Source organism: Salminus brasiliensis, chromosome 10 (assembly GCF_030463535.1).
Source record: "Salminus brasiliensis chromosome 10, fSalBra1.hap2, whole genome shotgun sequence".
NCBI classification, from domain to species: Eukaryota; Metazoa; Chordata; class Actinopteri; order Characiformes; family Bryconidae; genus Salminus; species Salminus brasiliensis.
This window is the reverse complement of record NC_132887.1, coordinates 4,186,720-4,258,808: the sequence shown is the minus strand read 5'-3', so window position 1 is coordinate 4,258,808 and position 72,089 is coordinate 4,186,720. Positions and strand designations below refer to the sequence as shown.

The 72,089-nt window shown below is 40.4% G+C and overlaps 2 protein-coding genes across 3 annotated transcripts; both read right to left on the bottom strand.

The window, feature by feature from the left end:
* Positions 1-31,848: 31,848 nt before the first annotated feature.
* Positions 31,849-48,202, bottom strand: ak7b (adenylate kinase 7b). 2 transcript variants are annotated; one of them, XM_072690253.1, is made up of 18 exons: positions 48,106-48,202; positions 46,475-46,654; positions 45,123-45,243; positions 44,929-45,023; positions 44,716-44,826; positions 44,518-44,601; positions 42,977-43,065; positions 42,795-42,885; positions 42,635-42,712; positions 40,718-40,867; positions 40,467-40,595; positions 39,148-39,253; positions 37,370-37,498; positions 37,192-37,257; positions 34,850-35,047; positions 33,784-34,004; positions 32,426-32,584; positions 31,849-32,283 (listed from the first exon to the last, which is right to left on the bottom strand). In XM_072690253.1, exons 1-18 carry the CDS (start codon positions 48,190-48,192, stop codon positions 32,245-32,247), a joined length of 2,133 nt encoding a protein of 710 aa, XP_072546354.1. In that variant the 5' UTR covers positions 48,193-48,202; the 3' UTR covers positions 31,849-32,244. The 2 variants fall into 2 exon arrangements, with proteins under 2 accessions (XP_072546354.1, XP_072546355.1); XM_072690254.1 differs by having other exon boundaries at positions 45,135-45,243.
* A 1,490-nt stretch (positions 48,203-49,692) lies between these two features.
* Positions 49,693-65,451, bottom strand: galcb (galactosylceramidase b). The gene is made up of 17 exons (XM_072689019.1): positions 65,297-65,451; positions 63,721-63,789; positions 63,569-63,632; positions 63,310-63,423; positions 61,898-62,037; positions 61,759-61,797; positions 60,310-60,440; positions 59,349-59,504; positions 59,067-59,191; positions 57,645-57,772; positions 57,459-57,548; positions 56,641-56,730; positions 55,637-55,781; positions 55,342-55,522; positions 53,691-53,854; positions 52,520-52,596; positions 49,693-51,377 (listed from the first exon to the last, which is right to left on the bottom strand). The coding sequence occupies exons 1-17, from the start codon at positions 65,438-65,440 to the stop codon at positions 51,234-51,236; spliced, it is 2,001 nt and encodes a 666-aa protein (XP_072545120.1). The 5' UTR covers positions 65,441-65,451; the 3' UTR covers positions 49,693-51,233.
* Between the last annotated feature and the right edge of the window lie 6,638 nt (positions 65,452-72,089).

Genomic DNA, 72,089 nt, shown 5'->3' with positions numbered 1-72,089 from the left:
TTGAACCATACATCCATTTAAAACAACATGCAGTAGCTTTTTAAGCTCTTAACACCCCAAGGCTTATTGCACCGGCGGGCCATTGGCTTTTTAAGGGGTTAACCCACCGATGGCCCGTCGGTGGGCCAAAAGTACCTGTAGTTCCTGAATAATATGCTTTAGTGTGTAGTTAAGTAAGCAATGGTCAATTTTTTGTTACAAGGTTTCTATGCAGATTAACCCCTTAAACAGCCGCAGGCAGGCCGAACGCATTATTACAAGCTTCTATTACCAGAGAATAGCCCCACCAGTTTGTACAGACATCCCTGTAGTTACTGATTAATACACCTTACTGTGTAACACGCCTTGCTGTGTTAGGGGGTAAACTAAAAATATACTACAGATGTAAGTACAGTGTATTTCATATTGCTGACGTCACACAAAAATCGTGATACTAAGAAAATAGCTAATAATTCAGCCAATTTCCACAGCACTGGTATTCTGGCCTTTTAACATAACGTAATGTCAGCTAATGTTAAGATGTTGGTCAATTATTTACAAATAGTTCTGATCAGAGGAGGATAGATGGGTCCCCCCTTGTGAGTCTTGGTTCCTTCAGCTCTGAGGGAGTTTCTTCTTGCTACTGTCGCTTTTGGCTTCTCACCCCCAGTCTTAGGTTTTCAGGTCTTCTTGTGTTGTTGATGTCATAGCAACCACCCTATCTAACTAGCTTTCGACCTGCCATCATAAAAAAACTGCTAAAATCACTCTGCCTTCAGCAGCCTGCTCTGTTTACCAAGTCTCTCCCACATGGTGAGGAAAGAAAATGAGAAAATTGGTGGAGATTCAAAGGGTTGCATTAAATCATTGTCATTAATCAATTTTTTTTATATATATATATACACACACACTATATATATATATATATATATATATATATATATATATATATATATGACTCATGGTGAACGGAGCTCAGTTAACCTGCTCTCGCGCCGGGTCTATATAAACCAGTGACCTGCTTTAGACATTGTCTTGCTTTACTGCTGTAGACGATCCAAGTCAAGCAACCTTGCCCTTATACATATATATATATATATATATATATATATATATATATATATATATATATATATATATATATATATGTGTGTGTGTGTGTGTGTGTGTGTGTGTGTCATTCATGCAATCCTTTGCCATTCAGGAATGAAATGGCTCCTCGTTTAGCGCTAAGCACGCATGTGTCCTTGCGAAAATAATGAACGTAAGAAAGGATTTTGCGCTGAATGATTCACCCTGTATAATTCGCTGCCAATACCTGAGGTGTGCTCCTGCCTTTACAGCTTGCTTTGAGATATTTGACACCACTTGGCAACTGAAAAACACTTGATATGTACGTATAATGAAGGCGTTCCACATAAGAATTATGTGTCAGGCGCCGCCGCACTGCAACGGGACCCGTACAGTACATGGGGAGAGGGGTGGTAGGACTAGAATTGCCAAAATATAGTGTACTATTAGAATAAGATTGAGGCAGACATGGATAATTATCGGCGAAATGAGGGATTGAAGCGGCCTGAGTCTCCTCACTGCATCCGACTGCTTTCAGTTTGACTCGTTTCAGCAGAAATGCAGTGACGTCTCATTAAAGCTTTGAAAGGACCGGCTCTTCCTCTGCCCGTCCTGTCACCGCGCTCAGCCCTCCACCTGTAGTGACCTTGCCATGCCATCACTCCTTCTGCCAGTGTGTGTGAGAAGGATTACTGTGACCGCTCGGCTACCTTACAGATGGTGCTTTGCCGTCACTGGCTCCTAATCTTCATAGCGTGCATCGAAATGACTCATTAAAATCAGCGCCGACCAGACGGCCGAGAGGATGCCCATCACTTCCTTATTCACCACGGATGACACTCGCCGCCTTTCCCTCTCATTTTCCTCCTCTCTCGCCCTCTTTCTCTTTTCTCCCATCATCCTCTCATTTCATCTCTCTCTCTCTCTCTCTCTCTCTCTCGCTCTCTCTCTCTGCTTTGCTTCTATATATTGTTTTTTTTTCGCTCTCTCTAACCCTCCATGTATCTACACGATATGTCCAAATGTTTGTGGACACCACTTCTAATAAACGCATTTAGCCACTTTAAGGTACATGTGCTGCAAATGCACACACACATACACACACACACATACACAGCTAGTCTAGTGTAGAGAAGAAGTACTGCCAATAGAATAGGCCTGTCTGGAGCAGATAAATGTGAACCTATTGGCCCCATGCTGCCTAAGGCCAGGCGTGGGCTAGAGGGGTATAAAGCCCCCCAGCATTGATCTGTGGAGCAGTGGAAGAACTGTGCTCTCTGGAATGATGGATGGAGCTTCATCCAATACTTTTGGGATGAGTTGGGGAGTTGGATGGGGGTGAGGTGGGGTGTTGATCATCTTGACTTCACGAATGCTCTTTTCACTGAATGCAGTCAAATCCTCACAGCAATGTTCCTCCTCCAAAATCTAGTAGAAAGTCTTCTTCTCTGGACAGTAGAGATAGTTACTCCAACAAAAGCAGGATACGCTCTTTTTAATACCCTTGATTTCAGAAGAAACGGTGAACGAGCAGGTGTCCCAATACTTTTGTCCTTATAGTTTATCTGTCCTTACTTTCTCTCTCTTTTTTGTTCTTTCTCTTTTTTCTATCATTCTTTTTCATATTTTCTCTTACTCTCTCTCTCTCTCTCTATCTCTCTCTCTCTCTCTCTCTCTCTCTCTCTCTCTCTCTCTCTCTCGTTCTCTCATTCTTTCTTTGGCTTTTCTTCTTTTTTTATTCCACATTTTTTCAGATGTTCTTTGTCTCACTATTTCCTTTTTATTACATCATTCATCATTACTTTCCCTTTGTATCTCTCTCTCTCTCTCTCTCTCTCTCTCTCTCTCTCTCTCTCTCTCATATTCCTCTCCATTGTCTCTCTTTCACTCTATTTTCTTCTGCTTCCATCTTTGTGTATCTGTATATGTTACTCTCTCTCTCTCTCTCTCTCTCTCTCTCTCTCTCTCTCTCTCTCTCTCTTCGCTCTGTGTGTGTGATCATGTGGAGTTTCAGTATTAGGCACACACTGTGTGTGTGTGTGTGTGTGTGTGTGTGTGTGCTGAATTAGAGTAAAGGGGAATGCAGTTTGGATTACAGACGGTGTTTCTGCTGCTTTCTGTTTTATATTCAGATGAAACGACTCTCTTCTCCAGACTGAGCCGTTCTCTCGCTCTCTCGCGTTCAGGCGACCGCTCTGCTCCTCCTCCTCCTTTTGAGTTTCGTCTTGATTGTGTTCGTAAATTCAGCCTCTTATTCAACACCTAACAGAGTGATTACAGAGGGAGTTTCACACGGCAATAAATGCAGTGTGTATCTCTGTACAGCTGGACACAATAACACAGACCGCTTAGTCAGCATATATGTTCATACTGTCACTGTCACACTACAAAAACCTTGTATCTTCAAAATTTCAACTTTACAGAACTTTCAATGGAAGTCAATGTGGAAAGATTTCATTCTAAGTCATTTAGGAGCTGCATTTCTATTGGTCCATTCTAGAACAACTGCTAAATTTACATTATGTCAAAAATACAAATGCAAAAATGGACATACAAGGTTTTTAGAGTGACACCAACAGTTTACAGTGTTGTCATTTCTGGACAAACCTTTGTCTCTCCAATGTTTTGTATTTTTGACATGTAATTGGATTTTGTCAGCTGACTTTACATAGTGTAAAGATTTCATGATGAACAAACCAATAGAAACAGAGCACAATCAAAAGGAATAAAAGCTTGATTGAGAGAAACTCGTAGTTACAAGGTTTCCACTCCAACAGTGATGATTTATAAATATATATCTAGTCTCAGATGTTGATAATTAGGTGTTGATAATTATAACTATCACAGAAATGAACAAAGTGGCTTTGTTACTATATATATATATATATATATATATATATATATATATATATATATATATATTACACCTCTAGTGAATGTGTACAGTATATACAAAAATAAACACATAAATAAAGACGTAAATAAATGTCAAAAAGTATGTTTCAGTGTTTTCTGACACTAAGTCAATCAAATAAACACTTAATGTGTTAATTAATGTGTGATTTTTTTTGCTGTGTATATATACAAACATTAGTTATTATTTATTAGTATTCATACCATGGCAGTAAATGTCAATAAACACCATCAGTTCCCCAAAACAGCAACTTTTCAAGAGAAGGAAAAACCTTCTTAAGTTTTAATGGAAGTCAGTGTACAAAGATTTAATTCCAGGTCATTTAGGAGCATTTCTATTGGTCCATTCATCTTAAAATTCTGATACAATGTAAAGAACAACTGCCAGATTCACTTCATGTCAAAAAGCACAAATGAAGATACAAGCTTTTTGTATGGCATCAATAATATACTCAGTAAAAATGCTTCCCTCCAGACCTGCATCCATATTCACATGCCTTAAACCCCAGCTACTGCAACACACACCGACTCCCAGCCGCTGAAATTCATTAAAAGCGTCTGGAGTCGAGTCTTGAGCCGCAGCCACGAGTCGCAGGGCGAGCAAACAGAAAAAGGAGAGAAGCCATCAGGTCAAATCTGCACGGCGAATAATCTCCCCTTCAGCCGCGCCGAGGAACAAAACCCATCTGGAGCTGCTCGGCGCCACCATGATATTTGAATGTAAAGCTGTGGAGATCAATTAAATAAGCAGCGGCTGCAGCCAGTAGCACTTCAGCCTGCCCCGCAGGTCACAGCGGTGTACTTTTCAGCTCCTGCGCCCGATAATCGCCGCAAATCAAGACACACTTAAGCGCCGGGGCTCACCTTAATTACTGGTATGAGGGTGAGATTTCATGCCGCCTGTAAGGCGCTGATAAAACCTAAATTGATAATAAATGCCTGAAAGATACATTTCGGAGTTAATCAGAGAGCGGAGGCTCGTCAGACTGAGAGCTGTCCGCCGGAGCCGAGCTGATATATTCACATGATTCATTCAGCCCTGTGTGTGTGTGTGTGTGTGTGTGTGTCAGAGGGAAAGTGTGAGTTATGCATGATGTCAGAGTGAAACTCTTGTTGTCAGTGCCGTAACTTTATTTTGACATAACGTCGCACTCCTCTGGTGCGCTTCCAACGAGGCTCCTCATTACACTTACGCCAGATTCTACTTTATCATTGTCCATGAACAATATGGTAATGCGCTAATTATGAAAGCCAGTGATGAAAACGGATGGAATAATTGCTCATCCAGTGCGAATAAACTGTATACGGGTTTAATAGAAGCCTGGTACTCTGGTTCTGCACTGACTTTCTGGAAAGGACATTGTGGAAAATGTCTGGATTATGGATTTATGCTATAACTAGAACACTATACATATATACAGATAGCAGAGTTTTGCATGCATAAACCTTGGATCTCCATTTTTGCTGTTTTAAACTTAAACTCTATCTATATAGTGTATGTATACGTGGTTTTTGTGTGACAGTGATAGATAGATAGATAGATAGATAGATAGATAGATAGAAATACAGTGTATAGGTGCATTACACACACACACGCACACACACACACACACACACACACACACATATATATATATACATTCACTCACACAAGGGACATACATATACATATTTTTAATGTACTTATATACAGTGTATGTATGTATCTATCTATATATCTATATATATATATATATATATATATATATATCTATATATATATATATATATATATATATATATATATATATATAGACAGATACATAGATACATACACTGCATATAAGTTCATCACACACACACACCTCATATATAAGTCTATCTGTATATCTATCCGTGTGTGTGTGTGTGTGTGTGTGTATATTATATATATATATATATATATATATATATATATACTTTTAACATCATGCAATTCTAGCAATGTTTTTTTTGCAATAGAATTGCTCCAAAATTAATTAAGAAATAAAATCTTTCAACATTGACTTCTATTGAAATATAAGTTTTGTTTTCCTCCTCCTGCAAAGTTGCTGTTTTGGAGATACAAGGAATTTTGCGTGACCATGATGATATACAGCTGTAACCCTGTATTTGTAAATGTATTTGTGATGTTCTAAAGAGTAACTAAGTGAACAGATCATATACAAAGATTTTATTGCTTTTTATTGCTGTTTATTTGCTGAATTCAGGAAATATCAGTAAACAGTAAATCATGCACAAACATCCTGGCATATCTTAATCTCTTTATTTTTGATAAATTAAATTCAGTAAATGAATGTAATTGTGTCTAAATTTAAGTTCATTTCCTGACTTTACCATGGGTGTCCAAACCTTTGCATATGACTGTATTGGGGTGCAGATTTGGCTTGACAAAGTCTGACAAGGGGAGAAGGTCAACATCGGTGAGCAGCAGCCCACTTACAGTAACTTACATAAAACTACATGAACTAGAGAGACCAGATTCTCGTGAATTCTAGTGCGTTAAACTGTGAGTTCAGCAGTTTTCTGACATGTATTCAGTACAGAGCTGCAGATTTATAGCATAAGGACATTTTGTCCCTCATCTGTCACTAAAATTTAAAGTCAAATCCACGTTGCTGCAAATATTTAAACAAAATGCCTTAATAATGAAGAATGTGAGGATAATAGACCAACCTGCAACCCCCAAAATGGTCTCGCAAGTCAAAAAAGGTAAGGTAAAGGTAACCTCTAAAACTGCACCTTAGTTTAGAGATGAGATACAAGGCTTTTGCATGGCAGGACTGCTTAATGATCTCCTAATAGGTCATATAGTCAGGTCAGATTAGATTAGCTTTAGCTCGGGTTACAGTGAGCTAGTCTTTTTGTACTCCTAAAAATAAAGGTGCTACAAATGGCTCATAGACAGAAGCCATAGTAGAACCACTTTTGGTTCCATAAAGAACCTTGTTTCTAATAGAAATCTGAAGTGTGAGTCTGTAGAACCTGTTTTAAAGACTTGAAGAACCTTCTCTTCTCTTGATGTAAAGGTTCTTCAGCAATTTCACACTCACATAAGTCACAAAACATGCATCTTCATGGAATCAGAGGTTTTTCTGTGGTGTCGCTTAAAGAACCTTTTGTAGCAGCTTCATTTGTAAGAAAGTCATTCCTAAAAATAAAGGTTCTTCAAAAGGTTCTTTGAGCGATGCCATAGAAGAACCACTTTTGGTTCCATAAAGAACCTTGTTTCTAATAGAGATGTGAAGTGTAAGTGTGTGGAACCTTTTTTGAAGGTTGACAGGTTCTGTACCAATTTAAAGGTTCACACTTCAGACATCTTTATTACAAACATGGCAAAGAAGAACCAATTTTGGTTCCATAAAGAACCATTTTTGTAGCAGAAACTTGAAGTGTAAGTGTGTAGAACCTTGAAGAACCTTCTTTTGGTGGTTGTAAGGTTCTTTACCAGTGTAAAGGTATGACAGCAATGCTCTGATAGAGAACCAAAAGTGGTTGTTATGTGGTATCACTCTGAGAACCTTTTGTACAACCCTGATTTGTAAAATTTAGCAAATAGTGAGCAAGTCTTTTTGTACTCTTAGAAATAAAGGTTCTTCAAAAGGTTCTTTCAGCAATGCCATAACAGAACCACTTTTGGTTCTACAAAGAGCCTAGTTCTGAATTGAAATGTGAGGAGTGAGCATGACTAACCTCCAAAATCCTTAAAGAACCCTTTCTCATGTGGAGGTTCTTCAACAATTTCACACTCAAACGTCTCTATTGGATCTTTATTATGTCATAGAAGAACCAATTTTGGTTCCATAAAGAACCATTTTTGTAGAGGAAATGTGAAGTGTGAGTATGTGAAACCTTTTTTAAAAGCTTGAAGAAGTTTCTTTTAATGGTTGAAAGGTTCTTTAACAATTTAAAAGTTTACACTTCACACAACTCTATTACAAAAATGGTTCTTTAGGGAACCAAAACGGGTTCTTCTATAGCATCACTCAAAGAGCATTTGTACCAACTATAATTGAGTGTAGCTGATGAAAAACAGAACTTAAACTCTTTAAAAAATCTTAAAAGATCTTAAACTTTGGTTACACTGTGTACTAAAAGTCTGTTTGTACTCTTTAACATAAAGGTTCTATGAAAGGTTCTTTGAGCCATTCCATAAGAGAACCACTTTTGGTCATTTTAAGAACCTTATTTCTAACAGAGATGTGAAGTATGAGTATGTGGAACTTTTTTTAAAGGCCTTAAGAACCTTATTTTGATGGTTGAACGATTCTTTAACAATTGAAAGGTTCACACACACATCTTTATTATAAAAATGGTTCTTTAGGGAACCAAAATTGGTTGTTCTATGGCATCAGGACCTTTGTACCACCTAGAATTAAGTGTAGGTTAAGATTGGGCATCTCAAACTTTGGTTACAGTGAGCAAGTCTGTTTGTACTCTTACAAATAAAGGTTCTACAAAAGGTTCTTTGAGCCATGCCATAAGAGAACCCTTTTTGGTCCTTTTAAGAACCTTATTTCTAATAGAAATGTAAAGTGTGTGGAACCTTTTTTGAAGGTTGAAAGATTCTTTACCAATTTAAAGGTTCACACTTCACACATCTTTATTACAGAAATGGCAAAGAAGAACCCATTTTGGTTCCATAAAGAACCATTTTTGTCACGGAAATGTGAAGTGTGAGTGTGTGGAACCTTTGTTAAAGGCTTGAAGAACCTTCCTTTGATGGTTGTAAAGTTCTTTATCAAATTAAAGGTTCACACTTCACACATCTCTATCAGAAAATTGGTTCTTTAGGGAACCGAAACAAAGGTTCTTTACCAATTTAAAGGTTCACACTCCCTCACATCTCTATTACAAAAATGGCAATGAAGAACCAATTTTGGTTCCATAAAGAACCTTGTTTCCAATAAAGAGATCTGAAGCATGCACATGAAGAACCTTAGAAAGCTTAAAGAACCTTCTCTAATGTAAACGATCTTCCTCCTCAAATCCACACTCACACTCCTCTATCACCAAACGCTTCTTCTTTACGGAACCGGTGGTTCTTCTACGGCATCCTCTAAGAACCTTCTGTAGCACCTTTAGTGTTTATTTAGAGTGCGATTATTTCCTTTTCCATTTCCTCCAGAAAAGTTCAGCACGCTCTTACAGACCTCATCTGGAGTTCTGCGCCTCGTTTGAAGTGTCCGGCCTGCGTTCTGAAAGGCGCCGCGAGTGCGCCTACGCTCCTGAGCGCGAGAGCCAGTAGAGCCATTTCGTATACAAGAGTGACATCTACAGACGGAGCGAGACCAGGAGCTTTCTGAAGCTCAGGGAGGAAATTCTGGATTATGAGGCAGGTCTGAGATGGAAAGATAAATGTGGCAGTGTGTGTATGAAGGAGAGAGAGAGAGAGAGGGAGAGATACAGGGAGAGTGAGGGAGAGAGGGAGAGAGAGAGAGAGAGAGTGTGCTGGTAATTATAGCTATTTATGATAAAACGCAGAAGACCTAGTCAGACGGTTAAGTGCATTCATTTACATCTCCTCGGCGTCGACGTCGCTCTCTTCTTTCTCATAGCAGCCAGCACAATGGAAAGACTCTGAACAGCCGAGACGTGTTTAATTGGAATGTATGTTTGGGGTGAAAATGCAGTTTGACTGTTGGAGTGTGAATTAAATGTGTGTTGATATTGTTTTCATAATTCGCTGACATTTGAGTGGCAAACAGAGAGGCGGCGCAGACAGCACTGATTTAAGCTCTGTATTTATCCACCAGCACAAATGTCTCGGGCCAATTTCAGGTATTTAGGTTTTATTAATACAGGAAACAATCAGTGACATTTGGAGTAACTGGAAAATGTGGCTTCATTTCATGGCCATACTTTAGTTTCCCAGTAATAATAACAACAATAATGATAATAATAATAATAATACAACTAATAATCTGCAAAAATAACTGTAAAAATACCAAGCTTTGAAGCGGTACTGTTTGATGGTGACGATTAAATGTATTTGTTTAAGTGAGAATAAAATGCAGTACATGCCTACTTGTTACTGGCATCTGAAATGTTTGGTAATTTACATATATTAGCATATAAAGTAATTGGCACAGATGCCAAGAAAACACTGGAAAACAGATTAATTGTCATCCAGCAGCCGCGGTGACATAGTTAAAAATGAGCCCCTTTTAAGAAGCCAATTATCAGAGAGTTTCCAAAGTAGCCTTTTTCATCAGTGAATTTCATCCCACACACACACACACACACACACACACACACACACACATTCTCTCACTCTCGCTTTCATTCTCTCTGCACTCGCATACAGACAAATGCAAACAGACACACGACAGAGACACTGAACGCTGTTCCAGTTTAGGTTTGAGGAGGTAACCGTTAAACACAGGGAGAGTTAGAGTGTGGGGAGCGTTCATGATGCTGGATATCAGGGTCTGCGTCAGGAGGCTGCGGAAGGTGGCGGCTTGCGAAAGAAAGTTCAACACTGGAGAACAGCAGCGTGCCTGTACTGCTGAGCGGTTTCAGACAGCATATGGGTGCTGGTTTCCACACACATGTCCTATAAGTGTGGCGTGTATGTAGTAATAATATGTCCCGTATGTATTAAGTTATCATGTATGTGGAAATGTGTAGATATATAATAGTAATGTACTTTACAGGAGATTCACTGGAAGTCAGCGTATTGTCTATCTATTGGTCCATCCATTATGACATTTTCACTGCCAGATTCACACACACACACACACACACACACACACACACACACACATATATATATATATATATATATATATATATATATATATATCTAGATAGATAGATAGATAGATAGATATTGTACAGCACAGTATAGTCCTTACACTGCATATGGGTACATTACACTTATGGTATATATAATTAGTGTTATGTATAAATAAGTACTTATTTGCTATGGTAATATGATCCATATGTATTATAACAATAATATAGCCCAGATGTATTAGAACCTGTGTAAGAAGGGAAAAAAAGACTTTCAATGGAAGTCAGTGTAAAAAACCTTTCTATTGGTCCAGTCATCATAAAAACATTTGGACATAAAGAACAAGTGCCTGATTCATGATAGGTTGAAGCATGGGAAACAGCATGTATATATATATATATATATATATATATATATATATATATATATATATATATATATACGCACATAACCACATGACCACACAGATCTAAAGACAGATATATAGAATGATAGATAGACAGATTGACTGATAGATTGATAGATTGATAGATAGATACTGTGATAATATATTACAGTACTTACACTGCATACAGGTACATTACACATAGGGTATATATAATCAGTGTTATCTATAAGTACACACATAATAAGTATATAAAAGATAATATAGAATAATATAATAGGATGGAATAGTGTTGTTGAATTACTGATTATGTAAAGCTGCATTGTGACAACAACAGCGATACAATTAAATCTGATTTGCTTTGATAGGACAGGATGATATCTCCTATATGTATTAGTTTTTAAATACTATTCTTAATTCATATAAATGCACGAGCCCCTTTTTTATATGCTATGTCATGTGTGATGTTCATCAGTACTGATCAAAACCTCAAGAACCAAAAAGAATCTTCCGCTTAAGCGACATCAAATCTTTAGGAACATGTTCTAAAATCACACCCATTTTCTAGCACTGTTCTTCTAGTGTTTTCATCACAAGCAGCGTGGGTATGTTTGCCCAGAAACCATATAAAAACAAATACGCACACACACACACTTACACACACACTGGTAATAGATTCTGCTACAGCTTGACGGAGCTCTAGTTTTATCCCCTGTAATAATTGGATAGTGCCTCCATTCATAAGGCTGTCTGAGGGTATGCAGCGCTAACAAATGAGCTAGTTTAGTTGCCAAGCCCAGAGCTCCGGGAGAGCACCTTAAACCACTCCGGTTTCCATTGCCATTGTGCGACAGAGGCTACCTTAAATAATATTGAGAGTACACAGGGGAGGAGAGGAGACGCTGAGGATGGGTTGTACCGAGTGCATGAAAACAGGAGCTCCAAAACACCCCCCCCCCACCTCCAAAAAAAAAAAAACAACAGTAAAATGCATAAATTCACACTAATGACACTGGAACAGCGGCACACACACACACCGACACACACACACCGTGTGCACTGTGGGAAGATAAATAAATAAGGATCCCTGATGATGGAATGAATCTTTTATAGTTTATCACTCTTTACAGGAATAAATATGTATGGATCATAATGGACCAGTCAGCACACACACACACACACACACACACTCACTCACTCCAACACACACACTCAGAATCAGCGGCTCGTGATTGGCACCGGCTGTGCTGTTTGCACAAAGGCCAGCGGCGCTCGTAGACCTCCGACCTGCATGAAAATCCTCCGAAATTCTGCGCTCTCCTCAGCGCTCAGCTGGGCAGAGAGGGGCCCGCTCGCCGGCCCTCCGCGCTCTGCCTTATTTGTATTCGTTAATGACTTTATAATTCAGGGCCAGCAGGAACCTGCTTTTATCTCTATTAGTTTAGTAGCCTGGCAAACAAAGGGAGTCTGTGCTGGTGGGCACCGTGCCAGCAGGAGCCCACACCACAAAGCCTCTTGTCCATCTGTGTCGCCTTCTCTCTCGCTCTTCCTCTTCCTCTTCTTCTTCCTCCTCCTCTTCTTTTGCTCCTTTCCTCTACTGCGAAATTCTCTCCTCCTCCACCTCCTCCACCTCCTCCTTTTCCTCGTCTTCATTCCGAATAGCTAGACGTCTGCGTTCCTCCTCGTAGATATTCCTGTCACCGCAGCCTGTATTGATCAGCATAAAGCCCAGCCAAGTGCGAAAAAGACTTCTTTTCTTGTCGGGACGAGACAAAAGGCACGTATTAGAGCAGTTTAGATTACTGCAGATACCCTGGAGTGAGCCACGCTTTCAAGAAACACTGAACGACACGCTGTTATCTGCATAAATTGATAGAATTCAGGCTCGGAAACTTGCTCGCATGGTGTGGCGACCCCTGACACCTTACGGCACACTGTTATCTATAAACCGGGACTTACGTATACACACACACACACACACACACACATTTTATGAACCAAAGTGCTCTGGCTATGTGTTTATTCTTTTAGAAAGGGACAAAAGTATTGGGACACCTGCTCGTTCATTGCTTTTTCCAAAATTAAGGGTGTTAAAAAATAATATCTCCTGCCTTTGTTGGAGAAACTGTCCCTACTGTCCAGGGAAGAAGGCTTTCTACTAGATGGAGGAGCACTGCTGTGAGGATTTGATTGCATTCAGCGACAAGAGCGATAATGAGAACTCCCCAACTCATCCCAAACAGTATTAGATGGAGCACCACCATCCATCATTCCAAAGAACACAGTTCTTCCACTGCTCCACAGCTGAATCAATGCTGGGGGGGGGGGCTTTATATACACCCCTCTAGCCCACGCCTGGCATTAGGCAGCAAGATGCCAATAGGTTCATGTTTACTGTCTGCCCCAGAGTGTCCTATTCTATTGGCAGGGCTTCTCTACAGAGACTAGACAAGCTGTGTATGTGTGTGCATTTGCACATCTGTGTCAGCAATGGGTGCAACTTAATGCATTCATTAGAAGGGGTGTCCACAAATTTTTGGACGTTGTGTGTATATCGCTGTGCTGATTTTTAGGCCCCTAATCACATTGTTTAAACCCATGTCTATACTTTAAGGAGACCATGTGATGATTTAGGCTGTGGTTAGCCACATGTTGACTGGTGCCCACAAGTTTGCATTGTTTGCTAGCTACATAAGCCTTGTCGCGCTAGTGTTAGGACCCAATAAGCATACTCGAACTGGGGTTAGGGGCAGATTGTGATGGTGGTCAAACTGAGGCCAAATGTAAGATATTTTATATTGTATGGTTCAAACAGACCAATGATATTAGGCTACACTCACACAGCAGGTGAAGTGATCTTTTAATATGGCCTACAGTCTATCTGACGTTCATCTGAACAGTTCATGCTCCTAAACCATAGGTTTATATACGCAAAAGAGCCGTGCTTGACATGAAGTTTCCTCTTCACCAGCATCACAGAAACTATCAAAGAGTTCCAGTGGCTGACTGCTAGGCTTATCACCGAGAATGCGCTCTGGCTTCTGTAAAAAGGGCACATTATTCGGTCACGCCCACTTCTTTGGTTAGTATCTTAACTCCCCCTAGTAATACTCTCAACACTAGGAGGGTAAGGACTTACACATGTCTCCTCCAATACGTCCTCTTTTTAAAATGCCACCGATGTGGCATCACCAGACAGCCATCACGCTCAGAGGAATGCACCGAGTGCCCAGCTCCACCACACCAGCTAACAGATGCCTGTGCTGGCCAACATGGCTTAAGAGTGATGAGGAAAAGAGCGCCATCTACCACCCCGAGAGAGAGCACAGCCAATTCGGGATTCCAGCCTGTGGATTTGAACTCATGACCCCCAGGCCATAGTGGCAGTGCCTTAGACCACTGAGCCACCCAGAGCCCTAAACCTCACTTTTAAGCTTTTTATTTGTGGCTGCATTTGGCCATTTCTTAAGACATTTCCTCAAACACATGCCTTCTAACTTAGTGTGAACAGAGACCTGCTATCACCCACCACTGAACTCCTCCCTCACTGCTGATCTTCAGATCATCTCAACTAGTCTGTCCAGATCTAGAACAAGATTCTTTGGATAGATGAAACCAGGATTACCTGACGTATGGAGACGGAAAGGAAGGGTTCATGATCTGAAGCATGCTGCATCCTCTGTCAAACATGGCGGAGGCACTGTTACGCCTTGGGCTTGCTGCTACAGCTGCCAGTGGAACTGGTTCGCTGGTGTTTATTGATGATAAACTGCTCAAAACTGATGAAAATCTGCTAAAAAAAAAAGCAGTTAGCTGTAGGGCAATGAAGTGTTAGGGGTCTCACCAGTAGATAGAGGTGTTATCCGTTGCGCCACACCAGAAGCATATAAACCATTGGAATTCATGAGTGTGTAGGAACCTATACACAGTTTCTATGTTGCTTCAGACCTGTCAGACCAAATCTGCACCCCTGATTGAACATGTCTTCCTCTGCAACCTCTTTGGACAGCATTTCTCACACTCAGTGTAAAACAGGTAAACATCTGTTCACCCGGGCTTTCATTCGACATCTGTAATGCATGTAGGAAAGTTACATGAATGCATTCATAAGCCCCGAAGAAGACGGTGTTACTGCGAGTGCCTCGCTGCAAACTTTTGCAAAGGCCCGATGGTTCAACCTCTCCTTTTTTCTTCCCTCCCTTCCTCTCTTGTTCTCTCCGTCGCTCTCACGCTCTCTAACATGTCAGGGAGACAGCTCCCCCCTCTCTCATCTGTAATGCTGGTCAGATCAGGAGACCCTTCATTGTATATTTTACCTGGGAGTTGTTTTGATCTCACTGAAGACAGGGCGCAGCTTTCCTCTCCCCCCCCCCCCCTTCTTCTACACCCCCCTACCCCACCCCACCCCGTCCAAACCCTCCCCGTGCGTCTTTTTTGCATGCATTGTCTTTGAACAATGCGCTGTTTGAACAGTGCGCTCGCAGGAAACAGGCATGCTCTCCGGATCGGCTTTTATCACCTGCTTCTCCTGGTGACGCTATTAACGCTTATGTTTCATTAAAAAAGGGGGACAAGCGCGCCACCGAGGAGACAGACAAGCGTGACTTCAAACGAAGTCAGCCGGCGCTGCAGCGTAACGCACAGACAGGCTTTCAGCCGAGGGGACAGACAAAGCAGGGCCGAACCAAGCGAGGAAAAGAGTGTGTGTGCATGCCTTTGAGTGTGCGAGTGTACCTACGAGGTGCTAAATCATTAATTAGGAGAATTCCAAACGCCTCCCCACCATTCCTGCCTCTTTAATGTGTACTGTTGCTAATCCATATGGCCCTAGAATCAAACCGGCCCGGGAGATGCAGGAGTTTTACACTGCACTGATATATAGATATATATACAGAGAGAGAGAGAGAGGTCATAAAAGGTCACGTAGCACCGCAAGCAAATCGGATCGTACTTCGAGACTATAGATTAGATGCTTTGTACTTTACTGTACTGTACTTTACTCAAGTCCAATTACAACTAAATTAAATACACTGTAAAATCAGTTTAACTGTTTACAGTTTTGGGCCTTAAAATGTTGAGTTTATTGAATTTCTAATAATAAGTTAAAGCAAGTATGCAAGAATTGGTATTTTCTGCTCCTGGGCTCCCCCTACAGTTAAGTTACAGGGAGTGTAATTCACTTTTACTCCACTGCTGTAAATACAAATCACACTTTGAGCGCCCCACTTGTGGACAGCTGTACACATGCATTTGTTGACATGCTGAGAGATCCAGGAGCTTGATCTGAAGGTAGAGAAGCATGTGGACTAATATGTGGAGTAATATGACTCAGGTTACGCAACGTTACACAGTTCTGTAGTAGTGGAGCTCCATCACAGTGCCATAGTGCCCGGATTGGGAACGACGGAGACACTGTTCTCCCTGTTACAGCCAGTGGAGCATCAGCATGATAGCTGCTACACTAAGCTGCTACCATATACGTGCACATTTTTGTGGACTCTCGTTCTAATAAAGGCATTCAGCTACTTTACGTTTCAGCTATTGCACACACACAGCTTGTCTAGTCCCTGTGGAGAAGTACTGCCAAAAGAATAGGACTCTCTGGAGCAGATAACCATCATGAACCTATTGGCACCATGCTGCCTAATGCCAGGCGTGGGCTAGAGGGGTATAAAGCCCCCAGTACTGAGCTTTGGAGCAGTGGAAGAACTGTGTTCTCTGGAATGATGAATGGTGAAGCTCCATCCAGTACTTTTGGGATGAGTTGTGGAGTTGGGGATAATGAGGTGGGGTGATGATCATCATCCAACATCCTGACCGTACTAACGCTCTTGTCGCTAATTGCAATCAAATCCTTGCAGCAATGCTCCTCCAAAATCTAGTAGAAAGCCTTCAAAAGCAGGATCAGCTCTTTTTAATAGCCTTGATTTCAGAAGAAACAATAAATGAGCAGGTGTCCCAATACTTTTGTCATTGTAGTGTATGTTAATGCCAGATTTAACCCATCCAACACACAAACACACACACACACACACACACACAAAATACTAGTGAATTGGGGCAGTGTGAACACACACCTGGAGCGGTGGGCGGCCACCTTGGTGAGCAGCCAGCAATTGGAGATTAGGTGCCAAGGGTACCTCAGATGTGAATGTTGAGTGACTTCCTGCCAGTCTAGGTTTGAACCAGGAGCTATCGGGTCCAAAGTCCATTTATTGGACTCTTAGGCCACACCTGCCAGACCAACCACGAGCTGAACTGTTTCCCTCTTCTCAGATTTGACAGTTAAATGGGAATTTTAATGCAAAATTGAAGAGACATATGACTGCAAACCCTGGTGGCCAGTCCCAGGACTGCATACTGTTTTAACCCCTTACATTAAAGCAGTCCTTCCTCGCTTGTATTGTCTCATAGTCATTACTGCATAAAAATATCAATGATAATAGTGTACAGTACTAGTCTGACGTCAGACAGAATCAGACAGCTCCCTTTAGTTATTCAATTTTTTTTAGTCAAAAGAGCCATTACGTTCTTCGTATCCAGGGGATCTTCTGACGAGGGTAGATAGAGAAGAATGCACAGAAAATGGGACCCCTAACAACCACGCAATACCTCATAGACCACCATCCACTCTCCTAATCAGATAAATAGCACTTTTCCTGAGAGATTCAATGATCAAGAAGCTCTTATTGATTAAAGCAAACAAACCAATCAAACTTCTGAAGCTCTCCAAGAATAATGGACCTGACCACCATCTCCCTGCAGATTTCATAACGCTACCTCCACCATGTTTAACAGGTCAGGCAGGTGGCATGCTTTTGGGACCAGTGAGGGTGAGTCTGAGGTGTGTAATGAAGGTAACAGTGGAGCTCTGAACACTCATGCCCCTGATGTCAGTCTTCTGTGTCTGTGTTTCCTGATGAGGGGTGCGCTGACCTTTTCACGGTACTGCATAGGACACCTGTCTTAAGCCTAAGCACAGTGTGTACAATGCTTGTTCACAGTGTGTGTGTGTGTTATCTGAGCTGAAGTTTAGCTCGCAGGCTGTGTCTGTGCTGAACTCTGACTCTGGCAGTGTGTGTATAAGTGTGTGTGTGTGTATGCAGAGCCCCAGAGCCGCTGCTCCAGAAGGCGTTGGCTGTGCTGGCAGTGGGGCCCCTCCCCCCTGCAGCCGCGTTGGCAGCGTACGGGTGTGTGGGGATGCGTGTACGCGGGCAAGTGTGTGTGTTGTGGTGGCACACACACTGCTGCTGGAGCCCGTGGCTGCTGTGAGCGGAGCGTGCCCTCTGTCACTCACGGAGCGCGGCCCTGTCCAACTGTCACTTCCTGACAGGCCGATAATCAATCTCTTTATTAACTGCTCTGCTGCAGACAGGCTGCCGCTCCGCCGGGGTCGGCCGCTCCGCATCGTGGGACAGCGCCACTTCCAGGCGGGGTCCATCCCCACCGCCCACTGAAATCACACCGGTGGCTTCGGAGGCCTCATCATCCCTGGTGATAATTTATGAGGAGGGAACCGTGTGTCGCTAACGCTGTCCGCCAGCCAGCTACCCACCCACCAGATTCCCCACCGCGGACTTCTTTTTTTCCCTGTTTTTCCCTCATTCTTCTTCAAATTCAACATGAGAGCCAGAAGCATCTGTGTTTCTGCGCTTGCTGCTTTTCTCTCATATATGAAGTCAAAAATGATTTTCTGGAAAAATATATATAAATATATATCATCTCTGTCGCACAAACAAAAACCTGTATCTCCGAAACAGCAACTTCACAGCTACTTTCAATGGAATCAATGTAAAAAAAAGATTTTGGAGCATTTCTATTGGTCCATTCATCATGGAATATGGACACAATGTAAAGAGTAACTGTCAGATTCACATTGTGTTAAAAGTAAAAAACTGAGATATGATTTTTTGGCAGTGTGTGCATGTAGTGCCTATGAAATCCACCCCCTTGGATGTTTTTTCTCTTTTATTGGCTTTTATAAACGTAACTGTGGTTAGAATTTTCCTCTGCAAAAACAATATCTTAGCTAGTGAATCCTTTTAAAGCAATGCTATAGAAATTTCCCATTTTCTGCTCCCAGGCTCCCCCTACAGTCGCAAAGTGTAATTCGCGCTTTGAGCCACCCCTAAAAGGACACATTTTTCTGGACAAGCTGAAAAATACAGAACCCGGAGTAGCAGCAACAATGATGCTATTCTCCTAATTAAAGTCAGTGGAGAATTCCAGTGATATTAAAGCTTTAATATTAAGGTACAAATGCAAATGCTACATAGTGTTGCTTAAAATCTAGTCTAAATATCTGATATAAATATCTAAGAGTATTAAACTCAATTCTAAACATTTTTATTTGTTTTGAGTATTTTTACTTATGGAAAGTATTTTATTTCACTGGCACATAATAATAAGCAATAATTTTTCACAAAGGCTGAATTAGCTATTATTTCTTAAATTAAGCCAAATTACCACCAAAGGGATAATAAGACCCTTCCAGTAGATATTTTACTTAATTACTTAAAACAAATACATTCCAGCTAGAAATTAGTTAATTAATCCATAATAATTATATAATAATAATAAAACATAGCCTTATTGTATCATAACAATAATCCATAATATTTCTCAAATAATCTAAAAATGCGAAATAGCAACATCATAGCAATGTCATAGCACCACTATAGCAACCTAGCACCCACATAGCAACCACCTAGTGACCATGTAGCAACTGCTAGCAACTCTGCAGTGTCTGAGATCCCTAAATCAATCTGTAGATGGGGAGATTTATTAAATTACAGTTGATAAGCGAGGTAGGAACGTAGCCGTGTGTCAGGCTGGGAAGGTGGCAGGTTAGGAGGACCTCCTGTAGGGCTCCTGGTGGCTTCACTGTTGGATTACTGAGAGCTGAGAACTGAGAAAGACACCAGGTCTTTATATTTAGGGTAGAGGAGAAAAATATGGGCTTTTCTGTTCAACGGTTCCTGTTTTCTAACCCTAGCTGCTGCTGTCTTTCTGCTGTTCTGTCCTTCACAGGACGAGTTCCTGACTGAAATCCAGAAGACTCTCCTGAGCAGGATCTCCGAGCTGTGTGCGGCGAACGCGACGGCTGCCTCTCCTTCTTTCTCGCTACGTGACGGAGAGGAGACGGCGGCTCCCCTCCCTCCGGCTCCCTGCCTCGCCACCCAAACAGCTGACTAGCGGATATATAAGAATAATAATTCTATTGCAAATAATGATAACCATAAAACTCCAAATCCCTGTAATAAAGCTGAAGCCTCTCGCCCTAATGAAGCAGCAGCCTCCCCGCTGTTTCAGGCCTAATGTTTCCGCCGAGGCCTTCGCCACTTTCCATAAAGCAATTTCGCGAGCCCACTCCAAATGTGAATCACCTAGAAATGAAGAGAACGGTTTCCAAACCTCTTATTTCTCTCTCTCTCTCTCTCTCTCTCTCTCTCTCTCTCTCTCTTTCTTTCTCTCTCTCTCTCGTTCTCTGGCTAAATCTGTGTTGATACAGAGGTGTGTAGTAAATCCTGTTTGCAAGGCTTCTATCTTCTCTAATACTCGATCTCTCATTCTCTCTCTCTCTCTCTCTCTCTCTCTCTCTCTCTCTCTCTCTCTCTCTCCCTGCACTGTTCACGCCTGTGTGTGTGCTAATGTAGCAGAACATCATCCGGCTGAAGAAAAAACTGCATTTGGAGTTTCGCTCGCCCGGCTGAGGAGAGAAAAACAGCGCGTGGGAAGGGAAACATATGTGAGGATGAAGAGGCCGTGATTTACTCTGTTCATTTGTTTACCTCCTATCTGATACTGCATTTAGTACGGCGAGGCTGTACATTGAAGCCCACGTAGGATTTTTAGAAAGTGCCTGGTTTTGCAGTGTAATGCGAGGTGTGTGGTTGAATATAAAAGCTGTGTGTGTTAGCAGACCTCAAACGAGGGCCGGCTCAGGCGCTTTCAGCTCTGGAGTGTGCTGCTATTCGTACACTGTAAGGACTAAAGTATTGGGGCGTCCGCTCATTCACTGGTTCTTCTAAAATCCCCATCTCTAATGTCTCGACTAGATTTTGGAGGACAATTGTTGTGAGGATTTGGTTGCATTCGGCGATTACAAGAGCGTTAGTGAGGTCAGGATGCTGGATGATCACCACCCCACCTCCATCATCCCCAACTCCCCAAGCACTGTCCATCATTCCAGAGAACACAGTTCTTCCACTGCTACTGGCAATACAGCTTACACCTGTATTATAGGATTAGGGGTGTCCACAAATATTTGGACATAGTATATCTCTGTTTAGTATTCAGAGGCTTAGTCCACAGTGTCTGTAGCCTAAGCTACAACACATTTCATCATCTCCAAAATGGAAAATGTACAATTACATCGGCTTTCAATGGAAGTCAGTGGAAAAAGTTTTCACACAAGTCATGTTGGAGCATTTCGATTGGTCCATTTATTATGAAATTCTGACACAATGTAAAAAAACAGTTGCCAGATTCACACTGTGTCGAACAGCAGAAAGGAAATGCAAGGCTGTTGTCTGACAGTGATGCTATGTTAGGAATAAATCCATTATAGATGGATTTTATATATATATATATATATATACATAAGGTCATCTGGTGATAGAGACCCCCAGCATTGTGCTGTGGAGCAGTGGGAATTGGGGATGATGGAGGTGGGCTGGTTAACAACATCCTGACCTCACTAACACTCATCGCTGAATGCAATCAATCAAATCCTCACAGCAATGGTCCTCCAAAATCTAGTAGAAAGCAGTTACTCCAACAAAAGCAGGAGAAACTCTTTTAACTCTTTTGATTTCAGAAGAAACAACGAATGAGCAGGTGTCCCAATACTTTTGTCCAAACAGTCTAATTGTGAAATATCACTGTTTGTAAGGGGAGTTTAAAAATAGTGATTATTTGGGAACTGGTTCAGTAATACCAATCAGTATTCCTGAACCTGTGAAATGCTGTTTGGGACAGCCCTTATTTACATATTTATATATTTGCCTATTTATTGGCTATTATAGAGACCAGAATGTGTCCAGTCTACCTTAAACTCGAAGCTACCGAACAACAGACTCATATGAGTCCATGAATGATAAAATAGGTCATCAGATTATGTTTTATATATATATATATATATATATATATATATATATATATATATATATATATATATATATATATATATATAAACTGGATTTGAATAACCTACCTGTGACATTAATAGAGAGTATAATTAGTATTTATTTATGGTGCAGTTTATATTCAGCTACATTAAATTCCCTTTACAGACATGCAATTCAATTAATATGATGAAGAGACAATTTTCTATATATACTGTAAATGTAATGTTTCATTGATGATTATGAATTTGTTGCTGTGCAACACTCCCGGTTCTGAAGAGATGTCTTTAATTGCTTTAAAACAGAAGACTGAAATGAAACTCTGTGGCTGTTGTTGATGTTTATCGCACCCTTCCAGGTCACGCTCTATTATGCATATTAAAAAGCGCAGCTGTTTTTCACCACTTTCAGATTCAAATGCTCCGTCTTACGAATCCTAAATTACTCAGACAGGTCTTGATTGACAGGTGAGGAGAGAGAGATGTGTTTAGCGACAATCGTTCCCCCCTCGTCTGCTGTGATTTGGGTTTTTATGCAGGATTGTGCCCCTTGTTTTCTGCCCCCCTCGGTACAGGGCAGGGGCAGATTGACAGAGCAGCATGGGGCCGAAATCCGCTGTGCCAACACACCCCTAACCCCCCCACCCACCCACCCCTCACACTCTACCTGATGTTTTTAACAAAGGCTTCATCTCTCCAGCCTCAGCCTGAACGCACCGCAGCTCTGGAAGTGACAGCCTCTGAAACCTGGGCGAACGGATGCAGGGAACAGATGCCCAGACAGTGGGAGAAGACTCTGTGTATGGCAGCAATGTATGGGGATTGGACCTCAACACTGTTTCATTTACAGCCCGATTGCTGAACTCAATCAATCAATCAATCAATCAATCAGTCAATCAATCAGGCCTTTGTTTGTACAGCAGCTTTCATACAAGCAAGTGGAGGGTCCAAGTGCTTCACTGATTAACACACAGTTTAATAAAGACCTTGATCAGATACACTCTTACTGATACAGGAGCCACAGAACAACCACTTTTGGTTCCCTTCAGTGGGATTTTTTTTCGTTTCAGCAAAAGTTTTAATTAAAAACTGTATTTTATCTTATTAAAAATATTTGTAATAAATATTAATAAATATAATAAAACAAATTAAATAAAATATTTGTAAATAAGTAAAATAATAATTAACTTCACTGAGCAGTGAGAAATATAATTGTTTTAATTTTCTAATATAAATGTTTATTTTTATTAATATAAATTTTAATATAACCATTTTAGAGCTTTTCCGATCATTCATTTGCACATTTTACACAATTAAAAGCTGATATTTTTGTATTGATTCTACAAAAAGTCACAAACACAAGAGAAGGTTTTGTCCCCACAGTACTAACATAAACATCATAGCTTTAAAAGCAGCCAGGGCCATTTCTGAACATTTATGGGACCCCAAGCAAAAAGAATAAACACCAACAATACACTAATAATAATAATAATAATAATAATAATAATAATAAATGAATTAGGAAACATGATGTATATATTTTTTGTTTGTTTTAAAGATACAAGTATATAAATAAATATATGTAATACTAAGTTTCTAAATTCTATGTTAATACCAAATAATAAAAGGGTATGAGTAATATTACAGGACTTTCCACAAATATGTTATGCAGCATTACACAGTTCTGTCGTTATACCTCTGTTTTGTCCATATAAACAAAATAAATTAAAATTTATAAATAAACACATAAAAATAAAGAAAATTAAATCACAGCGTGTTTAAGTTGTGTGCCGAATTTCTGCTTTCTTCATCAGTGATTTTATTCAACTTTTTTTTTTTTTTTTATAATAATAAACCAAATAAAAGAACAATCAGGGGACTTGGGTACGAAACAGAACCTGCTTTAGCTCAGCTTCAGTTGGCTGTGTTGAGTTTGGTCGAGGACGATGTACAAAGAGATGCTTTGCAAAGGGAGAAAAGATGCTTTGCAGGAGTTAGCTATCTAATTTCCATCTTCCAGCTTGTGATGCTTAGTGATGTGATCTACTTTCAGTGATCATTGTTTTGTTGAGTGAACAACATGAGCATCCACTGCAGCTACTGTCAGCACTCGCAGCTGCTCCTGCCTTGGAAGTTCATTCAGGAAAACACTGACTTTATATAGACAGTCAGCCATAACATTATAACCACCTGCCTAATAATGTGTAGATCCCCCTTGAGCTACCAAAACAACTCTGACCCTTCGAGGCATGGACTCCACAAGATATCTGAAGGTGTTTTGTAGTATGAGAGACCCCGTTAGTAGCAGAGTTGTGAGGTGGGGCCTCCATGAGCATCAGTGAGCCTTGGATACCCATGACCCTGTCAGTGGTTGACTGGTTGTCCCCCTTGGATCAGTTTTGGTAGGTACTGACCACAAGACCTGCCTGATGTTTTGGAGATGTTCTGACCCTGAGTCGCCTAGCCTTCAGAATTCGGTTCTTGCTCGCTGCTACTGCGCTATGTAACTTCGGTGGAGCTGCAGGAGACTGCAGAACTGTGTAACGCTGCATAACCCGAATCATATTACAGTAAAATCCTGTAGTATTACTCCACCGCCTCGGTCTACATGCTTGTCTACCTTAAGATGCTGGAGCTGGAGCTCTTAGCATGCACGTGTACAGCCTGCTGTCCATAAGGGGGCGCTCAAAGCATGAGATTTAGTATTTACTGCAGTAGAGTAACAGCAAATGACACTTTCCAGCTATTGGGGGAGCCCAGGAGTAAAAATACCAATTCTTGCATGATGCTGCTTTAGGAGAGTGCGAGGTGTTGGCATTCATGGGGTTCATTTACTGCAATTGGGCACTTCTTAGAGTACTTTGGGGTCATGAACTTGTGAGTAAGTGATGCCAGTGTGGTCACACAGATGTGTTGTACGATATTGTGTGTACATAGATAATGTTTGGAACAGTGGGTGAAAGACGGTCACTAAAAATACAAAAATCCATCAAATTAAAGAGACCATCTTAAAGAACTGTTAGGAATTGCTGACTCAGATGTGCAAATGCACACACAGACAGCCTGACTAGTCCCTGTAGACTCACCAGAGCAGATAAACATGAACCTATTGGTACCATGTCTAATGCCAGGTGTGGGCTAGAGGGGGAAACCACACCCCCAGCACTGAGCCGTGGAGCTGTGGAACTGTAATATCTGGAATGATGATGGTGCTCCATCCAATATGAGGTGGGGTGGCGATCATCCAACATCCTGACCTTCCTAACGCTACTGTCGCTGAATGCTGTCAAATCCTCACAGCAATGCTCCTCGAAAAGCTATTAGAAAGCCTTCTTCTTCCCTGGACAGTAGAGACAGTTACTCCACCATTAAAAAGGAGAAACTCTTTTAAGACCCTTGATTTCAGAAGAAACAATGAATGAGCAGGTGTCCCAATACTTTTGTCCAAACGGTCTATTTGCCTATTTATTGGCTATAAAGGCTATATAAAGGCCAGAATAAGGAGAAACTTTTTTTTTATTACTGTTGATTTCAGAAGAAACAATGAATGAATGAGCAGGTGTCCCAATACTTTTGTCCAAACAGTCTAATTGTGAAATATCACTGTTTGTAAGGGGAGTTTAAAGATAGTGAGTATTTGGAAGCTTGTCCAGTAATACCAATCAGTATTTCTGAACCTGTGAAATGCTGTTCGGGACAGCCCTTATTTACATATTTGCCTATTTATTGGCTATTATAGAGGCCAGAATGTATCCAGTCCACCTTAAACTCAAAGCTACTGAACCACAGACTCATATGAGTCCATGAACGATAAAATAGGTCATCAGATTATAATATATATATATATATAAATATATATATATATATATATTAGAGACAGTTAATCCACCAAATAAAAAGGAGAAACTCTTTTTATTACTCTTGATTTCAGGAGAAACAATGAATGAATGAGCAGGTGTCCCAATACTTTTGTCCATATCATGTAAAGAGTAAAGAGAAGCATCCAGGACAATATGAGCCTCCTCTACACAGCAGAGCAGCAGAGGTCAGAGAGAAATGCGTGTTTTATCTCAGTTTGACATCAAGGTAAGCAATTAGTGAAGGCCGTCTGATTCATTAATAATGAGCGCGAGTGTTCTGACTGACCTCACTGTGAAGCATCATCAATCACTGCTCAGATCAGCCTGACTTTCCAGAGAGAGAGAGAGAGAGAGAGAGAGAGAGAGAGAGAGAGAGAGAGAGTTGAACACAGACCTGGTGTGACGCACAGCGCACTTCTTGGAGGAGTTCCCCGGCCCTGATGGATTTCCGGCGCGGGGCTCTCAGCAGCCCCTCTGCACGCTCCTGTCTCGCCTCCTTCCTCCTGTCAACACGATCCCATACGCGATCACTTCTGATTCGCCAGCTCGCCGCGGGCCGTTCCGCTCCTCGCCGTGTCCTCTGGCCTCTTGCGCGCTCTCGTCTGTCTACGCGGGACACTCAACACACACAACAGATACTGCTGCAGCCTCACACACTCCTGCAAACCAGCTCACACACTCTCCTGCACTGAACACACACTCTTTTAGATCACAGCCACAATGCAGCTGAACTGGCTCCACTCACGCGTGTTCACCACCTCATGTCAGACTCTGATCTTCCTGAGGGAATGACGCTCATGTTGGAATCCAGAACAAAAAGGGTTCTTTGACTCAACTATTAACAATAGTGGAACCCTATAATAGTGGAACCTTTTTGAGTGATTACATAGAACATTTTCCAAAAGGTTCTTTAAAACAACGCTCAGCTACATTACTGAAAAATGAGGTGCTACAAAAGGTTTTTTTGAGTAATGCTATTAAAGAACCACTTGTGATTCTACTAGGAACCATTGAACAGTCTTCAAATGGCTAAAGAAGCCTTTAAACGTTCTCTCTTACAAAAATGAATGTTCTATGGCATTACGTAAAGAGCTTTATTTTGACGACTGTACAAAAGGTTTTCTGTCCTCGTGAGTCACCCTGATCAATCTTTTGAGTAGCTGTGGTTCTACATAGAAGAACCCACATTTTCAGGGTGTGAGGTTCTCTAAAAAAACAAAAACGTTTAAAGGAACTATTAAAAGGAAAGGTTTTTTGATCCATCATTGATGTTGATGTTGATCCAGCTTTGTAGAATCATTCATAAAGGTTCCTTAAGAGAAATGATCTCCACACCTAAAAATTAAGGTGCTACCAAGGGTTTTTTAAGCAATGCCTGAGAAGAACCAGTTATGTAGGTTCACGAGGGTGAAGAACCTTTAAGGGTGAAGAACCTTCATCAACTTCTTTAAACCTTTAAAGATTCCACACATAAATATCTCTCTTACAAAAATTATTTCTGTGATATTATAACCCTTTGTAGCATCTTTATTTTTAAGAGTATGGGTTTCAATCGTCGGACGAATCATAAAAAGAATCACACAAAGAATCATTTAAGCATCCAGATCGTTGTTGGAGTTGCTGTGGCTCTGTACAGAACCACTGCTTTTACTAAAGAACCCACTTTTGCATTTCTATAACCCAAGGTGCATTTATATAAAGCAAGCAGGAGTATATACTGTATATATCCTGCTCCCCCTTTAATAATAATCATAATAATTATGGGTTTTTTTTGCATTATTATTATTATAATTATTGTTATTATTACTATTACTATTTCGAGGTTCGATGCCACACCTTTGCTGCTCTCTGATGAGAGTTTGTGTGAAAATTGTCCTAAATTCTTCACCAAGTGAAAGCAAATTGGACTGAAGACATAAAGAGCATAAAAGTTTACTTTTCACAACTTTCGGTTTGGTTCGTTAAAGCACGTCTTTCTTTAAAAATGGAGAGACATTATTTAGATAAGCTATTATTCTGATACAATGATAGTCATCATCTGCGGCCGTCTCTGCCCCCTGATCAATGAAAGCGTTTTCAGGCCACAAGAGAGTGCGCAGCCGATGATAAATATTGGCAGTCAAAGAAAATGTGTGTTTTCTGTCGATTGAAGAGGACATAATGATATTCAGGAGGAGATCCCCCGCAGAGACGAAGGGAAAACTGTTCCTAAGCAACAAAACACATTGTTCCTCTACATGCAAGTGGGGTTTTGTTGACAGTCTACAGCCAATGAAGGAGTCTGGGTAGAGACAGTGTGGCTGTCAGGCCAAATGGCAAAGGCAAGACCAGCACTGACTGGCATTGACTGTGTGTATGTCTGTAAATAACTCTATATAACATTAGAATAAACCTAAATAAACATTTGGTCTGTGGTCAGTGAGAGTGTCTACCTGTAATTAACTCTATATAACATTAGAATAAACCTAAATAAACATTTGGTCTGTGGTCAGTGAGAGTGTCTACCTGTAAAATGCTATATAACATTAGAATAAACTGGAATAAACATAAAGTCAGTGGTCAGTGAGAGTGTCTACTTGTAATTAACTCGATATAACATTAGAATAAACCTAAATAAACATAAAGTCAGTGGTCAGTGAGAGTGTCTACCTGTAAAATGCTATATAACATTAGAATAAACTGGAATAAACATAAAGTCAGTAAAAGTGTCTACCTGTAAAACTCTATATAACATTAGAATAAACCCAAATAAACATAAAGTCAGTGAGAGTGTCTACCTGTAAAACTCTATATAACATTAGAATAAACCCAAGTAAACATAACATCAGTGGTCAGTGAGAGTGTCTACCTGTAATTAACTCTATATAACATTAGAATAAACCTAAATAAACATAAAGTCAGTGGTCAGTGAGAGTGTCTACCTGTAAAATGCTATATAACATTAGAATAAACCCAAGTAAACATAACATCAGTGGTCAGTGAGAGTGTCTACCTGTAATTAATTCTATATAACATTAGAATAAGGTAAGATGTAAACAAAGCCATTCAGAGTGAGTTTGGTGTGAAATGCTGTTATTACACCCAATGCTTAGGAATATGCTGTCTGATGCCATTACTAAAATAGTTTTGTGCTAAAATGTATTGCTTTATTTATTCTTTGCGTATGGATACATGTAGGATGTTTTATGACAAACTAGTTCTTAAAGAAAGATGTTTTTGTTTTTTAGCTTTTTGCAGTCTGTTGTTGTTTTTTCCAGATTTTCCATAAGACTCAAAGGACGTGTAGGTCACTGAAAGGTCTGGACAGTAAATGCCTATATGTCTGTGGTACTCAGGTTGTCCTCTGGTTCCATTCATCACAAATCTTTTTTAATAGGTTTCTCTTAAATAAACCATTTCACACCAAAACCCACTCTGCCTGTATACATCTCCACTCCGGAATTACACAGACATACTATAATCACAATTTGTATTTACTTCATGTACTTAATTAAAACATTTTTACTGACTGTATGCAGTGTATCAGTGTTATCACTCGACTGATCTACAGTGACTAACTGCAGACCAGGTACACTTACACAGCGCACAGATACCGCCTGATAACTTCTGGAGACTCTGCTTAGAGTCAGTGGAAACCAGCAGAAGGCTGGATATTGTCCTATTGCTTTGATAAGACTGCCATCTAGTGTTAGAGAGACTCCATTCTGAAGAGTACCTGGAATGTGAGTGGTCAGTGGACTTGGCCTGCGTGTTTAAAGTCTTATTATATTTCAGACATATTATTATTTTGCTTTCTGATTCATAATTGAACATTCAGGTGAGGAAGCTGATAAAAGCATAACTGATGAGTCAGGTGTTTTCCATTGGAAGCCACTGATGTAGAGGTTTATTGCATTTTTGTATTTTCTGTCTGGTTGTCTAATAAGCTTGCTTGTTTTTATTTATTTCAACTATATCTTAACTATATCAACTATATATACTAGATATATTAAAATGTATATTATATAAAATAAATATGCATAAAATAAAATGTAAAAAAAACAAATATGTAACATATCTGAAAAAACAATATATATATATATATATATATATATATATATATATATATATATATATATATAATTTATATAATAAACTTTGCTTGTTTTATTAATTTTAACTATATCTTAACTCTATCAACTATATATATTATATATATTAAAATGTATATTATATAAAATAAATATGCATAAAATAACATGTAAAAATAACAAATATGTAACATCTGAAAAAACAAAAAATATATTAAATTTATATAATAAACTTTGCTTGTTTTATGAATTTCAATTATATCGTAACTATATCACCTATACACATACATATTTCATATTAGAAATAACTCAAATCCAATGTAAAAAACAATCTTTCTATAATATATAATAATAGCTTTGCTTGTTTTATAGAAAAGTTTTGTTTTAAAGAAAGTTTCTACAGTATCTCATAACCTGAGTGACATCTCTACTTCAAAAATACAGTAACAATTTGAATAAATATTAATAAAATATTCAAATCACTGAACCTATCAGAGTCCATATAGATGCAAACACTATATTCTGTAGGTTAGTCCTAAACTAAATCCAAACAACAAAGGTTCTAATTAATAAAACAGTACATTATGCCTCAAATTTGAAAACATTTCTATAAATACATATATCTATAAATATATATATATATATATATATTTAAACAGAAACATATACATGTATATATATATATATATATATATATATATATTAACAGTATATACCTCTGTATATATAACCAAATAAATATCATCTTTTGTCATCAAACAATGGCTCCATCTGAGCACCAAGACGATGTGAGACCTTCACACCACTCATCCAGTTAATGAAGTGGGTCAAGAAATGAGGAGGTTCAGGTGAGACAGGTGGAGACAAGAAGCCCAACCACTACAGGAGGTGTAAGGACAGCCGTCAATCACGCGTGGAAAGAGGTTAATTTCTATCAGTTTAAAAATAAGAGAAGAGCACCTATGCAACACTGACACACACTTTTACTATCTGTCTCATTTTTGCTTTTCTGATTGTTTGGTTTGGTGTGAGTGATTTTTATTTATTTATTTTATTATAATTTTTTTTACAAAGGCAACACTGGAGCAGTTCTTTTTGCCTGATGGTGTGTTTAGTAGGACAGTAAATGGGCCGATAATCGCTGAAGAGCAATGTCAGCCCACAAACGGCAGAACTGTAAACAGAAATAGAACTGCAGTGAAACTTTTTATACATTTTATAAACAGCATCGACCTCAGCTTTCATTCCCGCATTGGCCTCGGAGCCAGACCCTGCCTGACAGGTTGGCTGAATGATCTTTTTGTTTTGCTATAGATCCTGGAGGAACCCTACTTGACTTCCTTTCGAAAGGTGCGGGTCTGCTCCACTTCACTCCCTCCGCACCGCATTCTCCCGCAAGGACTTTTCGACTCTCTTTTTTTTTTTTTTCAACCAGTTACACAAGAATCGGCGAAGGCCAACTTTCTGTCACGACAAATGAAAGCATATAGGGTCAGAAACAATAAGCCCATTTAAGTGCTGACTCTGGATAATGAAAGAGATTTCTAAAGACACTTCAGCTGTCGTTAGCACATTCAGCCCCGTGCAATAATCATGTCTTGAAACAATGGACTGAATGAACTGCAGTAGTTGCAGAAATGGAATAATTTTGTTTACCAGTGTAATTAATTATGTGCACTCTGAGTCGTGTATGAAAATACGATAGAGCCATTTAATTATCTGCCATTTGTAACATTTATCCTTTGAAAGCACAGGGCAAATCAAAACAATTACCGCATGACATGTCTACTTTTCTAGTTACAAAGCACTCCCAACTACATTATATTAATGAACTTTTAATTAGCAGCTGGCTTTTATTGTGCCTCCGAAGCTTTTAAAAACGCACAGGTACACAAACAACAAGGTCAGAACTGAGAAACTTCACAATCAGTTTTCGCTGAATATAATGAACCTGCGATCGGAGTACTAAAATCTATTATCTGTCCGTGACAGAATGTCTTTTATATCCCACTGTAAGACTTTAATAAACATCTCAAAGGAACATGAACAGTATTGAGACTCATCTTTTATGCAGATGTGCCGGCGTTTTACTCGGCTTGCGGATTGTTTTTCAGGAGATATTCAGCCTGAAACATAAAAGATAATGAGATTTTTTTAGTGTGTGAAAGGAAGATACACTTTTACGATCAATTCATAGAGGTTATTCATTCCGCCTGAATCCCGAACACACTGCAACGACGATGAGGCGACGGATACAGAAAAACGTACCAGAAAGTCCACTGGGTCGTCGGGGCGGATCCTGCAGCATTCGATGAGGCCCTGGGTCAGGGTGGGCATCACATCCCTCATCAGGTAGTGTCTCATAGGAATCGACTGAGCCTCCAGCAGCTCATCCTCCTGCCTCTTCACCTCCTCCAGATGCCGGTTCTGAGAACACACACAGTCACACAGTCAGGGCAGATGAACAGGATGTTCTGGGAAGAGTTTCTGCTGAGATGGTTTGGGATTGAATTTGAGTTTTAAACATATTTTGGGAACCAGTCAAGAGTGCGAGTGGTGGGAGCTGGCTGGGTAAACTTCGGTAAGGATACGTACAATCCGGATGATGGCTAATCAGATGCTGTGAAGAAGTGATGGAAAATCCTGCCAGAACTTTCTTCACATTGGAAACAACCACTTTTGGTCTCATAAAGACCCAGTTTTGCAATAGAGATGTGAGTTTTATATGTATGGCATCTGCTGCATTGTATATATTGACAGTTAAACCTTCAGTATATACAGTTTGTGCTCAGGGTATTATTTAAGTAGGTCTTGTAGATATTCTGGTGGCAGGTTCTTTTTAAATGCTTGAAGAACCTACTCTAGTCCTGACCTCACTAATGCTCTTTTCACTGGAGGCAATCAAATCCTCACAGCAATGCTCCTCCAAAAACTAGTAGAAAGCCTTCTTCTCTGGACAGTAGTAACAGTTACTCCAACAAAAGCAGGATCAGCTCTTTTTAGTGCTCTTGATTTCTGCAGAAACAATGAATGAGCTGGTGTCCCAATACTTTTGTCCATTTGGTGTTTCAATGGGTGCAACCTAAAGTAGCTGAATGCATTAATCAGAAGAAGTGTCCACACACATTTGATCATTTTGGGCCAGATTTTAGCTATCTTTAGGCGAGCCGTCAACCGTGCAACTTGATTTAGGGCGTGTCGATGTGTCTTTGCTATGATAACGGTGGGAAAAGTATTCCTTGCGTCACTCGAAGCTCGCATAAGGCATGTACTGAGTCTCTTAATTAATCATGGGTGTGTTTTTTTGGGCATAACGTGCAGTAAACCAATCAGCATGTCTCTTGCCGTTCCCTTTAAGAGCCAGGTGTGATTTGGTGGATTGCTATTTGGGGGGTGTACGAGTGTCCGGCTGCACGCGCCTGTGTTGACAATTCACTGGCAAGATAGCAACGAACGTCTCACTGTTGACGTCTGCCTAGGCTGTTTTCAGTCAGTGGAGCTCCTGTGTTTTTTTAGGTGGGTAACTGCTGTGATGATATATATATATATATATATAGATAGATAGATAGATAGATAGATAGATATAGGAGATATAGGAAGCAGGCTACTGCACTCCCTTTCCTTACCCATTCCTCCCAGCTTTGAGTCCTCTGAGCAGCCTCCTCTGCCTCCCTGCGCTCCATCTCGGCCTGCTGGGCAGCTTGCTCCCTGAGCCTGATGTCCGCCTGCCTCCGCTCTTCCAGCTCCACCTCCTCTGAGCTTGGGCCGTAGTTCCTCGGCTGACCCACAGACTTAATGACCTTCTCCATCACCATAAGATAGTCCAGGTCATCACTACTCGTGATCTCTATCATGGAACAAAAATATACAGACACTCGTAGAGCACAGAGCCCAACCTGAGATGGGTTTTAAAGGGACATTTCACCATTGCAGCCAGTTCCTCACGTTGGTTTCGGCTGAATGAGACATGAATTGCATGTGCTTGAAATAAAGCTCATGGGTTATGTATAATAAGAGTTTAGTACATGAAACTGACAAACTGTGAACCTTGAACAACCAAAACCGAAAAAAGCTGTAAAAACAGGCCAAATCCAAAACCCCAAAACTGTTAAATTGAAAATAAACCCCACCAGGCAAAACCCTTAACGGTTGGAAGGAAGCTAGGTTAAAAAGGCTAAAAGCTAATACAAGGCCATCCAAAGAAGAGAGGAAGGCCGAACTACAGATAGGGAAACCACATGGAAAGCAGGTAAGGTTAGCAGGTGCTAGGCTACTAACACTAACTCAGCCGACTGGCCATAATCTCAACTACCTAACTAAACAATGCGCCAAGAGGACACTGAGAGGACAGAAACACTACCCAGTAAGACTTTGAAGTAAGCAATGTTCTTCTAGGTTACGCTAGGCTCGACCATGCCAAGGAGCTACCGTGAGTCATCACAATGCCATAGCATCCAATAAAAAGCTTATAATTGTTTTGTTTTTTTATAGGCAAACCATCTGTAAACGCATGTTTTATACAGAGGCAAAATAACAGGGTGGTAAAATAGGCTTGTAAAACCACATCTGGGTATTTTTTTGCCCTAAACAAAGTCACACAGTTAAACTCAAAATATTCAATAAATGCATTCCACAGCACCTTTCATATTATTCCGAGTTAATGACTTAGTAAACAGCATCTTTGAGGCCTACCTATGTGCTCTGCTTGAATCTCCAGCTCATCAAAGAAGTTGAGAACAGTTTCGTCCTCTGAATTGTTCTCTCTGAAGCTGGCCAGGCGACGCAGGAACTTCTCCTGAGAGTAGGACGTCCCCTCCACGACGCTCTCAGGCAGGTTCAACACTCGCTTCTTCAGAAACGTATCAGTGGCGTCCAGAGAGAAGACAAACTCTACACACACACACATGATTTTGCAGGGTCAGGGTCAGTATATGGCACATGTCATGCCTGCCTCTGTTTTGTGTCACCATGTGCTCTCAAGCACATGGCTCTGTTTGTGTCTTGTCGGGGCCTAGCCCCTCCTGTTCATTGGTGTTACCACCTGTGCCTGTTCTGTAGCCACGCCCCCTTGTCTGGTCTTGTACGTGATCATGTCGGTATGTGTTCATGGCAGTTTACGGTGTTTTAGCTTGGCCTGTTTTGTGCTATTCAGTGTATGTTTGGTTTCTCTGTTAGCTCCCTTGTTTGTATCTCTGTGTTGTAATAAACCCCTACATTTACGTGTGCCTCTGCCTCCAAGCTCCACACACCGTTACCACCGCAACTGGATTCTGGATTATTTCCCTTTCTTTTATTTAGTTGAATTTCTTTAACTATTTTTATGTTCTTATGTTTTATTTTCTTTTTATTTCATGTATTTATTTAAATTATTTTAAAATGCAGATCTGTAAGGCCGGCATCAATGGGCGAATCATTGTGAACACAGCACCCAAACTGTGACGAACAGTTCTTACATTTACGTTTACACATTTAGTAGAAGCATTTATCCAGAGTGGCTTATGTGTTTAGTAGTTCACTCAGATTATTAAAAGCGTCAACAGATGCTGAATTCAAGTTGCTTTTGAGATCCGACTCTGATCCGAAATGAGGCGCATAAAGGCTAATACAAACATTTTTTTAGAGACGAAAAATTTGGGTCCAGAAGGTTCCAAATCCGTCCCAGGACATCTTGGACCTGAATCTCTACATTTTACAGGCAATATACAATGCCTAGAACCTGAATGTAGAGATTACTAAACTATGTTACTAAACTATGTTACTAAACTATGCACGAAAGAAGAGCGTCCAGACTTTTTTCTGTCCTGCACCGAAGTGGTGGAACGAGCTTCCCCTGGGAGTCCAACGCTCGCTGTCTTCAAACCCAGACTGAAGACCCTCCTCTTCTGAGAGTACTTGGGCTAAGAGTAGAGTATTTTGGTCTCCTTACTGACTTGTGTTTAGTGTCTTAGTTTATAGGCATTTTTTAGTCTATTTAAACTAGCTGAGGTTATTCTTGAGTAAATAGAGAAGCACTGGATAAGAGCATCTGCTAAATGCTGTGAATGTAAATTTAAATGTAATGCACAAACCTGTGAGACAGAATGAAAGTAATAAGTAGGATACATGTAATAAGAGCTTTAATAGATGTAATATTAATACTCTATTAAAGCCCCTGGAAACACATTCTGATATGCAGAATTATTGAATAACACTAAACCTGGGTGTTCAGTGAAGTGTTCAGTAAAGAAAACACAGAAATCTGATAAAACACTCCTCTGAGCACAGTCTGAGGTCGCCCCCAGTATTCTAATAAATGTGCATCACTGACAGCCCTCTATCACAGCCCAACAAAATTTTATAACATTACCATGGCAACAAGTTGTGTATTTTCGCTTTTTCGCTTCTGATCTTTAAGGTTTACTGAGGTTCTGAAATCTGGAACCAAGTTACCAGCTCATACATAGATACAAGCTCGAGCCGTGACTGTGGGGAGCTCTCAGCCTCTCCGCTTTGGGCAACCGGCTACACACTATGCCGGTAGGAACGGGTGCAGATGGATGATTGGCAGTGGATCTCCCTGGTTACGGTGTTACATCAGGACCATAAGCCTGTCCCAGCAGTGAAGCGGAGGCGTTGGGTGCCGGACAATAGGGACGACAGGGCACATGAAGCAGCCACTCCCCAAGTCATGGCTCGAAATTTAGCTTGCCAGGTTTAGCCTTAGCTTTAGCTCTCCAGGTTGCTCAGAATCAAAGAGCAATGCTAGCCTTGTGATTGGTCAGAGGTATGCTGATGTAAACCTGACCCACTTTTAGGACCGCCCCTTCCACATGGAGAGGAGAGCAACACTGGTGAAATACAGCAGATGTTTATGAGTCTTTAGGAAGATGTTCATAAGTTGTACATTTACACTGGGGGTCCTGAGGAGCCAGATTCACCTCATCGGAAAGAATTTAGGTTCCCAGGGGCTTTAGGTGCCCTTGAATGAAGTGAATCTGGTTCCTCAGGTATTAAATAGCAGCAATTAACCAAACCCTGACAAACAATCTGCAGACCTGGTATGATTTTCTTGTTGTGTGGTGGGATTTCTGACCGTGTGTCGGTCAACTCGTCCTCTTCAGCTGCAAAGCGTAATAAACATTATTACAACCAATATAGCGACCACTTTAATTATTATTATGAATGAATCAATAAATACAATATAAAAAAAAATAATAAATGACTTCTCCCCACCAGTAAACAGCTCTTTAGCCTGCTCATATGTCTTCGGAAAACCGTCCAACACAAAGCCTTGATTTCTACATGGTTTGGACTTCAGCTTGTCCTTCATGATTCGGATAATATACTGGTCATCCAAGCGACCTGAATAAGGGCGAGATACACAGTTAGTAAAGCTGAAAGTAAGTCTTGGTTGGTGTTTCAGCAGATTCCAGTTCATGAGATGCTGTAACTGCTTTTAACTTTAGTTTACTTTCTCCTTCGTCGCTGTAGACCAGTAATGAGCTTCTCCTCGTCTGGTCCTGCGTGGGTTCTCCTTAGGGTTTCACCTGTGTTCGCTAAGCTGCAGTAATGACCTCATATCTCAAATCTCAGAGCCAGGTCTTGTTGTTCACTCTTTCCTCCACTCCCACTGGTAGACCTGGCGAAATCCCTCACTCATGTCTGAATGCAGGGAGTGAGTATTCACAGGCCCTTACACTCAATTGTATGCCTCTCAGTTAAGTGTTATCAAGTGCAGATGACACTCCCAAACCACAAACCCCACAATTCTCTGCAAATGAACTGTTTCATTAGCACCTCTCACTGTTTTCCGAACAGACACTTCATTATTTGTGAGATTTGTGACAGCCCTGTGTCTATTTCACCAGCCAGGATCAGTCTGAATAAACAGAGCCATGGAGAGCACAGTCAGGTGTGTGCTAAAGGACTCGCTGGAAAACAAAGACAGGCTTAATGACCAGAAGTGATGCCAGAGCAGGAGTTTTGACGAGGGGGATGCAGCATATTCAGCTTATGCATAGACAGACAGACAGACAGACCTGAATTTCACTCTGCCCATATGACTTATGAAGGATGAAGAATGATAAAATACAAACTGGAAGAAGATTCAAGTTATATATATATATATATATATATATATATATATATATATATATATATATATATATATATAAAACGTATTTACTTATTTACATGTTTACCTGAGGGCAGCGAGCCCGGCTGAGTGGTTCTTAGCAGCCAGGCTCAGCTGAGTAAACTGGGCTCAGCCCAGCTTGTCCAACCATGTCTGTGTGGAAAAGCCACCAGAACACTAAACCTCTGTCTTCAGAACCGTTCGGCCTTTGTCTAGTCCCTGAGAACAAGTACTGCCAATAGAATAGGACTCTCTGGAGCAGATAAACATTATGAACCTATTGGCACCATGCTGCCTAATGCCAGGCGTGGGCTAGAGGAGGGGTATAAAGCCCCCCAGCATTGAGCTGTGGAGCAGTGGAAGAACTGTGCTCTCTAAAATGATGAAATGATGAAGCTCCATCCAATCTTTTTGGGATGAGTTGGGGAATTCTCACAGCAATGCTGCTCCAAAATATAACAGAAAGCCTTCTTTCCTGGACAGTAGAGACGGTTACTCCAACAAAGGCAGGATCAACTCTTTTGGACCTTTGATATCATCCCAACACTTTTGTCCATATACATATAGAGAGACAGACAGTTATTGTACAGTTAATAAACAGGTGAACATATAAATCAATGGATGAAAGGACGGAAGGATGGAGAGATGGACAGACAGTTGCAAAAAACACAATATTGACTTAAACTTAAAAAAAACCCAGCCAAACCAGAAAAACAGCAGGGGCTTCTGTAACTGACAGCCAATCATGACAGCACTGGAAGCAGTGATCTTCCTCAGATACCGTCAACAGCACTTAAACTACATCTCAGCAGGCTCACGCTGTCCATGTAAACAGAACAGAAATAGAGTATTAACTTGAAGCATATTTCTTTATTACCTCCATTCTGTTCCATATTCTCTTTGAGGGTCTCCAGAAACTCCTGCGCTCCACCTGATGATTCATCGCCTTCGTTGTCTCCCTCATCCGGACGGACACCTGCCTCCTGCGGTACAGAAAATACAAACCTAATCTCAACACAACCATCAACAAAACATGCAGACATCATTATTTTTAGCCGTTGCGTCACTCAAGTGTCAAGAGTAAAGCCCATTAAGCCTGGACCAGACATCATTTAGTGTCTCATTATTGAATAATATGACAGCGTGACAATATTTAATAACTTTTTGACAGTAATGAATGCACAGTAATGAATGCACAAACCTTCAGCACCTAATCACAGCTTTTACTGTGTGAAGCTCCAGATCCCATCAGAACAGATAAAGCAGGTGAACATAAAAACAAGAGCTTCTCATTCTGAAGAAAGTAGTGAGATCTTGTCAGTGAGCTAGTCTGAAGAACAGAGCTTGGTTCCTCCAGGGTTCTCCTGGACACCCCCCAGTCCAGCCAGCACAGCGTGGAGGATGTGTTCAACTCCATCATCATCATCAGCAGCAGCAGCAGCTCACCTGATTTACCATCATTAAGCCCTGATTTACCACCAAACCAGGTGTTGATCTGAGGAGAACTCTAAATAACACTAGACTCCATGAGGAGAACTTTGGAGATGTTCTAATAGTAATAGTAGTGTTTTAAACCATTATAAATTATACAAAAATTATTGGGACACCTGCTCATTCATTGCTTCTTCCAAAATCAAGGGTATTAAAAAAGAGCCGGAGTCAAAGAGAGCACAAATGTCCTTGGGTTGATGGCACTTCCTCTCCACATCACTCCTAGTGTGATGTTGGTCAGCACAGATGTTGTTAGCTGTTGCATCCTTCAGGATGTTGGATGATCACGAACCCACCTAATCCCAAAAATACTGGATGGAGCACCACCATCATTCCAGAGAACACAGTTCTTCCACTGCTCCACAGTTCAATGCTGGGTGCCTTCATGCTCCTCTAGCCCAGTTTCTCAACCCTGGTCCTGAGGCATCATGCCCTACACATTCAGCTCATTAACAAGCCCACCTGCAGGGGGTGTGTTGAAGTAGAGTGTCTCCAGGACCAGGGTTGAGAAACACTGCTCTAGCCCATCTGCACATCTGCGTCAGCAATAAGTACAACTTTAAGTTGCAGAATGAATTCTTTAGAGGAGGTGTCCATATATATATGACAAATGATTAAGGCAGAGGAGGGGAAGTACAGTGTGTGACATTGGCAACCAGAGTGTGAGTAAATGTGAGTGTTAAGTGTGTTGGATTAAACTCATACAAGGTTAGCGAGCGTCTCTGCGATGGTCTCTTGAATTCGGACATGGTGCAGTTTGTAATGCTTGCATATCTTTTCAGCTACGGTGCTTTTCCCAACAGCAGGAGGCCCGAGAAGGCAGATGCGGAGGGGCTGAAAAAACAGAAAACCTATCTGTTAGTGTGAACGAGCATCACTAGCTGCACATAAACAGACTGGTATTAATGTGGAATAAGTTTACAACCATTATGAGACCATCTCAGACCTTCACCTACCAGCAGTCCTCTCGAAAGCCTGTACTCCTCAGTGACTCGTTCAATGTTTTCAACAATGCCAGTCTCAGAAACCCAGTGGATATTAAAATTCTCTTTCAGAAAACCTGCTTCCATTCGAAGGTTGACAAACAAGCAATCAATATCTCCCTGCTGAGAAAAAAAAGGAAAATCATGCCAGTCTTAAACAGCCAATAGCTGTGAGTCAATATCCAAAGGCCTGCAGGACTGTACATACAGAAACCTCACAGGTAAGAACAGGAAAATGAGCAGCTTTCACTGTGATAAATATTCCAGGGCTCAGAAACAGAGTGACAAAATCGATGGTTTCCTTTTAAGCAGAACTGATATTTGAATGGTCTTTTGTTCCAAACGCAACAAAATAGCCGATCTGGAAAGCCATTAGATCCAGTAGTTGTGGCTGTACTGATGAGGATATATCCTCACGCTAGGCTTGGACGGTGTTACGGGAATACCGTATACCACCGTATTTAAAAACGACATGTCTGATGTGTCACATTTCTGTTCTGAGCTCTATCTAGTACATGGCCAAAATAAACTGATTCCCCCATGAGCATTTAAAAGAGCCTACAGGTTGGGGGCGCTGTGGGGGCTCACTGATTGATTGATGTCGCACGCTGAAAACAGGTGGGGAAAAAAAAACAAGCCCACCGTAGTTGCGTGTTGAGCGATGCTGAGTTCGACTGAAGGCCGAGCAAGTAAACCTGGATGAGTCAGTCTAGTAAATAAGCCTGAAACCTGTGGAAAACACTCCTGAGACCATCCCCTCGACTCTGTGCTCTCAGATATGAGGCTTTATCCTCTAAACATTTGCACATATCCATATCTATCCTCTAAACTCTTTATTATATGCATATTATTTATATATGTACATTTTTGAAGTTTTTCTCAATTCTTTTTCTCTTTGTCCTAAATTGATTTTATTTTATAGAGTGTTTATGTATAGATTGTTTATTTTACATAGTGTTTATTTATAGATTGTTTATTTTACAGTGTTTATTTACAGTGTTTATTTATAGATTGTTTATTTTACAGTGTTTATTTATAGATGGTTTATTTTACATAGTGTTTATTTTAGTGTTTAAAGATTGTTTATTTTATAGAGTGTTTATTTATAGATTGTTTATTTTACATAGTGTTTATTTATAGATTGTTTATTTTACATAGTGTTTATTTATAGATTGTTTATTTTACATAGTGTTTATTTATAGATGGTTTATTTTACATAGTGTTTATTTTAGTGTTTAAAGATTGTTTATTTTATAGAGTGTTTATTTATATATGTTTATTTTACAGAGTGTTTATTTATAGTGTTTATTTATAGATTGTTTATTTATAGATTGTTTATTTCACATAGTGTTTATTTATAGATTGTTTATTTTAGAGTGTTTTTATTTTTTTAGTGTTTTTTTAATGTTTATAGATTGTTTATCTTATAGTGTTTCTTTAATAGTGTTTATTTATTTTACATAGAGTTTATTTTACAGTGTTTATGTATAGAGTGTTTATTTTACAGTGTTTTATAGTGTTTATTTTAGTGTTAATAGATTGTTTATTTTATAGTGTTTATTTATAGAGTGTGTTTATTTTACAGAGTGTTTATTTATACGGTTATTTAACGGTTGCAGCTGTAACAACTGTAATTCCCCTCCTGGGATTAATAAAGTATTTCTGATTCTGATTCTGAAACCGGTCTGATTCGAGCTTCAGTTAGCTGGAACACTGCCTGCGCTGTGGGGTGTCTAGGCTTCTCTAAGCCTAGATAGCCGGCCGAGTCCAAACCCAGCGGAACCGGTCTCAACCAACATAATTAGTTGTTTTGGCTGCCATCGTCTTAGCTGTGATTTTTTCTTCGGAGCACGTTTGAGCTCTTGCTAGAATTAGATTTATCTCACTTACTGCCAGGTCCTCTGTGAGATATATGTCCTCTGATGGAACCTTTTGTGTTTTTCCAGAGCCAAGAGTATTTGCTACTGCCTGTCACAAAAAGAGGAAAAGACTACATTAAAAAGGAAAGCCAAAAAATATGTCTATATATTTTCTGATTAGAGAAACTTACCCTGACAATCTCCTCCATGGTATTTTTTGAATCATCTACAGCAAGAAAGTACTGTGGCGTGGGAATACGGTCAATTACATTCTGGACAATCCTTTAAAAAAATAACAGAAAAAAATGTTTAGTGTATGATAAAAAAATAAACATATGACCAATGTTTGATAAGGGTCCAAACACACACTGACCTCGCCAGATCACTGACGTGAATAGTAGGAACTATATTGGAACCCTCTCCAAACACAGGCACTCCTGCAGCCTCTCCCAGCCAGGATGTCTAAAGAGAGCAAAGACAGAAACGTACAACAATCAGACAGACAGTTCATCTGTTAATCTTTGAAATATGATGAAATATTGTATAAAACAGTAATAAATACTTTAGCCAATAGTTCTGTGATCTAATTTTGGGATCCACAAGTAATTACTGTATATAAAATATTGATTAATATGGGATGTTATTCTAACTTTTAACCCTAGTGTAGAAACACAAGACAACCATATTCACCATTTGTGTGTAACACACACATACACACACACACTAGTGATCAAACACACACAGTGACAGTAAGCACATGTGCCCGGGGAGCAGAGAGGGTGCAGGGCCTTGCTCAAGGGCCCAACAGTGCCTGCTTGCAGAGCCTGGATATTGAACCAACAACCCTATCATCAATATAGATAGATAGATAGATAGATAGATAGATAGATAGACACTATGTGTACAAAAGTATTCGGACGCCTGCTCATTCATTGTTTCTTCCAAATTCAAGGACATTGAAAAAGAGTTGAATGCTGTGTGTGGGCATTTCTATCTATCTGTCTGTCTGTCTATCTATATATCTATATATGTCTGTCTGTCTATCTATACTCCATGGTAGAGGAGATTGTTTCTCCCAACAGCGATCTCACTGTACAACGCCTCGTCACTGTGCCGGGACATTATTGTGCACTGAGTGTACTAATAGAACAGTCCCGCTGTTTCTCAATCGGACACTATTCTGTTCATCACTATGTACTGCCACACAGCTCTGTCATCTGCACTGCCACTTTAAAACTCTATTGTTTATCACTTATACTGTACTTATACTTATACTGTATCTATCTATCTATCTATCTATCTATCTATCTATCTATCTATCTATCTGTCTATCTATCTGTCTATCTATCTATCTATCTATCTATCTATCTGTCTATCTATCTATCTATCTGTCTATCTATCTATCTATCTATCTATCTATATATCTATCTATCTATCTATCTATCTGTCTATATATATATCTGTATATCTGTCTATCTATCTATATATCTATCTATCTATCTATCTATCTATCTGTCTATCTATCTATCTATCTATCTATCTATCTATATATCTATCTATCTATCTATCTATCTGTCTATATATATCTGTATATCTGTCTATCTGTATATCTATCTATCTATATATCTATCTATCTGTCTATCTGTCTATATCTATCTATCTATCTATCTATCTATCTTTCTATATATATCTGTATATCTGTCTATCTGTATATCTATCTATCTGTATATCTATCTATCTATATATCTATCTATCTGTCTATCTGTCTATATCTATCTATCTATCTATCTATCTATCTATCTATCTACCTACATAGCTTGCCTAATAGACAGATTATTGACTGAACATGATTATTGATTATAATAGCTACATGCTAATATAGTGCAAAAGTGCAAGGTACTTTCCTCCATTTACCTTGAAAAACAAATGAAAGACGTGCTCCTCTAATCCATACTGTAGTCCTGAGGCAACAACATACGTGGAGAACTGGGACCGGTTCTGAAATTCATGATAAATATTAGAAGGAATCCATTAACAGCACTGGGGCAGAACGGTTTTACTGCATTAAAGATTCAGCAAGAACAAGTGTGCAACCACTCAGACAGAGCTCACCGTTTTCCCCAGCTTAACCACAAGCTTCTCCAAAGCGATGTGAGCCTGAAAGTTGGGATGTGCTTTCCTTCTCCTGTAGTCTTCTTCTGTGAAGGGAATCTCTGGATCCTCCTACAGTGAAGAGGAAACACACGCTGTGAGGTGTGCGGGCACTTTCTGACTGTGTGATTGACAGAGAAACTACAGGGATTCAGGAGCCAGCTCAGTTCTTACTGGATCAACAGGCTTACTCAGAGCCCAGGTCATAACCGTGGAGATCAGGATGAACATCTTCGGGCCAGGAAACGCATCTATTTCGTTGTGGAGCGCTGTGAACGAGCAGAGGCGTTAAATCCTCTCTTTTTAAAAATCATTTCAGAAAAAAATTCAGAAAACCACTGAAACCATCAACACAGTGAAGAACACACTGGCAGAGGTACCTGAGACTGCCCATGAAGCCTCCATTATCTGATCCGCATGTTCGGATATGTTGTAAATGATGACATCAGACTCCATCAGGTGATGGAGAAGCTCTGCCTGTGTCAGGTTCTGAGAAAATAAAAGAAAATATAGTATATAAATATTATTATATAAATATTATAATGAAAAGACGTTGAAATGCAAGAAAAGAAAATTACATAAAAAAATACTAGAATACTATGGAATACTAAACTGAGACCAATAGCCAATATTATTAAAAATGAAAATAAATAATTAATAAATAAAAATAAATCTGACACACAATAAGGAGTTAATGTGTACATGTATGGGAATTAAGTGCTTTTATTACTGTATTTATTGTTTGTGTGATCTTTATAATAACAACAACAATAATAATAATAATATAATAATAATAATAATAATAATAATAATAATAACAATAATAATAAATTAAATAATTAAAAAATACTACTAATATGTGGCTAAATATATTGGGCAAGACAGCCATTGTCACCATAACTGTGTTGGACACAGATGAAATTTCGCCCCAGCCTTTAACTCATCCATGCAATAAACACACACACACACACACACACACTAGTCATCAAACACACACATAGTGACAGTGAGCACACATGCCTGGAGTGGTGGGCAGCCATTGCTGCGGTGCCCGGTTAGCAGAGAGGGTGAAGAACCTTGCCCAAGGGCCCAACAGTGTCAGGGACCCTGTCTTTAAGAGCCTGGTGCTCTAACCGCTAAACCACTGCCCCAAACAAAAGCACTTAACAGCGGGGATCAAACCGGCAGCGACTAATTACATAATTACATTAATTTTGATTGTAAAGACCTGATTTTAGGAGATTAGGCAGTGTTGGTTTGACTCCAGAAGAGGTATCAGTCAGGATCCTCGTGGGCAGATAAGCATGAGCCTATTGGCACCATGCTGCCTAATGCCAGGCGTGGGCTAGTAGAGGGGTTTAAAGCCCCCCCCCAGCATTGAGCAGTGGAGCAGTGGAGGAACAGTGTTCTCTGGAATGATGGATGGTGGTGTTGGGTAGTTGGGGATGAGGTGGGGTGGTGCTCATTATCCAACATCCTGACCTCGCAAAATGCAGGATAAAACTTTTTAATATATTTTGAAAACAATAATTAAGCAGGCGTCCCCATACTTTTGTCCAAACAGTGTTAATGGGCGAGGCAACTGTTACGGTTAGGGATGAGCCACACCGGTTAGGTAAGATCACACACTGCTGCCTGCTTCCGCTTCTCTCTTTAGAGATCTGTTTCTGAAAGAAATGGGAAGGTCAGGAACGCTCGGTCACTCCCTTTCTTTACTCACGTGATATTCTGCCGCCGCAAAGCTGCATTTCTGCTCCTCTGCTTTGCCGGAAGTAGTTCCAACTACCTGGAAAGTTCCTTTATTAGCTCTGTTTGCTTGGTCATCCTGCACTCTGTCCTGCTCGTCCTTCTCAGAGTCGGGATCTGCAAGAGATGCTCCCACATCACACGAGTCCAAATACTGTGAGGAGAGAGCACAGTGGATCAAGGTTACCATGGAAATGATAAGACAAGGTAGTTGCATTAGAAAGTATTAGCATCCTAAAAATGGCCAGCTTCAGCTGCTTGAGCTGGTTGACCAGGTTGACCAGTATATGGTATCCATTCATTTGCGTTTGATGGTTTAGCTGGTCTACCAACATCTCCAACCTGTGACCAAAACAGTCAAGCCTTATGACCAGCACTACCAGCTTGGTCATGTTGGTTATGTTGGTAGACCAGCACGTCTGGTCATATACTGGTCAAGAGCTAAGTTGGCCAACCAGTTTAACCAGCTGTCTTACAAGCATATGGTATATTTTCACCTAGATGACCAGCTTGACCAAAGATGGAATTTGGCTTCCGCATTTAACCTATCTGTGCAGTGAAAACACACACACACACACTACTGATCCAACACACACAGTGACTGTGAGCACATGTGGCAATAGTACCGTTAAGCTGGTCCCACTGGTTGACTAGTTTGATCAAGCTGGTCATAGTACCGTCAAGCTGGTCATAGTACGGTCAAGCTGGTCCTACTGGTTGACTAGTTTGATCAAGCTGGTCATAGTACCGTCAAGCTGGTCCTACTGGTTGACTAGTTTGATCAAGCTGGTCATAGTACCGTCAAGCTGGTCATAGTACCGTCAAGCTGGTCCTACTGGTTGACTCGTTTGGTTAAGCTGGCCATAGTGGTCATACTACATAGCTACTGGTCACAGTACCGTCAAGCTGGTCCTACTGGTTGACTCGTTTGGTTCAGCTGGTCATAGTGGTCATAATACAGTCAAACTGGTCCTGCTGGTTGACTAGTTTGGTCAAGCTGGTCACAGTACCGTCAAGCTGGTCCTACTGGTTGACTCGTTTGGTTAAGCTGGTCCCATTGTTTGACTCGTTTGGTCAAGCTGGCCATAGTGGTCATACTACATAGCTACTGGTCACAGTACCGTCAAGCTGGTCCTACTGGTTGACTCGTTTGGTCAAGCTGGTCCCATTGGTTGACTAATTTGGTCAAGCTGGTCCTACTGGTTGACTCGTTTGGTCAAGCTGGTCCTACTGGTTGACCCGTTTGGTCAAGCTGGTCCCATTGGTTGACTCGTTTGGTCAAGCTGGTCCTACTGGTTGACCCGTTTGGTCAAGCTGGTCATAGTGGTTGCTAGTTGGTAGCTGGTAGCCCAGCTGGTCCATCAAACACAATGAAAACCAAAGGCTATGCTGGTCAAAAGCTTTAGCTTGATAGCTAAAGTGGTCAACCAGCTTAACCAGCTTTCTGACCAGCACAGGGGATGGTCTCAGCTGAACGGTCAGCTTTCCACCCCCCCTGACCCTCTGACCCAGCAGCAGGAGTGGAGGTGAAGCGTTCACTGGTTTCAGGATCTACACTAGAAGCTCGTTTGGGGTAAAACTGGACATCCCGGGGGGGGAGCTCACCTTCGCGATGTGTTTGGAGGAGTAGGTGTGGATGTTATTGAGGAAGACGCGGGGACAGGGTCCGAGTGTCTGCGCTGCTCCGGCCATCCTGTGTTGATGCTCCGTTGCCCGGTAACGGCTCTGCGGTCACGTGGGGGCTAGGGGGCGCTGTTGCACTACTGCACTCCTGCTACCATCTGCACTGACGATTAACCAGAGCACACCATACAGTACCCACCAGGAGAGGTAGCTGAGTAAGAGTACTCAAGTAATTACTTTAAATTACAACACACAGCAAATTACATTAGCTAATTACATTTCACACACACACACACACACACACACTAACCAAGGAGTCTGGTCCTGGAGTTCAGTTTGGTGATGCCTTGCTCTAACACACCTACTACTAGCCTGGGAATAGCTAGTGACTAATGAGATGTCCACATATTTATGGACACCCTTCTAATGAAAGCATTCCGCTACTTTAAGTTGCACCCATTGCAACTCACACAGACGTCTAGTCCCTGTAAAGACGTACTGGCTGAGCAGATAAACATGAACCTATGGGCACCATGCGGCCTAATGTCGGCCCTGGGCTAGAGGGGTACGAAGCCCCCCAGCATTGGGCTGTGGGGCAGTGGGACTTCCAATGTTCTCTGGAATGATGGCTGGTGGTGCTCCATCCAATACTTTTGGGATGATGTGGGGAGGTCATTATTCAGCATCCTTATCTCACTAACGCTCTTGTCGCTGAATGCAATCAAATCCTCACAGCAATGCTCCTCCAAAATCTAGTAGAAAGCCTTCTTCCCTGATCAGTAGAGACAACTACGCCAGCAAAAGCAGGATCAACTCTTTTTTTAACACCTTGATTTTAGAAGAAACAATGAATGAGCAGGTGTCCCAATACTTTTGTCCTTTTGACCTTGTGGTTTAACAGATCATATGGCTTGTCTCCATCCAGCTGTTAGATTTACATCCCAATTTCAGTCCTTTTCCAGAGTTTAATGAGATTTTAAAGAGTTAAAAAGCTCGACCCTTCAGAATAAGTCAGCCTGTGTCATTTGCAGTCACTATGGTTAAGAAATGATAAGCTGTAGGGTTCTAGATAGCTGGGACTAAGGTCTAAGGTAAAGTCTTCTAGGTGTAGAGTTTCCCCCAGTAGTGTTAAAATGACTACATGATGCATGCAGTGTAACCAGGCCAATGCAAAGTGTTCAATAGTGCAGTGACAACATTCCTCCAGAAGGGGGCAGCAAAGACTGCAGCATTGGTCAGTGCTGCTCCAGCTTGATCCAGCCTGCACTGTGGGTTATTTGGGAGGCTTCTGGTGGAAGATGTAATAAAGAGGAGGAGGAATTGATTGCTGGAGACCAGAGAAGTGTGTGTTGGGGACCAAACTGGTAGCATGGGTGCTGTACACACACCAGCATTAGTGGTTGGTACAGTGTAATTGGGAACACTGTGACCATTCATGTGAGACACTGGGGTTCGATCCCCTTCCTGGGTGACGCTACACCCCTAGGAGCTACACTCGACTTCTTCACTGGGTCAGAGTGTCTGCTCAAGTGCCAGACATGCTGTGGAAATGAAGAGGCACGGAAGGGGTTTGTTTATGTGAAAATATTTTTTTATTTATTCAAAAGCAGCTTGTCAAGTCATTACAGTGTGGACAATAATCAGTGATAGACCATTTCTATAAAAAAAAAAGAAAAAAGATTGAGATTAAATATTAAATATTAATTAAAACTGGTGGCTGGTTGGTAATACTTGTGAGCATTGTAGTTTAGAAAAAGTAAAAATAAAAAATATAAATTAACTAGAATTACTTCACTATATTCAAGCACTTCAGGCACAATTATTAGGTTGATATCTGTAATTTCTGCATATTTGGTATTAATAATTGATAAGATATCAACAATAATTACAGTACAGTAAAGTGTAGTTTATGGAGAGATACACTATGTCCAAATATTTGTGGACACCCCTTCTAATGACTGCATTACGTTTAAAATTTTAAGTTGAGATATGCATACACACACACACACACACACACACACACACACGCCAGGCTGGCGTTTTCTTATTTTTATGGAGGATTATTAGGAGCAGTCGTACGCACACAAATCACAGAACTGGGACGTAGTGACAGAGGGCTCATCTCTCAAAGGTAGACACAGTGCAGTACTTGTAGAAAGGATAGGGCTTTATGACGGATTCTGAAACTCCAGATTATTGTTTTACTCTTCAATCTTTAACACACCTGATTTAAAGCCTCAATCAGCAATAATAGAGGTCATGCATGTGACATCACAGGAGGCTGGAGTCACTGCGAGACACGGTCTTAATCAAGCTGTGCGGCGCACGGCTGCCGGATCACCTAAAAACAGGAAGGAGCTGCTGTGCGGCTGACTGGACAAACAGATTTTGCAAGAGTTCAGAGCTCTCCTCTTACAGGCTGCTGAAAGCTAAAAAGAAGAGAAGCTAATGGATTTGCTGCAATGACAGGAATCCAGGCCCTACAACGTGTGGGAGCTCACTGTTCAATAAAGTCACGCTCTGAAAACAGGTGGGGAAAAAACAAGCCCACTGTAGTTGTGAAATTAGTAAGTAAGAGGGAAAGCAAGCAAACCTGGATGAGTCAGTGTACTAAAGACCGTTCCCTCGACCGTGCTCTCGGATAAGAGGATTTGAGCTTTGGTTAGCTGGACGTTCCTGTCTACACATCGATGTCCATGGAGTGTTGGTTCTTTGGCAATTTGGATATATCATGTGGTTAATTCCCAGTTTGGTCGTTTTCCCGAATAAATGGGAAGCAGTGTTGCCACGCAGTTCGACTGAAGGGGGCGTGTTCCAGTGTTGCATCCATTCCCTATATTAATGCTTCTTGTACTAATAACAATACTATTACTGCTACTACTACTATTACACTCACACACCCACACCCCAAATCCAGTGCATTTTACTATTTCACATTGCAACTTGGTTATGGTAGAATCTCTAATAATAATAATCATAATAATAATAATTATTATTATTATTATTTCAAGTTTTGTTTTAGAAAGCTTTTAAGAAACCTGAGCATCGTATTAATTTACAGACCACAGTTCTGCCATAAAAGCCAGAACTGAAACTCAGGAAAGGGAAGGTTACTCTGCCTGTACAGCAAAGTTATCAAACTGAGCCAGCTCAAATGAGCTTGTGCCGACAGCCGCCCATCCATTTTTTGGCACCAAAACTACATCGCTCTTCCACAGCAGATAGCCATTCAGCTCCCCAGAGGCAAATTTACCCTGAAAAAAAGAGAACCAAGTATTAGGAACCCATTTTTGTAACAAGTATATATATATATATATATGATGCTTAGTTTTGATCACTATATGGTTTCCACAGAGAACAGTAATAAGAGATGATCAGGAGGGGAGAAGACTGGCATTTTAGTTCCATTTCTTTCATTAGTTTTAGACAGCAGTGGAATATCCACATAGAAAAATAATACATATGTAAAAATACTAAATTATCTCACAATCAATCATGAATTTCTTTGTTTTTTTTATTTTCTTGTTGTTCAGATAACTACGCTAACATATGAACAGTACCAGTCACTCAGTTTTGACAAACCTGGTTGAGTGTGTGCTGATAATCTGGTTTGAATGCTAGATTGACCATATTTTTATTGTCATAAAAAAAGAGGACACTGCGGACACACGGGTATGCATCATAGCTAGGATATCATGGCATGTGGATTTTAAATAGGCCTAAGTTGTAGGTTAAACTGAAAGGAGCTGATTGGGTCATATACTGTAGGCTATTAAGGCTACTTATTGAACTTTACTGAATGAGAAAAGGTGTGTGTATTATGTCATTATGTATTATGTACAATGTCATACTGTAGCTGCGCACACACACACACACACACACACACACACACACACACACACACACACACACACACACACACACACACACACACACACACACACACACACACACACACACAGCCATGGTCCTACAACTTAGGCCGACTTGAAATTCCTCCTCCAGCCACAACATCCTAACTATGGTGGACACTTGTGTGTCCCCAGTGTCCTTTTTCTTAAAACCAGCTGTTTTTAAGATGATGATCAGCGCACATTCAACCAGGTGTGTCCAAACTTTTGATTGGACTGTATATTGTGAATCTGTCAATTGTTTTTTATGACAAATGAACCAATGAACCTCCTAAATGTCTTGGAATTGAATCTTTTCCTCTGACCTTTATGTAAAGTTGACCTTTTGGAGATACAAGTTTTTTGGGGTTTTTTTTGGCACAGCGACAGATGTGCCCTAATCATTATACTTATTTAACCACAATACTTATAAACCACATCTAGAAGCACCGGTTTGTCAGTTAACCCCCACCGACAGCCACCGAGCATGACCCAGTTCCACAAACCTTCACAGACAGCTTGAGTGTGTGCCAGGTCTTCGCCCTGGTTCCTGACCGTCCCTCGGCCAGAACACTCCTCCTACCTATCAGATCAGAAGTAATGATTAAGCCAGCAGGCTCAGCACAAAGTACTCACTGCATTCCAGAGTAAAAACACAGTTCTTATTTAAGGGGATTAGAAATATTGACTTTCTTGTACACAGACTTCTGTTCCTTAAGTCAGATCCTCGAAATCTGTGCTGCACTCCGGCCCCCCGCTGCCCACCGTCCCAGAGTTAAAAAGCCTAGGTTCTAACAACTACTGAACTTATATATACACCCCGTGTCCAAATGTTTGTAGACACCTCTTCTAATGAACACATCCAGCTACTTTAAGTTGCACCCATTGCTTGTCTTGTCCTGTAGAGAAGAAGTACTGCCAATAGAATAGGACTCTCTGGAGCAGATAAACATCATGTACCTATTGGTACCATGCTGCCAAATGCCAGGCGTGGGCTAGATGGGTTTAAAGCCCCCCAGCATTGAGGAGCTGTGGAGCAGTGGAAGAACTGTGTCCTCTGGAATGATGGATGGTGGAGCTCCATCCAATACATTTGTAGGTAGAGTAGTAATCATCCAATATCCTGACCTCACAACTGTCCAGGGTATCACTGTGAGAGTGTTAGTGACAGTTACTCCAGCAAAAGCAGGATAAGCTCTTTTTAAGTGTACCTGACCCTCATTTCAGACACCACATATGTCTTGGCAGATTGGGGATGTTTTGGTTAACAGGAGCAAAACAGTGTAATATTACAATTCTAATATTTATAATAGATATTAAAGAAAATGTAAGACTGAGAGAGGAACTTCTTCAGAGAAATATCAGTTATAGGGGCCCAGAAAACTGTGTTTATCTAAGTATAGTAGAATAATGAGAGTTATTGCATGATAGTGCCAAGAAGCTCAAAACACAACCGGAACAACCAAAACTGAGCTGTAAAACGAGCCAAACTATTACATCACAGTCCTGACTTTTTATATTTACACCCTACAAATGAATAATAATTCATAAATGCTAAATAAATGCATTCTATGGCATCTTTAATGATTTCCCACAGTTTAGTGTAGCTTAAAACCTTATGTCACACAGCCCGCCTTATAGAAACCTCCCAAAACCACCTCACTGTCCGATGCTTACTCAGATCGCTGGTGACTCTGTATGTGCCGTCTGCAAACACCCAGAAGAAGATTCCTCTGGCACTCCGGACCGAACCTCCTCCTTTATCCACTCTCGCTGCCACAAACACACCTCCGCTGTTTTCCTTCTCCATAAACACGTCACACGACACGGTCACATTCTGCCTGCAAAAAAAAAGAAGTGTTTCAGTAAATCATGAGCTGGTCTTTGATAGAAAGACTACCGGGTCACACAAATGCTCCTCCAGCGTGTATTATTCTAACTGCTGGGTCGGACGTACAGCATCAGCTCACTGTGGGAATCGTGGAACTGAATACCAAGGGTCCTTGTGGGGAGGGGGGGAATTGAAGGGGGCCTAAGTGTTTGATTTGGAGCAGGGTCTGAAATACTGCAGAACTGGTGCTATTAGAAAACAAACACACATTCAGGGTTTATTAAAGCCTGGCTTAATAATGGAAATGGCTTATTCTCTATACTTTAAGCTGTATTCATTAGAACCTCTATTAGCACATAATAGGAGGTCTGTTATGTGACAATCACACATAATTGCATTATTTGTAATAATGCTCAAAAAACACCTTGTTACCACCCTGTGATGCACATTATTGAGCATCAATTATCATATAAGATCACATAACATGTAATTAGTGTATAAGTGGCATCTCTTTTGTGCATTTCAGTTCCAGATCAGGGCAGATTTTTGCTGTATATGAGTCTACTAGTTAAAAAAAAAAAGAATAATCACAAATACATCAAAGTGTGGTCCATATTCTAGTGAGTGAGGTTCTCCTCATCATGAATACAAAGACTAAAAAGCATGAAATATCTCTATTCATGGTACATCTGTTGCAAAATCTCTACTGTGTCAGTAAGTATTATGTCCATACAGGAGTTCAGTTTATCAGTGTTCGGTCCAGCTGCATGTTGTATAAGGGGCATTTCAGGTGCTATAGGTTCTAATCATCACTAATAACAGACTAAGCTGCTCTAAATAATGTGCAATAAATAAATAATGTTTTTGGGCATTTTTACATCAAATAATTCAATGATTATTGATTTTTCAATGATGATCCTATTATGTGCTTTTAATAGTATTAATTTTATAATTAGTATTATAATTAGTATAAAAAAAAAACCACACTTGATCATATGCTTGAAATCTGAGTAAAAGAAAGGTTAACTTTTTTATCCAATCAGAAAAGCAGGATCTGAGAGCATTACAGCACTGCCCTCTAGTGGCCGAGGTTTAAACACACTAAATGAACCACTGTCTGCCTTCACATCTTCACATCTAAGCTATTTATTAAAATCAATATTGTGTTTTGGAGAATTGATACAGTATTGCAAATCCTAATATCGCAAACTTCAATATATCAATATTTTCTTCTGACTTCTGATGAATTGATTCTGCTATTGGTCAGATTTTGCTCTTTCTATTCCTTCATAATTACAGTAACTGCATCTGAACAGTGTTTGGGATGTAATTCAAGGAAGGTAACAAAGATAACTACTTTGTGGAAGTCATCTAAGGGGACACACATATTCAGGGACAATTTAAGGATTATCCTTCCTCAACAGTCCAAACAAGGCGACTCAGTAAAGCAGGATCTTCAGTGCAATCACAGAACAGCTCAAAGCTCTCAGTACACACCAGTTATAATCCCCGATGACGCTGACCGTTTGATCGGCATCCGCTACCCAAGTAACAGGCCGCTCAGTGACCACCTGCCGCAGTGTGTAAACATGAGGGCCTGGATCTGTCAGGTTGGTGAAGTATTCAAATACACCAGTCTGATCAGCAAAGTCTGGAGCCTCTGAGAAGTAGGGGTTTTCTTTCAGGAGAAAAATAAATAAATAAAAATGATGCAATTAGAGCTGAGAACTTGAGATCGTGTGAGTTTCTATGCAAAATCCAAACAAGCGAACATGGAAAGATCGACACTTACTAACGTTGAAATCATCTGTATACGTTTTAGGGAAGGGAGCGGATGGAGGAGGCGCGGGATAAGTCCCTTTCAGGCCTGTGGTGATGGTGGTCACTGTGTAAACTTCATCAACGTCAAGGTCCAAGGTGAAAGAGCCATTAGACACCTATAAATGATCATATGGATACACTAAGTCATCTCTCCATACACAAATTCTAATTTTATATAGAGTTTTACAGGTAGCCACTCTCACTGACTACTGACTATGTTTACTTTGACTTTATTCTAATGGTATATAGAGTTAATTACAGGTAGACACTCTCACTGACATGCATGTTATCTCCATATAGAAACACAAACCACATATTTATGGAAGTCAGTGTAAAAATGCCATTTTGCAGCATTGGTCAATTGCCAGGTTCACATTATTTAAAAAAAAAAAGTGAAAAATGGAGATACTGGAGATTTAAGGTTTTTGTGATATAGTGACGCTATGTTCTTATAATATGCTACAATAAACTTACTGTGAAGGTAACTAATATATATATATATATATATATCCTCATACTGCCTGTCTCAAGCTTACAGAGCAAAATACAATTGTCAAATTCCTAATGAATCCAGAGAATCTAGTGAATCTACGGATCTAATGAATCCAGTGAATCCAGAGAATCTAGTGAACCTAGGGATCTAATGAATCCAGAGGATCTAGTGAATCTAGAGATCTAATGAATCTAGTGAATCCAGAGAATCTAGTGAACCTAGGGATCTAATGAATCCAGAGAATCTAGTGAACCTAGGGATCTAATGAATCCAGAGGATCTAGTGAATCTAGAGATCTAATGAATCCAGAGAATCTAGTGAATCTAGGGATCTAAGTATAAGGATAAGTATAATTAATGTTCCCCAATACACCAACTATTTCTTGTTCGCTCTGAATAATTAAAGATTCACTTTAAGAGGTTCTATAAAGAGAATCTGCTGTTGCACTTTATTATGTAATTACTGACACCAGAGAAACATACCTTTACGGGACTGAGTTTCTGGAATAAGACTGGCTTTTTTGTTTTGAAATCAAACTTGGAATGCCACACCTGCAGCTCGCTGATGGAGGCCTGTAAAAAACATACAGAACTCTGTTAAATATGTGGGTCTGAAATGATCATTAACTGCAGAGTAGCAAGGTCACAATACCATACATTTGGCAGTCGGTTCTCGGTTTGATTCTCGATACCAATTTTAATACCACAACCAAAAATAAAAACAATAAAATTAACAGATTTGTTTAATTCTGCTACTTCACACCTTAAAGTTTTAGTTTATTTTTTCAGTTTAATTTGTTACAAAAATGTGTTTCCTTGTAAAGAATCCAAAAACAGTTTACATCTCATAAATCGTGTCAGAAATGGACCATTAGAGTGTTTTTGAGCTGAGAATTTCAGTCATTTTGTAGAGTTTGTATTGATTAGACTGACATGGATATTTATAATCAATATTATTTATAATATATTGATTATATATAATATACAATACATTCTTTATAATAGTATAAAATATAGTATAAAATATTATATAGTATAAAAGTATTTAAATTAAAATATATTATTTATATCTCAGAGGTGATCCTAAAGTCATCACCTCTTCCCCCTCCATCTCCTATCTTGGTTCATTACAGACGTTCAGCCCTAGTCCCTCTCTATTGCTCAGAAACGGCAGAAACAGCAAAGCAGGGGATTTCAATGTGGAATATGTGAATTTTGGACATTTTTGGTTTCGGTAGCTTCGGCACCATAGAAAACAAGTACCGGCCCTGCAGAGCAGTCCTAACCTCAGCAACACTTACAAAAGATCCCTTCAGACTGAAGGCGGCTTTCTGGGCCACGACGGTAAAGGGAAGCAAAGGAGGCCGTATACACACGGAGTGGTCATGAGTCTGAAAAAGAACAAGCAGGTCTGAAGTGAGTGAACACAGGGGACGGCTACCGTCAGCTACACCGACTGCTGATGATCACTGCTGAGAAAATCTTACCATGGTTTCAATCACTAGGGATAGGTTTCCCTTCTGGTCAGTCAAAGCAACATAACTCCCCCCGTGAGTCAGGTGGCCTACCGTCTTCAGGTAAGTCCAGCCGGGCTGAGTGAACTGTGTGGTGTGGGCTGGCAGACGAGAGAGAGAGAGAGAGGGATATTGAGACAGAGAGAGACAGAGAGAGAGAGAGAGAGAGAGAGAGAGGGGGGGGGGTATTGAGATTGAGAGAGAGAGTCAATTTATTATAAACAGGACTGTGCAAAAGTCTGAGCCCCCCCTTCAATACATAAATAACACTAAAATATACAGTATAAAGAAAAAAGTAACTTCTAACAACTGTGCAAAACCTGGCTTTCGTCTTTTTCATCTCAACCAAGCTCCAGATTTGCTTCAGATCTAAGGTGTTCATCCTTCCACTGTGGGAAGACGACTGGACAATCTCAGAGACTGGGGAGCTAATCAAGAAGCTCTTAACTGAGACCAATCAAACTGCCGAAGCTCCTGCTGCTCTCTGAACCATTGGCCATGGCCACCCCAGAGTCCAGACCTCAACATCGTTGAATGTGCCTGGGAGGATTTGGATGGTGAGAAGCAGAAAATGCTCTGACTGAAGTTTGGAGGTGAAAAAAATCTCCTGCAGAAACACTGAGGGTAAGTCTCCTGAACAGAATGGGAGCTGGGTTGAAGGTAAAGGAGGAGCTCTGAACACTCAAACCCCTGATATTACAGTGAGATTTAGGTAAAGCAACATTATGTAGCACTTTACTCTAAAAACAGCAGCTTAAGAATTATTTTGACACTCTGCAGACTGTAACAGGGCAATCTATTGTGGACAATCTCTCAGCTTGTCCACAAATGCACATGAAAAGCCTGTCCCTTACTGGTGGATCAAAGCATGAATTAGAGCTGGCCAATATGAAGATATTATATCATGTTGTGATAAATTGTGTTATTGTGGTACACTTTTATGAGTGCATTGTTAATCACATTTTAAGTAAAAAACAGAAATAAAAATCATGGTACTCAGAATGGGAAAGTATTTGGACAGTTTTTTTTTTTATTATGCTATTGGTGCATTTTGTCTACATAACAAAATATTGTGACAAATATCGCATATTGTACAAAAATGTCTTTAAATATTGTGATAGGGCTGCCATTTCTTGCTTAACGCTCCTTTAACCTGATGACTGTGCACAGTACTGTGGATATAATAGCAAAGACTGTATGATACCCTATATCATCCACCCTGTCATTCGGACAGATACTCTCCACCCCGCTACAGGAAGGTCAGAAAGGTGGAGCTTGGTGGAACTGTGAGAATACACAGTTCGACTAATCAATAATAGCTGATTATTGATCGGACTACAGAAATAATCACTATTTCAGTCAGAAATGTGTCAAATACATGCATGACTGAATTACCAGTTATCCAAATAGGGGACTCCACTACATAATTGCCGCTCCATGGCTCCTGAGCGGTCATCAGCCCATCTCTTCCAAACGGAAGGTCCTGATAGTAACTGGCGACCAAGTTCCAGGAAATAGTGCTTTAAAAAAAAATAAAAAAATAAATAATTAAATGTTTATAAAGTATTTAATGCAGCCATGCATTAAAACAGCACATTAATTCACATGCTCCTGCATCACACAGCCAAACCGACTGCTGTTCCGGTCTCAAATTAAAGAAAAAGCTCTTAAGCATACGCAGACATCTGGCCATTCACGTAGTTCTGGTTGAGAATTCGTGCCCAGCAGCCTCCTCCCACATCATCGTTGAAGGTGCTATAGTCTTCAGAGGACCACAGCTGCTTCCCTGTCTTCAGAGCTGTAGGTAATGTTGTGGTTCCCGGATAGTGAGCCCTGCAAGGAAGTTCACAGACATTTCAAGCCTTGAAGTTTCAAAGAATTTTCGAAATGGTTTCTGATCCTGGCACTGCTGAATCCTCTGCTCTGCTGTAGTCTACGGGTAATACTGTGTGTGTATGTATGTGTCTATAGTTAAAGGGCCTGTATATTCATACATAATAATAATCTTCACTGTTCTAATGTCTTTACTGCACAGTGCTGGGTTGCAAAATCACCTCTTTCTCATCTCCATCTACATCTACACACTCCCATTCTTCATTTCTTTTTTTCTATTTTTTCTCCATGTATATATATTTTTAAGTTATTGCTAAATTGTTGCTTATTTTGTGGCTGAATGCAGTCAAATTCTCACCGCAATGCTAGAAATCTAGTAGAAAGCCTTTTCCCCCTGGACAGTAGAGACAGTTACTCCAACAAAAGCAGGAGTCGCTCTATTTATTTATTTATTTATTTGATTTTAAGAGAAAAAAAATATACGGACAGAAGTATTGGGACAGCTGCTTATTCATTGTATTATATATTACAACAATTCATGAAGTTAAAAATATCTGTGCTCTTCAAGGTAGTTTGGCAACTACACCCTACTGCTAACAAACAGAGGATTGTTTACTGAAATTAAACAATACTGAATTGGAATTGCTAAAATTGTAATAAATCATATAGTATTTCATCCACTTTGTGCCTAGCAGCATCCCTTAACTGTGATAAAACCACTGTAACACACAGCCTATTACTCCATTCCACAGCCGCTGAGAGGACAGTGTAGAGCGAGGTGTAATCAGAGAGCAGTGCGTCCTACCCCAGCACATCCACAGCCTCTCCGAGCTCTCTGTCCCGCAGCACAGAGGTGCTTATTGGCTCCCAGAGGTTGTCACTGGCGATGATTTTGACCCTCTCCAAGCCAGACTTATCCAGAGTGTATCGCAGGAGCTATCAGCACACAGCAGAGATGAGAGGGGAAGAGCATTAGACTGAAATGCTGTGAAGGCTGTTGTCTGCAGTGAAACAACCTAATAGCGTTATTTTCTGTAGCATTTTCTGACCCATGTCTAGAAGAGCTAAATGACAGGACGAATGTGCTCCGGAACAGCACAGGAGGGGGAAAATGACATTCAGGACATTTCCTCTGATGTCTTTTGCTGAAAGAATATATGGGATTGAGTGTGATGCGTGCAATATACTGTAAATTAAACTAGAAACCACATGGCACTTAATTTACATATTATATATTACATTATACATACACATATACATACACACACACACATATATATATATATATATATATATACATACACACCAGAGAACACAGTTCTTCCACTGCTCCACAGCTCAATGCTGGGGGGCTTTATACCCCTCTACTAGCCCACGCCTGGTATTATGTCTGGTGCCAATAGGTTCATGTTTATCTGCTCCAGATAGTCCTATTCTTTTGGCAGTATCTCTCTACAGGTCCTAGACAAGAGCTGAGTACCAGTAGGGTGGGTCCTTATGAAAACTCCTTCCCAACTGTGTGGTGACGCCACCGGTGTGAAATTTGTACTTTTTTAAATTTAAATTTTTAAGAGGTTTAATGAACTCTTAAGTTTCAGCTACATTTTTACACCATTTCTGTAGCACTGCCCCCCCCCTTTTTTTTTCCTGTGTTGTATGGGGGCAGAGAACTGTGGGCAACTGAGGGCCAAATCGCTCCGAGCATGGGCTGTATTTCTAGACTGTTTACGAAGGGTCATTCACTTTTTATGCTTATTGCATTCATTAGAAGGGGTGTCCACAAACATATGGACAGCTTGGTTATGAAAATGCACAGGACTCTTGCACACTCAATTTATCACAAAAAGGGAATTTTTGAATTTTAGGCTTAAATGTTCACAGTTAGATTATTGAGCATCACTGATTCTAGGCTGATTATCGGACTAGCTCCAGATTAAGCCCACTGCTGTCCTTAAGCTGCCTTATTAACTCAGCATGAGCTCTGAGGTTCAGGGAAACACAAGTGAAACTTCCTCTGATGCGTTTCTCAACATCAGCGTTTCTCAACATCAGCAAAGACGCCCACATCTGTGTAAAAAACCTGTGAGATCTTAACTTCCTCTGAGGCTGGTACAGACGCCTACTCTCAAAGCAAATCCAACCTACTGTAACACACTGTACAATAAACACAGAATTCCACACATACACTAAAACCAAACACACACACACACACATGCACAATCTGAAAACTCTATATAAAATATGAAAATCCTACCTTTATATATTTGATGTCAAAATTCCTTTCATTCCATATCTGTGTAAAATAGTAATGTGACAATAGTAATAATTAGTAATAATAATAATACTTTATTTAAATTTTAGATCACTGTATTACTATAAGAAATAAGAATTACTCCAACATAATCGATGTCCAGGTCATGGTACTGTTTTGCTCCAATAATCCAGGACACAACATAAGAAACTGTAATATCAGGAGAGTCATAGGGCCAATTCTTTCCACGCCCTATCCATCCTGGAAAGGCCCACGGCAAACCTGGAGGACACAAATATTAAAATATGAAATGAATGATGGTGCTTTCATTGTTGTGGTCCTACAATACACATTCATATTAAACTCACACTCAGGACGGAGACTGGAAGCCAATACAGGCAGTGGATTGGACATGTTTAGATTCTCTTACGCTGTGAAACAGCGGTCTAACACTAAGGGGGTACAAGTTCGATACTGGCTTTGCCATCAGTGGCCGGAGTCTGAGAGAGCACGACTGGCCAGGCTCTCACCAGGTGGGTAGACGACGCTCTTGCTCCCCTTCTCTCCCCATCACTCTTAAAGCTATGTTGGCGTCTGTTAGCTTGTGTGGTGGAGCTGGGCACCTGGCGATGTCACAGTCTGGCTTCACATGTATAGGAGGAGTATTTTAAGTCCTTACCCCCCTAATGTTGGGACCATTGCTAGTGCTGGGGTGTGTTAACAACAACAACAACAACAACAATAATAATAATAAACAATAATAAAATGAACTATTTTGTCATTATTTATAACTACCATATGTTTAGTAACATATCTACACCCCCTAAAAAAAAAAAAAAATAAATTAAAAAAAAAAAAAACATAATTATGCATACTTATAGTACTTTTTAGGGTTTTTTTGGGGTCTTGTTTTGATAGTTGTATTTTTATACAAAAGTATAAAAAGTACCAAAAAAAAAGTATTATAAATAAATATACACTATATAAATAAATATAAAGACTAACATTAAAAAAATAAATATGAATATAAATACCAAAGTTAATAACAGAAAATGAAATACATATATAAATATAAAAGTATTTATATATTTATATTTATAGACAACTGTACTTTTAATGACATTATGTGAGTAATGTTATTTAACAGTGTTTGATTCCAGTAGCAGATAATTTTGAGAAATAATGCTTAAAATAAAAACAAACTGTATAAAACAGTCTCTGACATGCAATTAATCAAGGCTAAATTAAAATAACAACATTTAAATGTCAAGATATTCTCATAAACATAAAAAACAGAAAGTACTACATAATTAGACTACATTTATTTATGTTAGATTTATTTTTCTATTTTGTCCAAATAAACCTAATAAAAAACATTTAATTATCTTATATAAAAAAATCCATCATATTAAGGTGCAAAACACAAAATCCATACTGCACTCAAGCACTGTGCATCATTACACCCCTAATCTGGTGGTATAAACAGGTTACAGCAATCAATACAGCGGCATCTCTCTCTCTAGAGCTGTATGTTGGGATCTAAATAAAATATACCTATAAGTGTGATGTTTGGGTTCCTCTTCTTAGCCTCTCTCATCAGCCACCACTCATATCCTCGGAAGTAGTTCTCATCATCCTGATAGTGCATGTGGGACGGCTCTGTACCATCTGCAGCAAAACAGATCCAACAGGGTAGAGCTGTACAGTAATTCGATGCCCTCTATGTAGTGATTAGTAATCATGTGATCCCCTCCTTGAATGACGAGACTATGTGATCTGATCTGCATTATATGCGAGATACTTGGAAATGTACCTGTTGTCTGTGCATCTCCTCCAATTTCAACCTTCAAGATTTGCAAAGAAGCTCCAAAGTTGGGCTAGAATAAACGTTAAGGAGAAGCGTACACTTAATTTGTCATGTACTGGTACCATTTTCCCTGATCACGAACAGTTGCATGAGTTTACCTTAAAAAGGTAATCCAGAATCTGACTCCTGTACGGCTCAGCGTAGTTGACGAGCAGACGGGACGTCGCCTGGGAGTACAGGAAGCAAATACGACACATTAGACATGGCCATTTGCCCTGGAGCAGTGTTTCTCAATTACGTTCCTGAAACCCCCACAGTGCACCATTACAGCATTTTCCTGCTCGATCCCTTGATTCAACTCATCAGCTAATTAACAAAACTCTCATGAATTTAAATGAAGCGAGTTCACAAAGATGGACATGGTGGTGTGAAGTGCAGGGCTATGCCAGACCCAGGTCTGAGGACCACTGGCTTGGGGAGGATTAGAACTAGGAATGCACAGATTCATCGTTTTCTGTTCCGAAACAGATACCGATACATGACCTTTGCGTATCGGTTGATACCTGATATCGATCCAATATCGAGGTTCAATTAATAAACCATAAACCTGACCATCTGGGAGAGACTGAAGGCATCCGGATTGACGTAATCAATTTATTTGTCACTAAAACTGAATAACTGAATAACTGCTGAAATACAAACTCTATGAGACTAAAGTGGAGCTAGCAGCTCCTCCCTTCATCTCCTCCTATTTTAAGATGGTCTGAATAACTCGCTGATAGTTGATGGCAGGTCGAGGGGGCCACGCCGGTCAGATAGGGGGGTATTGCAGTTTGCTATAATCTGTGAATGATGTCTGTAGGCTTTTCTGATCCTGGGTTATGAAGCCTAGAATACCGACAGTGCGAGAATCAGGTTCAGTGAATGGATCGGTCCCCTGGATCAGACTAATTATCCGATACCCGATGCAGCTAATTTTGTTAGTATCAGGGCCGATATCGGATCATAGTATCGGATCGGTGCAGCCCTAAATACAACTGCCAAGAAACAAGAACCTAGTCTGCCCCGACCCGAGAAAGTGGCACATGTATCGTGCCTAATTTTGATATTTGAAGAATTGAGGGGGAGATGAGGAGTGAGCGATGAGGAGGCGGGATGAGCATTGGGGGTGAGGAGGGGAGAGGATGAGCATTGGGGGGGTGGGGATTGAGGGATTGAGGCTTGAGGGGGAGATGAGGTTTGAGGGATGAGGACGGGGAGATGAGGATTGAGGGGGAAGAAGATTGGGGGAGTGAAGATGGGAGGGGATGAGGATTGAGGGGGAAGAAGATTGGGGGAGTGAAGATGGGAGGGGATGAGGATTGGGGGGGTTGAGGGGTGAGATTGGGAGGGGATGAGGATGGGAGGGTTGAGGGCAAGATAAGGAGGAGGGGGGGGGGGTGTTCACAAAGCAGGATTTCTCAGTCCTTAATTTAAGAAATACAGTCTGCTCATCTAACTAGTCAACTAGAACCTGCCCTGAACGAGAAGAGCACGCAGAATTAGGAAGGTAATGTAATAAAGGCCACTTACACGAGGATTTATCCCAATAATCATATTTTAAAAAAATATTTTAATTAATGAAAAAAACTTCATACAGTCTGCACATGCGCACTGTAGACTAGCAGCTGACTTGACCACACGCAGTCTCTCTCTCTCACACACACACACACACACACACACACACACACTCACCCCTCCGCCACTTAAACCACCGATTCCATCAAATGTCCTTCCTAATCCAGCCTGGTCGTCTATAAAGTAGTTTTCGCCCGAGCAGAAAAGACTACAGGGCGAAATCAGCAGCAGTGTGTAAAGCGCCCCACTGACTCCCCTCATGTTTCCCACAACACTCATCACCTGACCGCCAGTTCCGCAGAGGGCGGGACAAACGCGCTGGCCCCGCCCCCTCCCGCACACCATTGGCTGGAAGGAGTGACTCAGTATAAAAGGGCTATAGTAGGAAGTTGGCCCATGTATTGCTGCATTAACGGCCTCTACCCCCCCCACCCACACCCTCTTCCCCCCTCCCCCCCCCACCCCCGAGAAGTCTTCACACTAGATGTTGGAACATTGCTGTGAGAATGATTTGACTGAATTCAGCCACACAAGAGCATTCATGCGGTCTGGTAGATCACATATACTTTTAAAGCTCATTCTAAAGCTATTGATGGTGCTCCATCACTCCAGAGAATGCAGGTGCTGGGGGCTTTCTGCCCATCTGGCCCTTACACTGGGCATGGTGACCTTAGAGTCCACTCAAAAAACCTGTAGTGCAGTTCGGTAGTAGAAATGAATGGCCTGCCACTCAGAGCGTCAGATATAGTCTCCATATATCACCATTAATTTCTTCATGTATTTTATGTCATATCATAACTCATTCCAGGTAGACATGTATGTTGTGTATATGTCTGAAGAGCTTTGTGCCTCTAAAGGCTCCCTTGCAGAAAGTTATGATTACGTGATTGAGGAAGAAGGTCTTCCTATGGTTCTAAAATCATAATGAATATTACATATAAAACCTGGAAGACACATCTCAGAATCACTGGAGGGTTTTAATAGCAATAATATGGCTATAATTGTGTCATGGGGACCTCGGTTCCTTCACCATCACTGTAGTCTGAAATCCTGTGGGTTTTTTTTGCACCATTTATTATGTAATTATTTGGAATTTCAAGCATTATAATATATATATATATATATATATATATATATATATATATATATATATATATATATATATATATATATATATAACATTTTAGCTATGTGGCAGAAAGTATGCACATCTCTGCACATAGACATTGATACATATTGAACAAACGATGTCATATATTGTCACGGTTTGACATGCTTGGAGACAGAGGCGGATGTACTCGCAGGATATTTAATAAAGGAAAACAAACAGAACACGATACAAACCAAACACTTTGATATGAAACCAGAAATAAACAGAAACAGAACAAACAGGAAAAGCAAACATAGGCACTCAAACTATAGAGGCAGGCCAAGCCTACAAACCATAAACAAGCGCGAGCACAAATGCCGGATCATGCACATTTTCATGCGCACAAGACCAGACAAAGGATGGGGTACTTATACAGAGGATAATGAGGAACACCTGGGAGTAACAAGGGGGCATGGTTACAAAGAAGACACTGGTGGAAACACTAATGGACAGGTGTGGCTAGGACAGACAAGACACAAACATGGCAACACTAAACAGAGGCAGACATGACAGAACAGGGGCGGGCATGATATATCAATATCAGCCATATCTACTTTACTTTCATTTGTACTTCAATTAATATATATATATCAACATGCAGACATATTGCTAGAAAGCTATGTGTGTATATACATATATATATATATATATATATATATATATATATATATATATATTCCATAAGATTTATATATATATATAGGCAACATTTATCAATATATATCAATATTAACATGCAGACATATTGCTGTCACATAGCTAGAAATCTATGTATGTAATATTATATATATATATATATATATATATATATATATATAATATTATATATATAATATTATATATATATATTATATATATATATATATATATATTATTACAAATGAAAGTAAAGTAGAATATTGCAGATATGGAATATTAATAGGTATAGATCTGCATCATTCTGTCACACAGCTGGAATGTCTGGCGAATAATTCATAAGCATTCTTATGTCTGTTATGAGTTGTACTTAACTTTTCTGAGTACAGACGCGAACACTTCCACGTCTGCTCGTGAACGTTTCAGTTCATCTGCTGGAGTTTATAACTACTTTTTTTTGGGCTACTCAGAAAGACAAGGCCATTTATTATACAACACTGAGAGTGCTCAGTCTCATTTTCCCCCTAAATCTTGTAGGCTCAGAGCTCATCTAATATGTATTAGACGTTTTCCAGACATTAGTGCAGCCTGTGTGATTTTGGGCACCTGAGGGTGAATTTGTTCCAAGCCAGTGTAGTTCAGTCCCAGTCCTGAAACCCCATGTACTGCACAGTTTAGCGTTTCACTGCTCTACCATACCCATTTTATCATCACAGCGCGGCTGGGCTGTGCTACAGCAATGGGGATGACTCCAGTACTGGAACTGGCAACAGCAAAAGTTTACCAAGGGTATAATGCAGGTTTTCTGACTTTACTGTGTCACAAAAGATAAGCCTGTAAACACCAGCTTTAGAAGATTAATTTTCAGAAGGATTTACAGAATACCACTTAAAGCTGCCATAACATTAAAACCACCTGCCTAATTTTGTGTAGGTAGGTGGTGTAGGTAGCTTCTTGTGCCACCAAAACAGCTCTGGTGTGTCAAGGAATGGCCTCCACAAGACCTCTGAAGATGCCCTGTGGTATCTGGACACCATTGGGACTTTAGCTCCTTAAAGTTCTGCAAGTTGTGAGGTGTGGCCTCCATGAGCATCAATAAATTTGGATGCCCATGACCCTGTCGCAGATTCATAGGATGACACTTTTGGTAGGTACTGACCACTGCATATGAGGAACACCCCACAAGACCTGCCTGATTTTTTAAAGACGTTCTGACCCATTCATCATCTAGAACTTGGTTCAGATTCTTACGCTCAACATCATCACCTTCAAGAACTGCCTGTTCACTTGCTGCCTACTGTATCCCACTCCTTTTCAGGTGCCACTGGAACCTAGATAACCAATGTTATTCAGTTCACCTGCTGGTTTTAATGTTATGGCCGATCTGTGGACATACTAACGCAGGGCCTTATTGAAATCTAGCAGTAGCCACACATATGCAGGTGTGCTGAACATTATGACTCGCACCTAAATGATTGATGCTTCCCACATATTGCTTTTCTGGAGGTTGTGGAGCTGCAGCTGCTTTGCACATTAGCAAGATCATGTGATAAAGGGATTTTATGAATGACCCACACAAACTGAGACAGCATTCTGCTTGGGTGATTTATAACAGACATATTTTGAGAATCTGACTACAGCATTGAGTATTATTTTATTATTCATTGAAATAACTCCATGACCTGCTTTTCCTCACGTGGAGCTGTCAGGCCTCTCAGGATGCTCAAGATAGCCGAAGGTAAGGACATTGTGTTTAGTCAGTGACGCTGCCTGTTGGCTGAACAGCAAAATCAGGGATGAATCCAGAGCTTGTTGTTTGCTCGTTCTGATGGTTCTTTAAGTAATGCCATAGAAGAATCACTATACCATGGTATAGAACCATAAAGAACCAAAGAGGTGTGAAAAAACCCTAGTTTAAAAAGTTCTTCACATCTGCCATCAGCAGCCGGAGCCAGAAAGAGCACAACTGGCCTTGCTCTCTCCATGTAGGTAGATGGCGCTCTCTCCTCTCATCACTTTAGTGTGATGCTGGCCAGCCTGGGGGTTTGCTAGCTGATGTGACTGGTGCATCAGTGGCAGTTCGCATATCAGTACTCAGTCTCCCAGTTTCTGGAGCATTACATGTGATGGGGGAAAGTACTATCGAGTCGGTTGGGTAATTGGCTTTCTACAATTGGGAAAGAAAATTGTAAAAAATAAATAAATAAAAAATGTTCATTAAATATTTATTTATTGGTTCTGTATGGATCAAGAGTGGTTCCTTAATGGCATTTGCTTTTTCCCCCAAAAAAATTCCCCCCCAATTTAGCCGGGCCAGTTAACCCACCCACTCCCGATTCTAAGAGGGTGAGGACAAGCACATGTCTTCTCCAATACATGTGAAAGCAGCATCACTACGTAGCCAATGTGCTCGGAGGAAAGCGCTGGATCCCCAGCTCTGATACAACTAGCATACAGCTAGCAGATGCCTGTGCAGACCAGCTTCACAATAAAATTGAAATTTTGGAAAAGAGGAAAGAGTGCGCCACCTAGACAGAGATTGTTGCCAGTTGTGCTCTTTCTGGCTCTGGCTGCTGATGGCAGATGTGAAGAACCGTTTAAGCAACTTTAAGACAAGGTTCTTTCCCTCCCAAATTGCAGGATTCAATGGTCTAATGGTGTCCAGATACCACAGAGCACCTTCAGAGGTCTTGTGAAGTCCATTCCTCAACATGTTAGAGCTGTTTTTGTGGCGTAGGACTGACTCAAGAACAGCTAGCATGAAGGGAGTTAGCACGATTTACACACTGCTGCTGTTTCTGCTCTGTAGTCTTTTCTGCTCGGGCGGAAACTACTTTATAGACGGCCCGGCAGACGCCTGTCTCAGCCGGAATCACAATGGAAGTGATGAGGGGAGAGTGCACCACCCAGACAGAGCATGGCCAATTGTGCTCTCCCTGGCTCTGGCTGCTGATGGCAAAGCAGCATGACCTGGGATTCGCACTCAGGCCATAAGGTCAGCGTCTTAGTCTGCTTGTTCTGTATATTCGATTTTGTCATTGATTGTAATTCGATTATGATCAGAAATCTGATTTCTAACAGTTCTTTACATCTGTATCTTCTAGTTGATCTGGATGCTTAGTTGTTAAAGTGAAGTTTCAGCAACTTCAGAGTTGGTTTGTTAAAATAGTGATACATTTTTTGAAATACCATCCAGCTTATTCGACTATTAAGGTCAGTCTGCTGCTCTGGAACTGATATAGAGGAAAACAACACAGCTAGCTCGAGTGCTACTGGATTTCTGTGCTATTTATACCGTATAATAAATCAGGCCTGCATGATAGATCATTACATCATTATTAATATAATCTAACAGTATCTGGCTTTCGCCATACTAATATCAGGAGGCTGAAGTATGGAAAGGAGCCGTCTAGCCATCTTCACCAGTCTTGCATTTACAAATAATCCAGCAAATATCAATTACATGTGCTCAAAATAAAACACCCAGACCTGCAGCCTGGTCATATTATGGACTCAGTTGTGAATTTCTATAACATTAACAGTCAAAAATTATTGTTGAGTTTTGTAATGATCACTGTTCTAATATTTCTGTTTGTTTGGGGGGGGGGGACTATTTTGCTGCACATGATCTTGTATGTATCCCTGGATACATTATAATGGATTTTTAAAAAGTCTTTTAGGCCAAAACCTTCTCCAATCTGTCAGAAAACAACATCTCCAGCATGCAGCAGCAGCATGTTCACAACCACTGTGTGTAATAGTAGCTTTCTGTTATGGCTGTCAAACTCTTCAGACGTCTGGTTCCATTCACCACCATTATGAACAATTCTCACTCTGTGTGTTTCTCAACAAAGGATCCACTTTTCTGCCACCTTTCACATCAAACCATCCTGAATGACTTTATTTACACCTGAACCATTTAATTCTGCACTTTGAGCAATGTTTGGGGTTAGTATTTAAATGCTCCTCTTTAACCTCTAGGTGGCAGAAAAGATTCACGGTTAGGAGGTTCTGAAGGTGCAGGGATGAGGCACAGCTTTTTTAATCATTTATGGATCAGCTTAGATTACACACAGTGCCAAGGATTTCCTCTCATCAGCAAATCCATTTGTCAGTCTGAGACAAGTGTTCTCCTACATTAGATTATGGGGCAGATTTATTATATATTTATAGAGAACCAGGAGCCTATGGGTTTACCACAGGTGACTGTAGTTATGGTTGGAAACCTGAATTATAACATGGCTTCAGTTTAAGTCCAATTAAAGTGTAATGGTGTATTGGATTTTCCATTACAGTGGTGAGAATGGAGGGCGTGTTTTGGTCCGTATGTTGAGAAGATGCTTTCCTGGCCTTGCTTTTCTCTGAAGGCTTCATTCTGCTTTGAGAAAAACTCGAAATACCGTCCAACTTATTCGACTATTAAGGTCAGTCTGCTGCTCTGGAACTGATATAGAGGAAAACAACACAGCTAGCTCGAATGCTACTGGATTTCTGTGCTATTTATACCGTATAATAAATCAGACCTGCACGATAGATCATTATATCATTATTAATATGATATAACAGTATCTGGCTTTCGCCATACTAATATCAGGAGGCTGAAGTATGGAAAGGAGCCGTCTAGCCATCTTCACCAGTCTTGCATTTACAAATAATCCAGCAAATATCAATTACATGTGCTCAAAATAAAACACCCAGACCTGCAGCCTGGTCATATTATGGACTCAGTTGTGCTTTTTCTTTTTACACTAACAGTCAAAAGCCATCGTTGAGTTTTGTAATGATCACTGATACACACCACCAAAGAGACAACTAAGCGTGTGAACCAGTAATATTTTAAGTCCTGTTCTGGCCTTGACTGTGACTGCCTCACGTCACTTTATCATATTTTCCTAATGTTTTCGTAAATGGCCCATATCCTACACTTTCCCTACATTTCCCCGAAGTCCATTTATGACTGTTTTATGAGTTTAGCTGCTGAAAACATTCTGGAGCCATTTTTACATGCCTCCATTTTTTCAGCCTCTCTTTATCGCTTAGAATTAAACATGCTGTTTTTGATGGTGCATTTTATACAGCGAGCAAAAATGAAATAATAATTATTTATCCACAAACAACAGCTGC

Bases quoted from the DNA above. Each gene is read 5' to 3' on its own strand.
- galcb (XM_072689019.1), bottom strand. From the start codon at position 65,440: ATGAGGGGAGTCAGTGGGGCGCTTTACACACTGCTGCTGATTTCGCCC. The intron at 57,773-59,066 runs GTAATTCAGTCA...CTCGTCTGCCAG, and splicing joins GTCCCCTATTTGGATAACTG to CCCACACCACACAGTTCACT. The intron at 57,549-57,644 runs GTAAGATTTTCT...GTTCTTTTTCAG, and splicing joins CCCTAGTGATTGAAACCATG to ACTCATGACCACTCCGTGTG.
- ak7b (XM_072690253.1), bottom strand. From the start codon at position 48,192: ATGGCCGGAGCAGCGCAGACACTCGGACCCTGTCCCCGCGTCTTCCTC. The intron at 46,655-48,105 runs GTGAGCTCCCCC...CTCTCCTCACAG, and splicing joins CCTCCAAACACATCGCGAAG to TATTTGGACTCGTGTGATGT. The intron at 37,258-37,369 runs GTGGGGAGAAGT...TACGCTTTGCAG, and splicing joins GGCTAAAGAGCTGTTTACTG to CTGAAGAGGACGAGTTGACC.